This window comes from Meles meles, chromosome 15 (assembly GCF_922984935.1).
Source record: "Meles meles chromosome 15, mMelMel3.1 paternal haplotype, whole genome shotgun sequence".
NCBI classification, from domain to species: domain Eukaryota; kingdom Metazoa; phylum Chordata; class Mammalia; order Carnivora; family Mustelidae; genus Meles; species Meles meles.
This window is the reverse complement of record NC_060080.1, coordinates 69,679,757-69,751,845: the sequence shown is the minus strand read 5'-3', so window position 1 is coordinate 69,751,845 and position 72,089 is coordinate 69,679,757.

Genomic DNA, 72,089 nt, shown 5'->3' with positions numbered 1-72,089 from the left:
TTGCCACTGTCAGCACTATGTATTTCCAGAACTTTTTCATCATCCCAATCAAAAGCCCTATTGATATTCTGAGGAGAGTCTGGGCCAGAGGTAACATTTTTTGAAGAGCAACAACATGGATTGGTGTGTAATAGCTCTTCAAACAAAGTATTGAGGTAACAGGAGCAAGGAACAAGTGCATGTGGTTGACAGGTTTGAGAAATTACCAAAGATGTGAAATAAGTTTGTCCTTGAAACATGAGCCAATTAGCAACAGGTGAAGAAAGCAGTACCAAACATCATAGTCTGTAGAGAGATGAAAAACAAAGACCAAGAGGAACTGAAGCTCATACTGTGTTTATGAAACTGTAAGTAATTCAGTAAATAATGAGGGAGGGGAGTGGATGGAATTGCAAGAAACAAGATTTTAGAAGATTTTTAAAACCACATTAGAGTTGGACTTTATTCTGTCAGTCTCAGAAAATTGACTATTTTTCACCTGTTGCCTTATGTGAAAATGCCTGTGTTTTTGGATTGTTTTTATGGTGACACTGTGATGAGAAAGATGTCAAGTAGAGACAGATGGGAATGATGTTCCGGTTGTGAAGCACTGATACAGGACAGAGGGAAATGGAAAATGAAAGGGTGACGCAGCAGGTATTTTGTAATTAGGTTCAGTTGCCCCTGGCTTTGTCCATGGCGCCACACAGTCACTTAGTCACCTTTCTTCCTCATCTACTTCTTCCCTTTCAAACTGTTGCTCTCATTATTCCTCTCTAAGGCATATCTTGGATCATGCAGTCTCTTACTCAAAGCTGTGAATGTTCTGCCAACACAACCTGAAGAAAAATAACCCAAACTTCTTAACTTCACATTTGAGAATCATCCTGATCTAGTCTCGTTACCTTTCTGAACTTGTTAAATTTCTATGTTTACCTTGTGTTGCAATGAAAGCCTCTCTTTTACAGAATAATCACCACAATCAAGTTGTGTACCTTAAATATATACAATTTAAAGTCAAATTTACTTCAGTAAAACTGGGAGGGGGAATAATAGCTGTTGCATAAAAAAGTGGTCTCTCCCACTCTCTGAAACTGTTCTTCATTTTCTGCTTTGTCTTTGTTCAGCTAACAAAATCTTACAAATACTAAAAACTCAATGCAAATATCATGTCTTCAATAAAGTGCATCTCAATGCTCAATTCTATGTATCCTTTTCTGAATTCTCTGGGTGCTCTGCCCACATTTTTTAAAAAATGTGGGGAATTATTTTATTTATTGTCACACACTACATGCATCTCTACATGACATTGCCTGTGTCTTTATTTCATATCCACATCTCTTATAGCACCAATTATAATGTCTTTGAGATTAGATACTTTAAAATGTTTATTGAATTAATAAACTCATACACCTGTTTGTGTTCCATTACACTTAGTGTAAAATTAAATTTTTTTTAGAGTCCTAAAATGTTTTCCTGATCTGGGCTCTTTATCTCTACAACCTTATCAACCCACCAATTACCTTTTCATTGGCCATGCACAGCAATATTATGTCCCCCTTAGAAATATTATATTTACTGCTTCCTCTGTACAGATGTTCTACTACCAGGAAAATCCTCAGCTGTTCCTTCTTATTGTTCAGACCTCAACTTCCTCATTAAGGTATTCCCTGACTGTACCAATATAAATTATCATCATTCCCCCAATTACCCTCAATTATATCAAGTGTTCTCCTCTCCCCTCCCCCTCCTCCCTGTCCTCTCCGTCCTCCCCCTCCTCTCCCTCCCCCTTCCCCCCTCCTCCTTCTTCCTCCTTCCCGTCCTCCTTCCCTTCCTCCACCTTCTCCTCCTCCTCCAGTATTATTGCTAACCTACATTTTATTTTAGCGTTTTAAATTATTTACTTTCCTTCTATAGTCTCTAAAATATAAGCCCCTATAAAACAGAGTTCATGTCTGTCTTGGTCATTCATGTATTCCTCAGGCCTATAATAATTTTTATACTTGGCACTTATTCTATAAATGTCTGTTCAATGAGTTATCCATATCCATATTCAAATTCTTCCGACTAAATCTAAAATGCATAGCTGAAGATGGGTATACAAAATGTGACTTAATAACTTCCTCCTGCCAAAGTTAGTTTCTCCCAAACCTACATCAGGGGGTCAGCTGATCAAATTATTTTAGAGGGATAACCCATTTTTAAGGGTTCATGAAATATCCAATGGGCATAGTGATCAAATCAGATTTTCCCACTTATAGCCCACCTTTCGTCTGAAATTCCCAAATCAATTATCTTTCCATTTGAAAGGATATACTAACATGACTTAAAAAGCAGTCCCAAGAACTGGTTTTCTTGACAGGTTGAAATTATGTATATTAAGCATAATATATTTTTACAATTTTGCTATTTCTCTCCCATTTCTAAATGTTATATTATCCCTTTAAATATAAGTATTTCTAATGCTCTATAAATATTTTAGAATATTAAATCATGTAACCCCTTACCTTTTTCAAGAGTCTTAATCAGATTGTAGAATTACAAATCATGTGCAAAAATTTGGTCGGACTTAGGTGATAATATCTGTGATTAATGAATCTTAGAAGAGAAGGTAAAGAAAATCACACTTTTTAACCCCTCTGAAAATTCCTTCTGTGAGAGCAATAACAAATATATACTATATAACAAATATACTCGATATCCTTCTCTGTTTTAAACCAACAAAAATAAAATAAAGGGCATCCAAACATTACATTAACAACCCAAAGATTAATACTTAATAAATATAGGTGTTTTAATGGGCACAAACAATTTTAATGGGCACTAAGCATTATGTATATTTTCTCTTATTTAATTTTTATAATTTCCCAATTAATTTGTATTATTAATAAATATCTTTAAATTTTTCATTTTTTTAGTTGGAATATAGTTGACATAAAATGTTACATTAGTTGCAGGTGTACAACTTAGATTTGACAACTTTATGTATTATGGTGTGTTCATCACAAGTGTAGCTACCATCTGTCCTCTACCATTGCTATTACAGTATCAATGACTATATTCCTTATGCTATGTCTTTTATTCCCATGGCTTATTCATTCCATAACTGGAAACCTTTATCTTCCACTCCCTTTCATCCATTTTTCTCAAGCCCTTATCCCTCTTCCCCCTGGCAACCATCAGTCTATTCTCCGTATTCATGTCTGATTCTGCTTTTTGTTTACTCATTTGTTTGTTTTGGGTTTTTTTAGATTCTATATCTCAGTGGACTCATATGATATTTGTCTTTCTTTTTTTTGTTAAAGATTTATTTATTTATTTGACAGAGAGAGATCACAAGTAGGCAGAGAGGCAGGCAGAGGGGGAGAGGGAAACAGGCCCCTGCTGAGCAGGGAACCCGATGTGGGGCTCAATCCCAGGACCCCAAGATCATGACCTGAGCCAAAGGCAGAGGCTTGACCTACTGAGCCACCCAGGTGCCCCTATATTTGTCTTTTTCTAACTTACTTCACTTATCATAACACCCTCTAGATCCATCCATGTTGTCTCAAATGATACAATCTCATCTTTTTATGGATAATATTCCATTATATATATTCATATATATGTGTAGATATATATAGACATACATATAGACATAGATACACATACACCACATTTTCCTTATCCATTCATTTACTGATGGAGACAGGTTGCTTCCATACTTGGCTATTGTAAATAATGCTGCAGTAAGCATAGGGGTGCATGGATTAGTGTTTTTGTTTTCTCTGGGTAAGTATCCAATAGGGGAATTACTGGATCCTAGGATAGTTGTATTTTTAATTTTTGAGGAACTGCCATACTGTTTTCCACAGTGGTAGGACCAGTTTGTATTCCCATCAGTAGCACACCAAGAAGGTTCTTCTTTCTCCATATCTTCACCAACACTTGTTATTTCTTGTCATTTTTATTTTAGCCACTGTAACTGGTATAAGGTGATATCCCATTGTGGTTTTGATTTACATTTCCCTGATAAGAAATGATGTTGAGTGTCTTGACATGAAGAAAATAAGGCCTAGAGAGGTTTTTAAAAGTACCAAAATAACACAATAATATTTGATAATTTTGTGAGTGATAGGGAAGCCTTTCTTCTTTATGATCCATGCTCTTTTTTTCTTTTTTTTTTTTAAGATTTTATTTATTTATTTGACAGAGAGAGATCACAAGTAGACAGAGAGGCAGGCAGAGAGAGAGAGAGGGAAGCAAGCTCGCTGCTGAGCAGAGAGCTCGATGTGGGACTCGATCCCAGGACCCTGAGATCATGACCTGAGCCGAAGGCAGCAGCTTAACCCACTGAGCCACCGAGGCGCCCCACGATCCATGCTCTTAAACATCACACCATACTGCAATTTTACTACAACTGTGCCCGCTAAGAAGAAGAATGTTGTAAACTTCCAAAGGTCAAATGGTGCTTACACACAGTTCTGGTTATTATGGAACGGTCCAACAGCCTACAACCAGCCTATAAGACCAGGCCACATGATAGAACTCAGGGTCTTTCATTATTCTAATACATACTTCTGTGAACACATAGTATTTGCCTAGGCTATGTTTCATTTACAATCCTTTAAAACCTTTAGTATAAGTCTGTGAAATGTGCAGTGATTTTCAAATTTTACCTGGTCAACCTCAATGTTAAATAACTACTAAGAAGTTTGTGATTAGAGGAGGGAAATTAGCGTATGCTGATTGACACCACAGCAACATATATACTCGTGTGTGTGTGTGTGTGTGTGTGTGTGTGTACCTGCTTCTTAAAGTTGATGACAACAATAAAATTTGAGTATTACCATTTCAATTTTATGAAGGTAAATAACAAAGAATGAAATAGACCTTCAGTGAAGGGCCAAATTAAAGAGAAGCAGATAATAAATGATCCAGTGGGAGAGAGAGTTCACACTCCACTGGGCTGAACCGAGAAGTCTGTCTGTGCATGGAATTTTAGCTGGGTCTGAAAAGGCCATTTCAGAGGCAGGTGCAGTTTAAAAGGAGGTACAGAAATGGGAGAAGTCATATTATATCATACAGTTAGTTGCTTTAGAGAAGGAAATTCTACAAACATGGATGACAGAGAATCTACTTTGTTCTTTAATTTATTTAGGTTCTTTAATTTATTTAGGTCTTTTAAACTATTTTAAACAAAGAAATTCAGAATTTCCAGATTTGATATGCATAAACTGAAATATCAATCACTTTTAATATCTTCAATACCACCATTCCTCCAAAATGTATCTTCCTATAGATTTTTTTAAAGATTTTATTTATTTATCTGACACAGAGAGATCACAAGTAGGCAGAGAGGCAGGCAGAGAAAGGGAGAAGCAGGCTCCCTGCTGAGCAGAGAGCCCAATGCGGGGCTCAATCCCAGGACCCTGAGATCATGACCTGAGCCGAAGGCAGAGGCTTAACCCACTGAGCCACCAGGTGCCCTCTTCCTATAGATTTTTAGAAATGAAAATAAAATTGCTTATTATTATTGAATCATTAATCTCTCCTACCTTGACTCCTGGATTGATCAAGTAGTTTGAAAAATAGCATTATGGAGCAAGCAAAAATGATTATAAATTTTCTCCTATTTTTAGAATAATTGAGTTGATTTATGTTTTAATTATCTGTGTTATTTTGTAGAGTGGATTGGAAGAGCATTTTCCCTGAATTACTAATAAAACTATACTGTAGGCTTTGTGAGTCAAATAAATGGTTAATACAGAATAGTCTGGGATACACTTAATACTAAATTGGATAAAAGTACTAATTGACACATGAAAGATAAAAACAGTCAATTGACACGAAAAACACTGAGATTAACAAGAATTTTATAATAATCATTATGAAATGCTTTAAGAAGCAGTTACAAATCCTCTTGAAACAAATGAAAAAACAAAATCTTAGAAAAGAAATATAAATTATAAAGAAGAAACAAGGGGAAATTTTAGAACTGAAATATATAGTAAGCAAAGAAAAACCTCACTGGATTGTCTCAAAGTAGAGACTACATAGGATAAAATCAGTAAACTTGAGGAAAGGGCAATAATCTACTTAACTTGAATAGTGTTGTTATCATTAAACAAATTCAATATGTGTATTATTTGTATATAACAAATTTGTTACAAAGCTCCTTCCTCACCAAAACAAAAACAAAAAGCAATAACAACTGTAAAAACAAAAATCCTCTAGGCTTACATATTTTCACTGGAGAATTTAAAGAATTAACACAAATTTACACTATCTCAGTAAATAGAATAGGAGGGAATATTTTCTACTCACTTTGAGGCCAAACTCACTTTGAGGTAACTATTTGTTACCAAAACCACATAAATACAGTACCAAAAAAAAAAAAAAAGGGGGAAACTATAAACCAATAGCTGCCATAAATTTAAGTGTCAGAATTCTAAACAAAATATCAGTAAATTGAATCCATCATGGTATAAAGAGTTAAACACCATATCCAATGGGGGTTGATCTCAAGTATGCAAGGACAGTTCTTCTTCTTCTTCTTCTTTTTTTTTTTTGGAAATCAATCAATATGGTTCGCCATAACAGCAGACTAAAAAAGAAAACTTAAATGATCCTATCATATAATGCAGAAAAAGCATTTGACAAGGGTGCCCAATGGCTCAGTTGGTTGAATATCTGACTCTTCATTTTGGCTCGGGTGATGATCTCAGGGTGGTGAGATAGAGCCCCACTCTGGGCTTCACCCTCACTGGGGAGTTGGGTTCAGATTCTCCCTCTCCCTCTGCCCCCCCCACCCCTTGGGGCTTTTTCTCTCTTTCTCAAAAATAAAACAAAACAAAACAACCCCCCCCCAAAAAAAAAGAAAGAAAGAAAGAGAAAAAGCATTTGGCAGAATCCAGAATCCAATACCTATTCCTGATAAAAGTTTTCAGCAACCTATCAATAAAGGAGAACTTGCTCAACTGGTAAAGATTATTTACCAAAAACCTAGTGTTTGCTTTATCTTACCTAATGCTGACAGACTTCTTTACCTCTCAAGTTGAGGATAAAGCATGGACTTGCGCTATCATCATTCTTATTTATCATAGCACTGGAATCTCTAGACGGCATAGTAAGGCAAGAAAAGGAAAGAAAATGCATGTAATTGGAAAGGAACAAATAAAACTGTCTATTTGTGGATTACATAATTGTATATGTAGTGGTTGGTAGGGTTTAGACTAGGGAAGGAACATGTGATGGTAGTTATAGGAAGTTAGTCATGTAATAAAATTGCTTAAAAGTGTATATACCTACTCACATTACCGTATTTATAATTGGTAAAATCTGCATAAGCTCTGTGGATATTACTAATGCCAATTACCTGATTTTAGCATATTATGTTATGTTATATTATATTATATGTCAATATTGGGAGAGGCTTGGAAAACGTTGCAAATGACTAATTTCTTTGCAACTTCCTATGAATCTATAAGTATTTCAAAATAAAAACTTTTTTCTTAAAAGGCTGATTACATCATAAACAGCATAGAGTTAGCCTTTCTACAGTGAAGATTTAATCAGGTATAAATTAATTGCTTTGCTGTCTCTACTAAATCATAGTAGGATATCTTTAGTATACTCTTGTTATTTATCAGATACTTACAGTCTCTCAATCCTTCCAGCACGTATTGTCCCATGTTATGTGAGAAATTATTTAAAAATCAAAATATTTTGATATAATGGAATAATATTTTCTTCTCATTTTTAAACTCATGCTTTCAAAACTATAAACCTGGTTATCTCCATGGATTTTTTCACTTCAGAAAAATTCTCAATAAATGAAACAAGATGGGATTGGGAGGGTGACAAACCATAAATGACTCTTAATCTCACAAAACAAACTGGGGGTTGCTGGGGGGAGGTGGGGTTGGGAGAGGGGGAGGGGGTTATGGACATTGGGGAGGGTATGTGTTATCGTGAGTGCTGTGAAGTGTGTAAACCTGGCGATTCACAGACCTATACCCCTGGGGATAAAAATACATTATATGTTTATAAAAAAAACAAAATTTTGGAAGGGGAGGCAAACCATAAGAGACTATGGGCTCTGAAAAACAACCTGAGGGTTTTGAAGGGTCAGGGGTGGGAGGTTGGGGGAACAAGTGGTGGGTAATAGGGAGGGCACGTATTGCATGGAGTACTGGGTGTTGTGCAAAAACAATGAATACTGTTACACTGAAAAAATAAATAAATGTAAATACTGAAAAAAAATGAAGCTCTCTTTAAACCTTAAAAAAATATTATAAAAATCTTTAAAGGATTGCTGTCGTACCTTACAATCTATTGTGAAATGGTAGTAAATATGGTGGAACTGATGTTTGAATCAATGACTGATATCTACAAGAGTCAATGTACTTTTCTCAATTTATGGTAAATTGAAGTAAGATTTACAACAAATGATACTATATTCATATAAATATGGTCAGTAATATAAAAAATTCTCTCTGAGAAAATATATCATAAATATATTAATGTAAATGGACATGCAAATGTGATCATTTGAACCAAAGGATTTTTTAGAACAATAATTGAGTTTGAAACAGACATATGCACTGAGAAAGGAAATGTATGTTGAGTCCAGAGCCTGCATGGACCCCGTGAAGATGTGGGAGGTTGCAACTACATAAAGAATGCTTTAGTATGGAAAAAAAAAAAATTCTCAATTGGTGACCTCCATTTTCTTATCAGAAAAGGAAGGTAATTTTGAGGACCCATCTCAGTATGTTTGGACTGCTATAACAAAATATCTCAAACTGGGTGCTTATAATATAGTTCTGGAACCTGAAAGTCCAAGGTCAGGGTGCTGGCATACTTGGGTTCTAGTGAAGGCCCTCTTCTGGCTTACAAACTGCCTACTTCTTATTATGTCCTCAGATGAAGGAAAGGGTGATGATCTCTCCAGGATCTCCTTTATAAGGACACTAATTCCTATCATGAGGACTCTGCGCTCCTTGTCCTAATCACTTTACAAAAGCCCCGCCTCCTAATAACATCATGTTGGGCATTAGGTGTTCAGCATATGAATTTGGGTCCAACACCAACCTTCAAGCTATAGCAGGACTGTTCCAACCTTCACTGTCAGAAATAGCATAAGGACACACAGGTGGTGAGAACTGTAGAAAAAAAAAAAATTGAGGGAGAGAAAAAAGTGGTTTGTAATACTCGACTCCTGGGGAAGCAACCTTAATTATCTTAGGCAAAGTTTCCATACATCATCTTTTCAAATATGAAACTATATCTCTTTCCCTGAAATATTAGTAGCAGGTCAAACTGAAAACAAACAAGAAGTTGACTGCTGATCTGTCCCATTTTTCTTTGAGTCCAATTGAAGAACTGAGAGAGTGCTAGGGGCTTGGCAGCTGGGTTCTTGTCAGCAAACCATCTCTTGCTTGGTTGGCAAGATTAAAAATGGTTATTGCCTTAGGAAGTAAAGGGTAGCCTGGAGGAAATGGCCTGGAGGAAACTAAAATGCAGCACTGTAAAATCAATAACACTGCAGAAAGAAGGTTATTTAGTCAGCAGAGGAACTTTGGAAGATCTTTTTATTCAGGAGGTATAGTAGCTGCAGTGACAAGTTACAAAGTAAACAAGCTCGCTAAAATTTCAGAAAAAATATTTCGAATGTCAGCGCTTATTTTCTACAATGATACTACAGTATCCTAAGAGATAAAGAAACTGGCCTTTCTTGTCTTACTCTTGTTATTAATTCTTCAGATGTAATAATATATGCATCTAATACTACAATTGGTTTACTAAGTTACATTTGTGGGATTTCATTTTGCTAGAGGATGCATGTGTCTTCTTGGTTAGAATCTTATACCAATCTGTCTAATTTAAGCCTGAACTTCAGGTATAATTTTTAAGAAAAGCAAAACTGATAAACAAGGTTAAGGGTCAAAGATTTGTCACTGAAGAAAGGGCAAAAGTGAAGAAAATTGTTTCTGTAAGCATAGCCATCCATGAGTATAGATGGATGAAACTCTAAAGTTACCCCATAAAGTAAAGGGGGTAAAGTAGGGACCAGCAATTGAGAATCCCATGTGGACCCAAGAGAGTTATTTGCTGATTATTATGAGGCCTTGTTTGACCACAGCTAAAAGACATAACAAGCCATTTAAACATGTCTGTGAAAGTTTCATACAAGCTATGTAATGGTGGCAAAATAAAGGCTCATGAAGAATGCCCAAAATATACTGGAACCTTCTCAACTATAATGGTTGAGCAATGCCTTCAAAATAACCGTTAGCTAAATATCCATGATTAGGATGAATCAGATGACCAGTATGGAAACAGCAGACACGACATCTGTTAATACCAGAGAGGCAATGGGAGAAAAACCAGTGTCACGCAGTCTGTACTGATGTATCCTAGCGCCAAGGGCTCTATTTCTATCCACTAAGTCCTATAGAAAGATAGGGAACAAAATAAAGGTGTATGAATAGATTGATGTAAACTCATCATCCTGCCTCAGAAACTACCTCCAGATCCAACTGCTGAATGCTTTTTACTGAGAAGAGATTTTAAATAGAATATGTACTTGTGAATGAATATATAGAAGTAATATACATACATATAAATTCAGTTAAATGTGAGAAATAACTGTGAAGCCCATTTGATTGCTGTGAGATGTGGAATATCTCTTTTTCTTGCAATTTTTCAAGTCCCTGCTTTGACGATGAGCTTCAGCAATAGGTCTCTGAAGAAATAGGAAAGAAGAAAATCCATTTCAGGAGACTGTAATCCTCCAGCTATTCTAGTCTCTTCAGTGGATTTGTGATTATACGAAATGCCAGGAACTTAATATTAGAGTTAGGATCTTTTTAAGAGCCCATATTGATGTGTAATTATAAGGCTAAGAGGGACGAGCTGTTTACAATTTTATTCTAAAATTTTTTGCAGACACAAGAAATACATGCCAAGTGAAGACTGAATTCATCTAGTAACAGTGTTCAGAATATTTACTAAAGTGTCACTAGAAATTGTGACCATTAATCTAATCTTGGTACTATATGCTATTTGTTGATGAAGAAGAATCTACAGTCTTTCAGTTATTTGGAAATCATATATCTGATAAGGGACTTATATTTAAAATATATAAAATCCTACAATTAAGTTAATAAAAGATGAATAACCCAATTTAAAAATGGGCAAAGGATCTGAATAGACATTTTTATGAGGAAGGTATACAAGTGGCCAGTAAGCCCATAAAAATTACTCAACCCCAGTAGTCATCAAGGAAATGCAAATGAGAAACACAATGAAATGCCATTTCACACCCATTAAGATGATTCTAATCAACAAGGTATTTAATAACAAGTGTTGAATATGTGGCAAAATTAGAACCCTTATATCATGCTGATGGGGATGTCAAATGATGCCATCACTTTGGCTGTAAAATGATTGCATTTCCCCAAAATGTTAAAAATACACTTTCCATATGATCCAGCAATTATACTCCTATTCATATCTCCAGGAGAAATGAAATAAGAAGCTTGCATATAAATGTATATAAACAACATTATTCATAATAGTCAAAGGACAGAAACAAACCAAATGTCCATCAGCTAACAAATGGTTAAAGAAAATATGGTATATCCGGGGCGCCTGGGTGGCTCAGTGGTTTAAGCTGCTGCCTTCGGCTCGGGTCATGATCTCAGGGTCCTGGGATCGAGCCCCGCATCGGGCTCTCTGCTTGGCGGGGAGCCTGCTTCCCTCTCACTCTCTCTGCCTGCCTCTCTGCCTACTTGTGATCTCTCTCTGTCAAATAAATAAATAAAATCTTAAAAAAAAATATGGTATATCCATGTAATAGTAATGGTATAATATTTGGTCATAGAAAGTAATAACTAGTAATATATGTTACAATATGGATGAATCTTGAAAACATTAGGTTAAGTTAAAGAAGTCACTCATAAAATACCACATATGATATGATATTCTATTCATATAAAAGGTCCAGAATATAGAAATCCATAGACAGAAAGTAGATTAGTGGTTATAGGGCTGGGGGAGGGGGAGATAGGAAAAGTGATAAAAGTATGGGTTTCTTTTTTTTTTTTTTGAGGTGCTTAATATGGACTAAAGCTGACTGTGATGATGCTTGCGCATATCTGTGAGTATACTAGAAAATATTGAATTGTATACCTTAAATGGTTTAGGGAATTATAGGGCATGTGAATTATACTTCAATAAACCTGCCGAAGGAGCAGAAGAAGAAAGAGGAAGGCGTTGTTGGAGAAGATGAGGATGACAAAAGAAAAATCTGTAGCCACTCAGTTAATTCCTAGCTTTATCCACACTTTGGTTCTGATATTGTGGGGTGGAGGGAAAGAAAGACTTGCCCTTCCCAGCAAGCAAATGCATGAAAACATAGCAACATGAAATAAGGAAAAGATCTCATCCTTTAGAAACTGAAAATGACTCACTGACAAGAGCAAATGTGATAATGCCTTCATATCAGGTAACAAAAGACAGGAAAGAAATAGAATTACAGTATTTGATCAAGCACTGAACTCTAAAATATGTAGAGACATTTAGTATCAGAGACAGTCAATGCAGAAAAATGTTGGATGCTACACATCTATCATGATTCCATAAACAGTTGCAGTCAATTACAATTCACATGCAGTGCTAAACTACTTTTTTTTTTGTTTTGACTCATTAGAAGATATGTTTCTTGTACTCTCAATTAGGTTTTCAATGGATGTATAACAAAGTAAGAATTCTGAGACCGGAAATTGTTTTTTAAAAAATTAAATGAACTAATTCCTAGTTAATTACAATAGAGGTGTGACAATTTTTTGGCTGAGTAGATAATATAAATGTATTGAAACATAATGAATATTTCTCTGAACTTCATTAGGCTTTCATATACTCATTTCTATTTAATTATAACTAAATCACCATTTATTGCCGAGTTAGAAACACTTTCAAATAACAGCATGGTTAATACTGAATTAAAGCACGATCCAATGGAAGTCTCTACATAAAAACAAATGAATGAACTAGGAATAAATTTGTCACTGTAAGTACTAGAAGAGTTATTATAATTATGTAATTATTTCAATATGATATGCAGAAACATTTTAGAATTTGTAGGCTCAAAAAAGGGGGCATATTTAAAAAGTTAATTTTTGTTGTCCTATGTGGTTTCTCATGTCAGTAAAGTATTTCTCTTTGGGCCATTTGTCATTTGAGCCATTTTGTACTGAATTCTCCTGGTCCCTAACTGAATTGGCCCCAGGTTTCAAGAGTTACAGATGAAAATGAAGCATAAGGAATGAAAGTCCTTGGATTAAAAATGTTCATTATCATAATGAAAATCAAAACATGTCATACAAGGCTGAAGAAAGTTTGAATTTATTTTTTCCCATATAAAAATATTCCATTTATAAGAAATTTATTTCTTTACATACTAAGTTTATGAGAAATACATGAATAAGAGAGTGATTGTAAATTGATGTGTCCCATTCTGATTTTTTTTTCAAAATATGGTATATTTTGCAGCAAACTTACTGTAATGTGGCAAGCACACTACTGATTTCCAAGACTTACATTTTCTATGATAATTTTCCTTCATTAGTATTTTGAGAAGCATTTTGCTAAGTTGACCAAAATTTGAAGCTATTTCATTTATTTGAACTCAGAATTTAACATGAATCTTTGCTCTTTCTTTTTAATCCTTTCTAACATAGCACTGCTATATTGGGCACATTGCATGTCTTAAAAAAATATTGGTCACTTAATTGATTGTCTCAATTATTAATAGGTGGGATTTGGAAATACAATGGTGCAGCTTTAAACTCGGGGCTGCAATCTCTGCGAGGTGGCAAAGCCCCCATCAGTCGAAGACTACAGGGATCTGGGTGGCATATTTCGTATAAGGGGTTCTCTGTCCTCCTTGGTCTCTTGCATCTAGATGCTTCTACTTGGACATCTCTGTCATCTGGGGTGAATATTCTCTTTTGTCTTCCTTAATAATATGCAGCTTGCTGCCCTCGTCAACTGTCTGATTTGTGTCCAGATGTGACTATTGTTGAGACCCAGACCCCTTCACATCTCTTCTTGTATCTTTGACTTGGAATCTTAAAGATTAACTGCATCCCTTAGATTAGGAGTCCCTTCTCATGGCATTCTCTTTCTCCATCTGTCTCTTGAATGTCTACTCAACATTAAGCCCAGACTCAAATATGATAACCATGGGAAGTTTATTCCCTCTTCTCTACTACTCTACTTATCACTGCACTTCTAAACCAAAGCAAGCCCATTTAATACAATGGCATAATATATATTTAGGTATGAATATCACAACTAGATTGGGAGGTCTTCAGGATTTGTTCTTTGCCTTTGATCATGAAACCCTGTCAGGCAATGTCAAATGAATTTGAATTGCAAATAGAGGGAAAAAAATGAGGAAAAAGCATTTGTGAGGCTTAGAAAAATACAAAGTCCCAGATAGGGCAATTATGAAATTTCGCTTTTCCTATGTATGATAGAACAGAATAAAGTGAAACTCAAAGGAAGAAGAAGTTGTGGTAAGCACCCCAGACACAGTGAGGGAATGAGGTAATAATAAATGAATGGGGGGACTCTTAATGTCACTACAAGATAATCCCTTCAAATGTAATTCAAAAAAATCTAAAATAGAGTATGAAGCACAGGTAATTGTTACTAACGTATGTGGACATTTATCTTCCCCTCTAACCTCTCATCCTTGATTAAGTGGATCTTTCCACTAATATATATGGCTTTGTTTTCATATTGTAGTTATGTTTCTAGTTGTTAGAATACTTTTCTAGACTGAAATAATAATCCAGTGTGTAGGTATGGGATCACTTATCCTCTAGCTCTGTATAGATAATAGGAGATGTAGCAGGAAAGAGAGAAGAAACTAATTCTAATACATCTAAGTTGTAGCCTTTAAGGGTAGTTTTCTATGTATCTTGAGATATTGGTGGGTAAATTTGCATAGATACCTCCTTGAAACTTTGCTATTTGGATACCTCAGATATAAATAATCTGCCTTTCTTCTTTGACAGAAAATAAAAAGTAAGCATTCAGAACATAATCATTAGTCTGCTACCATGTAAATATTTCTAGATCCTTTGCCTTTCCAAATTTGCTCACCAGAATTCCAAGATAAACTACTAAAAAATATATTTCACCTAAACACACCCCTTTATCTGTTTGATCTATAAATTATTTTTGTTGTGTTCAAAAAAATATATTCTACCCTAGTGAGAAAAAGAAATCAATTCTAAAAAGAAGTAAAAGAAGAAGCATTATAATTATGAACTAAGCCTTGGACTTCAAATCTTCTTTCTGTCAATCTGGTTCAGTGACCCATAGAAAATTACTTAACCTCTTTTAAACCTCTTCTGCAAAATGAAGATACTACCTGTATCAAAACATTGTTGTGAGAATTACATAATGCAAATAAAGAGAGAATTATGACTACTCTGTGGTAAGTATTCAGTGAGTGTCCATTATATTTGAATGGCTCTCCGGCGTAGACAGCTGCCACAGTATCACCTCATTTTGTTGCTAAATGTGTGTGTGTGTCACACGCACATGCTAGAAATGTGTGTGTGTATATGTGTGTATATATATATATACACATATGCTAGAAAACACAGGCCTAGGAATATTAACCATATTCTATTTATGAAAATACAATTTCTATAACTTTTCATTTAATGTAATTTCAAATTTATAGTTATTTGACAAGAACAATACCGAGGACTGCCATATACACTGTATACAGATTCACCAGTTGTGTGCATTTTGCCCTGTTGGCCTTATGATTCTTTCTCTTTCTGTCTTTGCCTGTGTGATATATATGATTTTAGAAAATAATTATATATAATATATTGTTTATTTCTATATGTAATTATTTGTTATATATAATATTTTTGTAATAATAATTTAGAAAACACTTATGTAACATTTACATAAGTATTTCCTAAACCTTTTGAGAATACTTTGCGTACATTGTGATGCATTGCCCCAAAAGCTATAATGTGTATTTCCTAAGAAACTGAATATTCTCTTATAGAACCAAACTACACTTAAAATCAAGTGGTTTACCATTTATACAATTCTATTACCAAATCCATACTCAATGTTCAAATTGTATCTCTTGTCCCAGTAATATCCTTGTAGTTTTTATTTTAGTTCACCCCTCACACGACCCCCAACCCTAGTCTAAGAACTTCTATGGCCTCCATTAATCTAGCCCTATACTTTAGCTCTTCTTTGTTTGTTTGTTTGTTTGTTATGTTTTGTTTATAGACACGGACATTTTGAAGACTAAAGATGAGTTATTTTGTAGAACATCATTCAGTTTAGGTTCTGAAATTTCCTATGATTATATTATCACACATTTTTGCCAGGAATAATGCAGAATTGATGCTATTCTCTTCTTAGTGTATCATCGCACATTATTGATTATGTTAGTTTTGATCACTAGGGTAAGCTGGTGTCTGCCAGGTTTTTCCACTTTACAGCTACTGATTTTCTCTTGGATTTAATAAGGTACTTGTGAGAAAATAGTTTGAGAACTCTCCTGTTTCTCACGAACTTTCCCCTATTAGTTTCAGTTAGCATCCATTGATTATTCTTGCTGGGATAAAGAATTATTCTGATAACTGCCAAATTATGATTTTCTTAACTCAATCATATTTTCTACCTTTCCTGAAGAGATTTCTATTCTCTGTGTATTTATCTAATCTTTCATTTATATTTCTATCAATATGGACCCATCTATTATTATTTATTCTATGAGTTATAATCCATTTATACTCTGCAGTCAAATGCTCTACCACTGAGCTATACCCCCAATCCATTTATACTCTGTATTAATTTTGCTTCTCATGTTATTTAAAATTTATCCAGTTTGAATCTTTCCAAGCTGGCTGCTTGTTCTCACAGTCTTAGAGCATTTCCTTTCTTTCTGAGTCAAAACGATGTTTCTGCCTTATCCTGTACCTTTCCATTTCATCTCTTTAATCAGCAATTTTTCCAAGGAGATCAGACTACTTTTATGGCAAAATGATATTTTATAGTCAAGATCAATGCTACAGGTCATTATTACTGGAGCATTATTTCATCCAGACCCTCTCAATGGTAGAGCTAGGAAGAAGTATGTGTGTGAAGACAGATTTCTTCCTCTTTATCTACCTTTATATCCACGAGTTGATACAGAAACGTCCAGTTCCAGTCAAGCACCATAGGGTGCATTTTAGCTTTTTGCCTTTTCATATTTGTAATTTCCTTCCCAAATAGTGAGAAACTTGGTACCTATTATCCTTCATATATGTACTTGATCTCCCAGCAATAGAAAACACAGTAAATAGTTTCAGAATTGCTATTTCATACCACTGTGGAAAACAAACCTACTGACCATAGCTCAGTATTTGCTTACAGTTTTTTTTGTCTTTGTACTGATACTGTATAGTGTAAAGACAAATATTTAAAATAAAAGGCTTAATTCATCCTGATAAAAATAAGGACAGGCATGTCCCCTTCTCTCCCCTTTCTTAGGATGTTTTTTTGTTTTTTTGTGTGTGTGTGAATTAGTTTTAAGTGTATTTAAATCCTTTTTTAAAAAAATGTTCTGGCTAGTTTCATAATCTAAGAACATTTTTCTCAAGAAAATGGGACTATAAACAAATAATAATAGAAATAAGGCTCCTATCCCCCAGTTTCTACAGAAGAGTAGGATCCTAACTTCAGTTGGCACTTGGCTCTAAGTTGCAAATTTACCTACTTTCATTAAGATATGAGAAGTTTATTCTTCTTTTGTACAAGGCCAGTTAATTAACACTGAAGATTATCCCAATTACCAAGTAAATGTAGGATGGACTGTACATGATAAAATGTGCTGGGTGGGGACTAGTAAGGACTAGTTTTTGTTTATCTGGAAAACATGTATGGAACGGGTTGTGTCTTCCTGGTAATTTAAAAATGTAAAATTTCTTTCTGTCTTTGCAATGTCTTACGGAATTGCCTGTGTTGCATATCACATTCTGATTTAATGTTATTCAGTAATAAAGCTGTTCTTTTTTTCCCACTACCTTCACGGAGGGCTTGAGGGGTCAGAAAATTTTGTTTTCAATTGTATTTCCCCAACAATCATCAAAACTGTGTTCAAGTTAGTGGAGTTAATTCTGGCTTTCCCTTAGTGCGGTTGTATATTCATTAGAAATAGAATTAAATTGATTTATTTCTGTTTAGGTTCTATTTTGTTCCTTTTCATTGTTGTTGTTAAGTTTATTGTTGAATATGTAAAACATCAGTGGTTTCTAAACATATGTGAAAAGTTTTATTGAAACAAATGTAACCCTATGCCCCACCCCACTGCTGGAATCCTTAAACGGCATTCCTACTCACCGCTGTAGTTAACCAATTTCATAAATATCTGCTTCAACTTCTTTTGGTTCCTTTTACACATATGACCAAATATGTACATATTTTCTTATTTCCTTTCCTTTCCTACACAAAAAGTAGCATACTCTATATGCTCTTTTGTACCTTGCTTTTTATACTTAATATATATAAGAAATCATTCCATATTACTTCATTGAGATCTTCCCCATTTTTTCTTACGAATGCATTGAACTATGATATAGTTTGTTGTAGGTCATCTACAATATTTTGCAATGACAAACAATGTTAGGATAAAAACCTTTCTATATATGCATTTTTATATTGTTAGAGTTGTATCTTCATGGTAAATTCCTGGAAATAGAATTGCTGGATCAAAAAGTAAACACACGTGTAGATTTAATTAACTACTGCAAAATTCCTTTCCATAGTGCAAATCCATTGCACTGATTTGCATTCCCACTGATATATGAATCTGACTATTTTCCCACAGCCTCACCAATGTAATATGTCATCAAACTTTTTAATTGGTGTCAGTATTATAGCTTAGAGGGGCACCTAGGTGGCTCAGTCAGTTAAACATCTGCCTTCAGCTCAGGGTCCTCCATCGGACTCCCTGCTCATCAGGGAGCCTGCTTCTCCATCTCTCCTCTGCCACTTCCCCTGCTTGTGCTCGCTCTCTCTCTCTCTCTTTCCGTCAAATAGATAAATAAAATATTTTTTAAAAAGAGTCTGACAATCGACTGAGCCACCCAAGTGCCCCATCCCCAACATTTAAAAAGATCTCTTTTACATGATGTATTAGTCTTTTATCTGTGATAAATGTTATAAATATTATCTTCCAGATTGTTGTCTTTTAACATTGCTTAGGGTATTTTACAGATTGAGTTCCTCAGGAAGTGCATAAATATTGAGATAGATACCAGTATGTAGGTGGCTTGTTAGGTATTACTCTTGAGATCAGTACTGTGGAAGGGAAAAGAGAAGTTGAACTGGTGCATGTTCTACTTTCTTCTGTGCCGATATATCTTTTGCTGTGGATCATTCAAGTATTTCAGAAAGCAATAACAATAATAAGCAATTAAAAAGAAGCATAATATTTTCTTCCAACATGCCTCCTTTCTCTGTATCATGGCTCTACCTAAATAAGTATCAAAAATGGTGAAAGATCAAGGTAATCTTTCAGTTGTATTAGGTAAGTTAATAATTTAATCAGAATATTTAAGATGGTCTTGCATCACAGGCAAAAAAGGATCAAAGCATTTGGGAAATGTGAGAAAATACAAATAGAAAATTCTGAAAAATTTTTGATATGTTCTTACTTTCCATATTTTAATTTAAAATTTGTCCCATTTTAAAGAGCTAAACTGATGAGGTCAAGTCCCAAATTTCTACTCTCTCTCTCTCCTTTTAATCACTTTATGTTATTTTACTTCACAAAAGGTTTTAGAAGCAGTTAAAAGAACACCTCTGCAGGTAATAACTTGCTTAATAACAACCACAGCTGTTCCTGCCTTTTGACAATGTTGTAGTCATTTTATTAGAAGTCTTGACTATCACAGACATAGTAAGTTATATTTATAGAGGCAGGCTATTCAGTTTTGGAACAATAGGATTAACCAAAGAGAGGAGAAGAGGCCATCACAAAAACACTCAAAGATAATCAAACAGAGAATTAAATGGCCATAATCAATTGCCTTTATCAACACATTTGTCTAAACATCTGCAAGCAGGCATGAGTCATTGCTGAGACCTGGGATCTGGGGGAAAAAAAAATGATGAAGATGATCTCTTAACCACATCATTAGTATTTCCCATATGGACAACTCTGCAGAAGTGCATTTGGGATTATCTGCCCATAGTATGTGTACAAGCATGATAATCAGAGCAAGACTGCCTTGGAAATATCTTTCAAACTTAATACCCTTTATTTTATTATTTTTTTAAAGATTTTATTTATTTATTTGACAGAGATCACAAGTAGGCAGAGAGGCAGGCAAAGAGAGAGAAGGGGGAAACAGGCTCCCATTGAGAAGGGAGCCTGATGTGGGGCTCGATCCCAGCACCCTGGATCATGACCTTAGCAAAGGCAGAGGCTTTAACACACTGAGCCACCCAGGCACCCCTAAACTTAAAACCCTTTAATTCCCTTGCCCCAGTTTTGGTTCTCCTACTTCTACTCTATAAGGTTATCAAATTGGGTGTATCCTTCCAGATACTTTCTGTGCCCTAAACATACACACATATATATCCACTGTAATGTTCTTTCCGTTATCGAGGTCACCTAAAGAAAGATCAGCCTGGGGCAATTCAAATTGTGCACCCAACCACATTTCTTATTTTATCCAAGTTTATTTAAGTGAAACATAACACACAGTTCAGTGAAGAAGAAAATAAGCCACAGAAGAATGCTCTACAGTTTGCAGTGTGAGAATATGGAGTGTTGTGTTTTATTTTCCCAATGGTAAGAGTGGTTGAGGTAGAAAGGAGGAAGGTTGACATATGTAATTCTTTCTTCCTTCTCCTTTTCCTGTCTTTCTATTTTTACAAAATTCTGGTAGGGTAGGCTTCAGGAAATCAGGCTACTACCTCAGTTTGGAACATCCCGAGAATTTAAAAAGCTCCCCAAATAGATTGTATAATGCAGTGTTTGCTGTCTCTCAATATTTAGGATGATGATGATGATGATGATTACAGGAGTACTAGTCTCCAAGGAAGACAGCTCATAATCCTGTTACAGTTCCAAAGTCACTGTTTGAAGAACCCCTTTTAATAAAATGCTTAGATGTGAAGTTACATTATAAAACCACCAGTCCCTGCATATATATCTAGACACATAGAACATTACCTAGTGATTGAATTCCTGGGTATTTGGGTGCACTTACTTTAGATAATAATACCAGAGAATACTAGAAATGCCATAGGATTTGAGTTGGGATTATGAAACCTGACCCCATCTCAGGGACACAGAAGCCCCAGAGGGACTTCTCTCATGTTTGAGCTTCAATTAGGCCCCTCCACACTGGCTATCTGAAATGACAGTTGAGAGCCTGGTAAAATGGTTTCCTAGTCACTTTGGCTTCTTTTGTTCAGATCTTCAACACAATACAAAACTTTGTGTTTTATTCAGAAAAAAAAAAAGAAAAGAAAGAAAGAAAGGAAAGATAAATAAAGTCATTTCCAAAAGACCCAGGTGCTCAAGGGCAGAGGAAGGTGGCTGAGTCCACAGTGGGCTCAGGATGGCTCTCTTCCACTGCAGTTGGCCTGAAAGGTCACAGATGGGTTGTGTGCAAAGAGGTAAAATGTTTGGGAAGGTGAAATGACTCTCAAAGAGAGGAGACGGCAATGGCAAATAAGGCATCACATTGGCAAAGAAAGTGAAAATTAAAGTCTACAAACTAACTTGGAGCCCCTGAATATATACAACTCCCAAGCACCCAACGATCTTAAATGCCTCAAATGGTTTTAATGGTTTACAAAAAAAGGCAAATGTACTTACATGGGTTAGTGCTTAAAATATATAATTTTTACTTTACTCTTTTTAGTGCATTCTATTTAAAATAATTTTATGTTCAGCCCCTTAATTTATGTAAAACAAAAACAGGTTGCTGCCACAGCCAAAGAAAAGAAACAACAAATAACTGTAGTCAACTTGCAACATATTTTTAAATTTATTATATATTTTATTAATTTTTTATTTTAAAATAATTATTTTTATTTGGAAATAATTGTAGATTTAAACGGAGTTTAAAAAAATAGTCTAAGAGATTCTGCCTATCTTTTACAAGTTTCCCACAATGGTATTATTTTACAAAATTGTAGTATGGTATCATTACCAGGATATTGATATCAATATAGGCAAGATACAGAAAAATTCCATCACCACAAAGACCCATGGCCTTCAATGCTTTTAAAATCTTCAGATCAACAGGTCTTACAAATACTGGCTTAACATGTTAAATGAAAAGCATGGTACTGGGAACCAAAATGGGTACATATAAATCAAGAATATGTTGGGTGTTTTTAGAGGAACTGAAAATACAGTTAGGTACAAAGTACATACATCTGCAGAGTTAACATCTGGTACCAAGAGTTGTGATGGGAATTAACATTTAATAAGTAGCTTTATGCATCAAGCATATTTATATTATAATTTAATCTTTATAACTTCTTAAGATAGATGTAATTACTATCCCCATTTTATAGATGAGGAAAATGTACCTCTTATAGTTAGTAATACACGGAGTTCGAATTTAAACCTTTCTAGACAATATGTGTCAGTGAGATTGGGAAGACAGAGACCTTAAACCTTTCTAGACAATATGTGTCAAATGAGATTGGGAAGACAGAGATCTCATTGGGACTCTTAGGGTAGTGTTCAGAAATTGTGAAATTTAAATTCCACGCAGAGTGTAAATAAAACCTAGTTAGGTGAAAAGAATAGACAAGGGCTCAGTTACAGGAAAAAGAGGTAAAAATGCAAATGGAACCATTGGGTAATAATGACAAGAAGTTTGCCTAGAGAGGTTTGTGTAGATTGGTATGGGATGGAGGTAAAGAAAGAATTTGTATTGATTCTGTGATACTAGATTAGGAAAGCCATTATGTTAAAATGATAGTGATATATTAAATGAATGAAATGAATACAATAAAAGCAGCTACTCATGTTGTGGCAGACCATATTCTTGGTACTTTATAGGTATTACCTCAATTATATCGCACAATGACCCTTTCTAATAGTCCCCTCAAACTATGTTGACTATAAAAATGCTGTTACTACGGTTAGTAAACTCTGCATTTTGGTTTCATTGAAGTGAGTGGTAGTGACAAGGAAGAACAGTCCACTCTCAGTTATACAAGATGTCATTTTCCAGGTTCTTGGAATTCTTGACCCCAGACTTTGATTACCTGTCTCCTATCCACTTTACTGGTCCCGTGCACTTTCTTCCCCAAAGGCCTGGAAACTTTGAGAGAGGGACCAAAATTGAATATTTGTGTGAATATTGCTTGGATTAACATGTGGGCATTTTATTTAGTTAATTAGTTAGTTATAGTTCCCTCAGCACAATCATATTTCTTGCAAGTAATCTAGCACTTTTCCATTTAATAATGTCATATTTTTTATCTTACCAAAGTTGTCAAAGGAGGGTTGTTACACCTCTAAGTCACAACTACCACCTGGTAACAGAAAATTTTAAGACTTTATAAATTTAAGACTTTATAAATTTATAAATTATAAATTAAGATTTAATTAAATCCTGAATTTAATAAATGTTTAATTGTAGAAAAAATTTATCTAGAGATCTATGAAAGTAAATAATAATGGCTAATAATTACTAAGCCTTTATAAATCAGGAACTGGTCTAAGCAGGTTGTATACACACTATCTCAGTTAATGTTGTACACCTGGTCCTTTGTTCCATTCATCTTATTCATTTTGTTCCTTTTGTCTCTCACCCAACTATTGGAATTTAGGAATTAATCTTTCCCCAAACCGCAGAAATAGTTTTGGTATTCACTTTCCTGAATACATGACCTGTCCTTTCACCTCTTTCCCCCCAGACATTTCTTCCTCTGCATAAATTATTTCTCTTGAAATTCACATTCATGCACATCTCCTCAGACCAACTTTTAAAGCTAGTTTCTAAAAGTTTGATTCCCTGGACTATTGATTCTGTTCCAGTGTAACTTTAAAGCTGTTCATCCATTCTAAACTTTGCTCTCTTCATGGAATATAGCCTTAGGGGCAAGTTGTGCTATTTCCGTGAGTCAAAGTTTGCCCTTCAACAAAAGTCAATAGGTACTATCTGCAGACACCTCAGGACATACTTTCGCGAGCTAAATTTACTCTACTGCCATATAGGTAGCTCTAATGCTAGTTTGTAAACCATGTTTTTACAAAAAAACAAAAACCCTATTATTAGAAAAGAAGAGTAGAAGTTGAGGAATAAAAATACTAAACAGCTTTCTTCAATCACCCAAGACAGGACTAACATAGTGTGCTTTGAAGGGTGCCCACAGAATTCCCCAAAGGAAGGACTATGTTACTCCAGACAAAAGCAAATGCCCCAACCAGTGTCCCTTTACTTAGTGAGAGGCTTGCCAGATAACATACAAGATGCTCAGGTGAACTTGAATTTCAGATAAATGAGGACAATTTTTAGTATAAGTTAATCACTAGTCTTTATCTAAAATTCAAATTCAGCTGGAGGTCCTTGTGTGCTACCACTGACAGCCCTCCTTGGGGTGTAAGAGTAATACCACTCCCTGGCCCCAGAAATTAACAGGGCAGGTGACTGGTTCTGGCCAGTGAAATGTGAATACAGTGTGTCAACTCCAGGCTGAGGTTCTGAAAAGCCCTTCACAATCTCCCAGTCCGCTCTTCCTCCTCCATGACCAACACGGAGGTTTTATAACATGTTTTATTCTGGAAAATGCAATAAGTAAGTCATTTATTAACTGTTGCCACTCCCTTGCATGCCTTAAAATATTCACGGATTCTCAAAGGATTAATACAGCTCCAATTTATCTAAAGTTTACCTGGTGTTTTTCTGAATCATCTATAGTATCTTGAATTTTCTTCTCTGAATCTTCGCTTACGTCCCACAGGCCCATTGTTGATTCCCTGATATCACAGGTATTCTAGCACCATTCCAGAGAAATAGGAAAAAGTAACACATTCATATCAGTAGATTCTATTTATAACATCCATCAAGTCTGAGAAACCCCCTTCTCCAACTGACGTAAACTAAACTTCTTGATATCAGGCATGTTTAAAGTTATGTAAAATATCAGTCATCCAAAGGAAATGAGTATTTAGGTATAGAACCAAAATAGTGCAAAATAAATACAACATGGAATGTGAGCCATACTTAGAATATATCTTAAATATTTTTTGGTACTGAATACATCAATAAATTGAATTGAATGATTGAATTCAATGAATTCAAATGAATTGATTGATTGAATGAATGCATCAATAAATGAAATAATGACATAAAAAAAGCCCACCTCTAAGAATTAGCCTTTGCAGGCCTGATTTCTTATGTCCATTCTAAGAAAACATATTAAGCACATACTGTATGTCATTTTTTACTTGCCTGCTGAGGAGCAAGGACTAGGATTTTGAAATAATAGTAATTCAAACATTAACAATGAAAAATAACATCACATCCTTATCTCTCCCCTTCTGAGGGATGAATAGAAATTGTTTGAATTTTGGAGATCATAGCAGAGAATTAGCTCGTTTTATTGTTAGAGCTACCTCAGCTTAGGGGAGACTATGTTTTCTCTTACACGCAAGATTTGAAGCATGACCCACTCCTGCAAAACCACTATGGTTTTGCTTTCCAGCCTGAAGACCACATCTCTGAATTAAAAGTACAAATTTGGAATGAAGCAAAGCTAGTAAATTAAAGTGAGATTAAAACAAAACAAAATAACAACAACAAAAACAAACAAACAAACAACCCAAATAAAACCACTTCATCTTAGAAGAATGAAGAGTTAGACAACTAAACCCAGTTTAGGAACAGAAGGGAAGTGATAGACCCAGATGTCCAGACCAGAACAAGCTAGGATTAAGAAGTCAAGGCCTCAGGTGGGTTTTCTATGCTGGTGGCTTTTTGTCAATATGACTCTGCCTCCAAGTTGAATCCTTAGCCATGTCTTCTTAATAGAGAGGTACTTCAAAAAGATGACTCTTGGCTATGTTTATATTCCAAACATCAAACATATTTTGAGTTCATTATCACATTATGACTTACATGGGCCCTAGACACGTTTGCCTTCCCCATAAAAAATATAAAGATTATACTTTATAATCACATTGGTACAAAGGATATATTAATACTGTATATAAAAAAAAATTCCTTCATCCTAAATACCATTCTTCTGATTTTAAGGGAAATTAAAAGATTTTTCGTGAGCTCTTGAAAATACCTTGTGGGCTCTTGGTATAGCCTACCTTGCTTTGCCTAATGGATGTCAGTCCTGATTATTATTACCCAATTGCAATTCCTCTTCTGGATTTTTATCTAAAATAGTAGAGGTTTTCCTTCCAGAATCTATCAAATAGCACATTTTTTCAACCTATCTGGACTGTGATTGGTATGTCAAAGTTTTAAGTGCTGGTGGGGGGAGGGGAACAGCTTTGGCAGGAAAGTGACCGAACTTAATGAATTTTTTTTCTAGTTGGAGAGCAGGACTTAGGTAAAGAAACTGAATTAAGATAATTCTGAATCCCCTAACATTTTCAATAATATTTAAATGTGATCTCCACCCTAAATGTAAGACTTTAAATATTTACCACATTGACCACAAGTGTGGATTATTACTATACTACAGAAATATTCTAGAGTTACTGAAAGTCAAAATTCCTTGGAAAGTCCTGTAATCCTTTAAATCTTGAAGTTGGTGGGTTCATACTCCATGTAGTAAAGTTATCTCCAGTACAGTAAGCAAATGCTCACTAATTTCTTCCATGTGAGTTAAAAAGAGGCACAGGGAATACAACTGGCGTCAACCCCTTAGTGTAAAAGTAGAGGTCCCCTGCATGGGATTGTAATTAGGATTATGTTTGCCTTGGGTCCTTATCTCTCAAGACAGACACTTCTTAAATGGGAAACTCAGCTATCTGGAGGCTGACAGAAAGCTAAGTCATTACAAAATTCATTGTCCATCCCTGGGTAATTCCCTGATTAGACAATTGATCAAGTGCCAGTTCATTTTAATCTGCATTTCTTTAAGAATTTATTCCTGCCTCATATCCTTCAGAGTATTATTCGACATCAGCGTGGTGGGTTAGGTTTGCTAATGGTTCTCAGGTTTAGATTTGGGGACAGATGGGCTTTTTTTTTTTTTTTTCTTGAGTTCTTCTTTGACCCATACAAATTCAGTATTACCATTGAGTCAGGGAATAGACATGGAATGAAAGAAGGTCTAATATTTACTAATACATATATAAGGCATTTTATCATGCAGTATTTCCCCTAATTCCTATAATACTTCTAGGAGGTAGTTAGCCCTATATCAGTCATTGGGGGACTAAGACTGAGGGTATTCATGAATCTTTTTCCAAATCATATAGCTAGTAAGTGATAGAGTTGGATATTAATTTAAGTTGACTAGTTAAGAGCACAGACTCTGAGCCAGAGTATTTGGGTTTAAATTTAGGATCCATCACTTACTAGCTGTATGCCTTTATTTCCTGTACTTTCCCCATCACTCATTCGTCTAGCCACACTGGTGTCCTTGGTGCCTGCCACTTCTATCTTGACTCTTTGCACTTTCATTTCCCCGCTTCTGGAACAAAGTCTCTGCAGATAGCCACATGACTTACTCCCTTACCACATTTCTGTCCTTGCTCAGATGTCAGTTTCATGTAGTCAATCAATAAATATTTATAGGGGCGCCTGGGTGGCTCAGTGGTTTAAGCCGCTGCCTTCAGCTTGAGTCATGATCTCAGGGTCCTGGGATCGAGTCCCGCTTCGGGCTCTGCTCGGCAGGGAGCCTACTACCCCCTCACTCTCTCTGCCCGCCTCTCTGCCTCCTTGTGATCTCTCTCTGTCAAATAAATAAATAAAAATCTTTAAAAAAATAAATACTTATTAAACACTGCTACTGCAAATTTCAAATAAATCAGGGAATAAACAGACACATCTTCCTGGTCTGTAAAGCTTATTGGGGCACCTGGATGTCTCAGTCAGTTAAGCATCTATCTGCCTTTGGCTCAGATCAAGATCTATCCAGCCCCTCACTGGGCTCCCTGTTCAGTGGGAAGACTGCTTCTCCTTCTCCTCCTGCACCCCCACCTCTGCTTGTATGTGCTCTTTCTCTCTTAAATAAATGAATAAAACCGTAAAAAAAAAAAAAGCTTCCATTCTAGCAGTGAGGCAGAAATAGTGTTTGATTAAGAAGCAAGTTAATTATAGTGTGTTAGAAGGTGATACATACTATGAAAAAGCGAGACTAAGGTAGATTCAGTATTAAGTCATGCATTAATAGGAGGATAGTAGAAAATATCAACATAGATTGGATATGAGATGTGAGAGAAAACATACCAAGCATAAAAGACTCCAAGCTCTGGGACCAAACTAATAACAGAATGACCAGTAATTTGTCTTGATTCCTATAGTCTTTCAGGTCCCTGAAACCTCCTCATCTAGGCCACCTAGCCTCTAGGTTTTTCTGAAGAGGGAGTTCTGATATTGTTTGATGAAAGTTCATAGTCTTACACCATGAGGGATAGAAATTAACTCATGTGTGGTTGATGTCCTCCCTCTCAGAAAAATTAAGGAAGCAATGAAAAAGATCTCTTTTAAGAATTTGCATATGCTCAAAAACTACCCATAATTCAGCAGTTAAGATATCGTTGCCTGTAACAGGCCAAGTAATAAGTACCTTTCTATGTGATGATATGTCCATTTAATGTGAGCTGCCTAATGCCTCTATGAGGGTCTCATTTCATACGTAGGTACATTTGTGTATAAAGAAAGAGCAGACAAACAAAAATTAAGCATGCTGTGAGTCTAGTTATTTCTGGAGCCATATATTGGGAAGAATTAAACTACAATTATCCTTGCAAAAATGAGTTAATGCCTTTGTAGTAATTTGTCCCCAAATGAATGTGAAGACCTAACATCTGGTATCTGCAAATAATTTGGCCTAAAAATAAATTTTTGAATGTTCAATCCAGTATAGTTACGTTAAATTCTGCTTGAAGAGTTTCATTCCTATGTGATACAGCCAGGGATACCATGAAAAGAATTATAAAGCAGGGGGAAAGTGTGAAAATTACTCAGTGTAATTAGTTTATCTTCCATGTTGGTTTCCTGGAAACCAGTTTCTGGTGAGAGTTACTCTTTAGCAGATAGATTGTTAACAAAAGCCAAGTTTGACTGCCCTTCACTGGAATTGTCAATAATTGACAGAAGAATTTTGATTGGAAAGGAACATGAGCTTTATTCAGGAGGACAGCAACCTGGGGAGAAGCTGGATTCTTGTCCATAGGCCAACTCCAAGGTTTCTGCCTGGCCCAGAGATTCTTAAAGTGGTTTAATCAGTTAAGAGAATAAAGTGATCTGTGACATTCCTTGATTACGTGCAGACTCAAGGATGCCAGCCACAGAGTTATCTTGGGGCCTGGAAGTTGTACAGGGAGTTCTAGCTCTTTGGTGTCTGAAGGGGTTGTGCTAGCAGGTCTGGTTCCTTGGTATGCAGGGGTGCTTTTGCAAGAAGGTCTGATACCCTGGGGTTGTGTAAGAGTACTATGTTCTTTCTGCACAGGAGGGCAAGGTGTACAGATGCACAAAGGGAGGTCAGTAAAGTCATTTGTGTTACCTTAAATTTTTTTTTTCCTAGAAGTTTGCTGGCCCAATGGAAAGCTGAGGCATCTTCAAACAGACTGGCTTGACTTCGTGGCCTGGGAAAATTCTGGTTCTTTATTTCCCAAGGTCAGTGGTCTGCAAATCTCAAAGAAAGTAAATTAGTTCTGTTACAGATCAAGGGCCTTAGATCAGCAAGCAAAGAGTATGTTAACCTAAAGCAAGTTAACCCTTAAGACTTGCTGGAGTTCTATTACAATACCACAATAGAAATAGCAAAAGACTCTCTACTTCCCCACTAAAACACTAACATCTGAACCACTCTTCTCGACTAGTGTAATGCAAATGTCATTTTATAATGTTTTTCTTTCTTACCATACTGCCCTCCTCAACTCCCCACGCCTGTCCCTAATAACTTCTCCACTGGACCACTCAAAAAATCTGTCCCGAGACATGCACACATGATTTAAATATTGGAATATATTTTTATTGATTTGTTAAGCATCAGATAATTTGTAGACACTGAGTTTATCAGATATTTAAGTTTTGTCTCTATCAAGGAAAGAACAGATGGGAAAGATTTTTTTTTCATTAAATTAATCAGATATTTATACAGGTTGTATAAGGAATTACCTGAAATTGCCTATTGGTCTCTTGTTTCCAGAGATTTACTTTGGACTTAATTTCAGTTCTTCTTTCTGTGCCACACTGAAAGTAGTAAAATTTTCTTATTGCTCCAAATTTCCAAAGGAAGTTTCTGAATATATTTTGTGAGAAGAATGCCCTCCTCATTTGTGCTAACAGAACATTGTGTCCACATATCTATTATAGTCTCCCCGATACAATTCAAGATCCTTGAAGGTAAGACTGATTATTTTATATTAATATCACCTCTAGCAGTGTATCTCACGCAGTAGGAATGCAAAAATGGCTGTTAAAATAATTCAGCATCCTTAAAAATTATGTCTAAATATTTCACGAGTTTCATGTTGATCTCCATCTCTGGTGTATATGTAGGAAAGAAAAAAAACAGTGCAGTGTTTACTTATGAAATCGAGATTAAATGGTGATTGAAGACTGACCTCCTCTTAGCATTTGGTACCCTCATCCTCTCTCTTTGAAGATCGCTATATTTTCTCAGCTTTGGGAACAGTACCATTTATATCAGATAGTCATCTATATCAGCTGGCATTTTTATTCCCATTTCAGGGACAATGATAACAAATTATTTTGAATAAATGTATAGTATTTAGTAGAGATGGAAGAAAGACATAAAGGAAGGATGTTATATAATGTTATAAAGTAATGGAAGAAGCAATATGTGATCTTGACAAGGTTACTCCCTATAAAAATTGTGCCGTCACAAAGATTATTTCCAGTGGCCCTCCATGGCCTCTCAGGCCACCTTCCCCTGTCAGAGCTCAGTGCTTCAGGTACACAGAGCCCTAATAATTTATCATCTAGATTCTTGGAAGCTACTGTTTTTCAATCCCTAATTGCTCAGATCTTTCAAAGCAGACAGCCTCAGATTTCATTGAATATCAGGTCCTATGTCATCCTGAAAATAAAATACTGTTCTTAAAAATTTTTTTTTAAAAATGAGTGAAGCTTAGAAACCAAAGAGAAATAGTAAAGAGTAAACAGATGCGTCTGTTTTCTTCCTACTTCAGGTTTTTTTAGTGACTGTATCTGAAAATTATTTATTATGATTTGGAGGGAATATGAGGCAAAGCCAAACTTAGATTTAAAAAGCTCTTTCGGGCGCCTGGGTGGCTCAGTGGTTTAAGCCGCTGCCTTCGGTTCAGGTCATGATCTCAGGGTCCTGGGATCGAGTCCCGCGTCAGGCTCTCTGCTCTGAAGGGAGCCTGCTTCCCTCTCTCTCTCTCTGCCTGCCTCTCTATTTGTGATCTCTCTCTCTGTCAAATAAATAAATAAATAAAATCTTTAAAAAGCTCTTTCAATTATATATATATATGTGTATATATATATATATATACATATATAATATATATATGAGAAAGAAATTTTTGTGAATTTGTCCCAATTTTTCAATGATTGTTCAGTATTATAAATAAATAAATACATAAATAAATAAGCTTAAATAAGGCCACCTCCATGCTTTGGGGCATGAAATGTCAGCCATTTTTCACTGAGCTGTAATCAACAATAGATAAGTCACACCAACAACATACATCTGGCCCGGGGCATTTGTTTTCAGAGTCTAATCAATCAAATTCTGACAAACTCCTAAAGGCTCTGGGTAAAAGAGACCTAGAAAGTTGGGTAAGAAGGATAGACTGTTTGCATGTCCTTGTTGTTTTTTAATTAGCATAGTATGGTAAATCTTCAAATAAACTCACCCATAATTTCAGTTAAAAGCTTTCTAGCGTATCTCTTCCTAACATAGATCTGTAGGTTTTTCTTACTTCTGCAAGTAAAATCACCCATAATTCTAGTTAAAAGCTCTTTAGTCTACCTCCTTCTAATATACTGCTACATAGTTCTCTTTAGTGTAATTAAAATCTTATTCTTCTTGGGAATTTAGGAGTAGCTGTACAGACTTACCATTCCCTTGCCCATTCTATTCCCCAAGGTGAAATAATATTGAAAAGAATTTTCCCAAATTCCCTCTTTTCCTCCAAAAAAATGGGGGGGAAAGTTGTTTATGAGATTGTTGAAAATAAAAAAAAAAAAAAAATTCTTCCTGAGTTCTTACAGAATAGTAGAATCCTGTTCACTCAGCTCCTTCTCTAAGGGAAGCAAACATGGGTAAGCGTTCAGTCTATTCTATACACCCCCCATATAGACAGGCAGCCCAAAGGAGACCTAGAGAACAGGATCAGGAAGTATAGTGTAGAACAGATCTAAGCCATGTTTCACAATACATCTTTTTATTTTCTTTTCCCTGAAGCTGATATTTTGATCCATAGCTGCAGGAAACATCTGCCTGGTTGTCAATTATTTTGGAACTCAGAGGGCTAGAAAGGGATGTTTGTAATTATTACCCACAATCCACAACAGTAGAAATTGAAAACAGTAATCCTGCTGCCTATAACTTAAAATGTCAGAATAAAATTATATGTGTACCATCATCACAGAGAGCACATTCCTTATGAATTTGGGTAGAACTATGTTGTCCACTATGGCAGCCACTAGCCACATATGGCCACTGAGATTTGAGATATGAGTGGCCTGAATTGAGAAATATTGTAAATGCAACATACACATCAGATTATGAAGACTTGGCTAAAAAATAAAGTATTTTAATAATTTTTATATTGATTATAGGTTAACATAGTAGTATTTAGATATATTGAATTAAATAAAATGTATTAAATTAATTTTAGAGACACCTGGGTTGCTCAGCTGGGTAAGTGCCTGCCTTCAGTTCAGGTTTTGATCCCATGGTCCTGGGATCGAGCGCTACATCAGGCTCCCTGCTCAGTGGAGAGTCTGTTTCTCCCTCTGCTCCTCACCCCACTCATGCTTGCTTTCTCTCTCTCTCAAATAAAATAAAGTCTGTAAAAAAATTAAAATAAAAATAACATTAAATTAATTTTACATGCTTCTTTTTACTTTTTAAATGTAGCTACTAGAAAAGTCAAAATTCCACATGAAGCGTTTATTTTTTTTTTTTAATTTTTTTTTTTTTTATTTATTTGTCAGAGAGAAGGAGAGAGAGAGAGAGCACACAGGCAGGCAGAGGTGGAGAGAGAAGCAGGCTCCCTGCCGAGCAAGGAGACCATGCAGGACTCGATCCCAGGATCCTGGGATCATGACCCGAGCCGAAGGCAGCGGCTTAACCCACTGAGCCACCCAGGCGTCCCAACATGAAGCGTTTATTTTATTTTAATTGGATAGCACTAAGTTAGAATACTGGAAGAAAGACTTCTTTTCCAACCTGTGGATAATGAGAGGACCTGGAAGATCTTGGGCAAATGTAATTTAAAAAAAATAAGAGTATGAAATATAAACAGTGTTAATCACAGGCGCTGTTATATAATGACTACAACCGATTCCTACATGGAAGTTTCTTTTGGGGTTGAGTTATTTTTCTCTTCGTACTTTACTCTTTGAAATTATACATTCCACTAAAATTCCAGCTTCAGAACAGAAATCTATGTTGTCCGTTTTGTTGTTGTTGTTGTTGTTGTTGTTGTTGTTGTTGTGAGGTTATTTATACTTTAAGGGTAATTAAAATAATTTTATTATAAAGGGCAAATAGTTCAATTTTCCCATTCCCCTTTTTTAGTGTTTCCTTAGAAACAGTATATTTGAGATATCATGATAATCTTTGAAATAGAGATAAATCCTGATGGGGATTAAGTTTACAGTCCTGTTTTTCCAGTATAGAGATCTCTCTAAGGTTCTATGCCAGAACCTCCAGATATGTTAAAATGTAATCCAGAACTAGCTCAGGAGTTTATCATGAGGTATGTAGGAGAGGGTCTGGGATGGCCAGGAGATGCAGCCCCTAGTCTCTCAAAGAGATAGTGAATTCTTTTTTCTTTCTTCTTCTTTCCTGTATAAAATGTGTGACATTTTGTCTGAACTCCATCGTGACTGCTGTTTCCTTACATGTACATAAGCCAGTGAACACTTGGTAATAATATATTGTGTTCTTGCTTCTATATTTGTATGGAGGAATATTTTTGTTATTTCTCTAACATCGTTCAACCTGTTGTGTGAGTCTGAATAGGTACAGATCCCTACTGAACATAAGTGTGAATCAGGCATTAAGAAATTATGGTGTAATGAGACAAAGCTGAAATAGTGAAAGAGTTCCAGAAGCTGCATCGATCACCGTGGTTGCTGGGGAGCTGCTGGGACCCGGCCCATTCAGTGCTAAATTGAAGGTGGAAAGTATTCTAGATTTCATAGAAATAATTCACTTTCTTTATAGATAAGAGGATTAGTAGAGAGAGAGCTCAGGTGACTTACTTGAGGACATATCCCCTGTAAAGTAGAATAACTAGAATTGGAATCCAGGGTCAAAGTCTGTGCTGAATGCTGGAGATGTTTTTTACTTTGATCCAGTCCTATTTTGCTATAGCTTTTCTCATATCCTTGACGATCATCAGTTAAAACTTGGGCTCTTCCCAGCATGGTGCTCAATAAAGATGAAGCATAAGGTGAAAATAAGTGTGGCTCATGAGGTACAGTGAGCAATTACCAACAGATATCTAAAGAACATTTTCATCTGCCAGTTCATATTGCACTAACACTCGTTCAAAAATAACATTCTCATGTTCTTTCTGTGCTTTTTCTCAATGGGTAAATTATTCTTTTTAATTAGCTTCCTTCATGACTGCTTTTAAAGACACTGTCACTGGATGAATACAAATTCATAGTTGTTTGGTTTTCTTCTGGGATTTCTGTCTTAGGATTCCAATGTCTCTAGCTTGACCCTTTCTCTGTTGCTTCTAACTATCTGATCTCAACAACAGGATTGGTGAAAGTCAAGGAAAAAAAAATTCTTCATTAAAATTTCTTGGAAGGCTGAGACATAGAGTTGACCACCCTCATATTCCAATCTTCTGGGACTCTAATCTATTTCCAGGGAATATTCAAAGCATTATTACCAAGTGGTTTAAATGGAAAATCCCACTATACTTTAACACAAAGGAAATTATTTATAGATATAGTTTTATAAATATTTTCAAGTAGGTCCTTTAGGAAAAGATACAAAGTAGGATATGCTGTATTTATTTTAAAATATGGGTATGAGATGCCTTAGCTCAAAGAAACTGTCTGACATTCTTTGATTGTTGATATATATCCTTCACAGGACAATAACATTTTTGGGATTCACCAGAAAAATGTTTTTATACATGGATTTTTTTACATTTTTTTTAATTATTTCTATTAACATACAATGTATTACTTGCCCCAGGAATACAGGTCTGTGGGTAGTCAGGCTTGCACACTTCATAGCACTCACCATATCACATATCTTCCCCAATGTCCATAATCCATCCACCCTCTCCATATCCCCCTGCCCTCAGCAACCCTCAGTTTGTTTTGTGAGATTAAGAGTCTCTTATGGTTTGTCTCCATCCTGATCCCATCTTGTTTCATTTTTTCCTTCCCTATCCCCCAAACTTCCTACTCGGCCTCTCAAATTCCTCATATCAGAGAGGTCATGTGATAATTGTTTTTCTCTGATTGACTTATTATGCTCAGCATAATACTCTCTAGTTCCATCCACATCATTGCAAATGGCAAGATTTCATTTCTTTTGATGGCTGCATATTTTCGATTGTGTATATATACACCACATCTTCTTAATCTATTCATCTGTTCATGGGCATCTGGGTTCTTTCCATAGTTTGGCTCTTGTGGACATTGCTTCTATAAACATTTGGGTGCATGTGCCCCTTTGGATCACTACATTTGTATCTTTAGGGTAAATATCCAGTAGTGCAATTGCTAGGTTGTAGGGTAGCTCTATTTTCATGTTTTTGAGGAACCTCAAGGCTGTTTTCCAGAGTGGCTGCCCAGCTTGCATTCCCACCAACAGTGTAGGAGGGTTCCCCTTTCTTCACATCCTCTCCAACATCTGTCATTTCCTGACTTGTTAATTTTAGCCATTCTGACTGGTGTGAGGTGTTATATCATTGTGGTTTTGATTTGTATTTCCATAATGCCAAGTGATGTGGAGCATTTTCTCATGTGTCTGTTGGCCATCTGGATGTCTTCTTTGTAGAAATATGTATTCATGTCCTCTGCACATTTATTGAGTGGATTCTTTGTTTCTTGGGTGTTGAGTTTGATAAGCTCTTTGTAGATTTTGGATACTAGTCCTTTAGCTGATACATCGTTTCTGAATATCTTCTCCCATTCTGTCAGTTGTCTTTGGTTTTGTTGACTGTTTCCTTTGCTCTGCCAAACTTTTGATCTTGATGAAGTCCCAGTAGTTCATTTTTGCCCTTGCTTCCCTTGCCTTTGGTGATGTTTCTAGGAAGAAGTTGCTGCGGCGGAGGTCAAAGAGGTTGCTGCCTGTGTTCTTCTCAAGGATTTTTTTTTTAAAGATTTTATTTATTTATTTGACAGACAGAGATCACAAGTAGGCAGAGAGGCAGGCAGAGAGGCAGGCAGAGAGGCAGGCAGAGAGGCAGGCAGAGAGGCAGGAGGAAGCAGGCTCCCTGCTGAGCAGAGAGCCCAATGCGGAGCTCGATCCCAGGACCCTGGGATCATGACCTGAGCCAAAGGCAGAGGCTTTAACCCACTGAGCCACCCAGGTGCCCCTCTTCTCAAAGATTTTGATGGATTCTTATCTTACTTTGAGGTCTTTCATCCATTTTGAGTTTATTTTTGTGTGTGGTGTAAGGAAATGATCCAGTTTCATTCTTCTGCATGTGGCTATCCAATTATCCAATTATCCAACAGTTTCCTAACACTGTTTGTTGAAGAGACTGTCTTGTTTGCATTGGACATTCTTTCCTGCTTTGTCAAAGATTAGTTGACTATAGAGTTGAGGGTCCATTTCTGGGCTCTCTATTCTGTTCCATTGATATGTTTGTCTGTTTTTGTGCAAGTATCACACCTTCCTGATGATATAGCTTTGTACTAGAGCTTGAAGTCCGGAATTGTGTTGCCACCAACTTTGGTTTTCTTTTTCAACATTCCTCTGGCTATTCAGGGTCTTTTCTGGTTTCATATAAATTTTAGGATTATTTGTTCCATTTCTTAGAAAAAAATTGATGGCATTTTGATAGGGATTGCATTAAATGTGTAGATTGCTTTAGGTAGCACGGACATTTTCACAATATTTGTTCTTCCAATCCATGGACATGGAACATTTTTCCATTTCTTTGTGTCTTCCTCAATTTCTTTCATGAGTACTTTATAGTTTTCTGAGTACAGATTCTTTGCCTCTTTGGTTAGATTTATTCCTAGTTGCTTATGATTTTGGATGCAATTGTTAATGGATAGACTCCTTAATTTCTCTTTCTTCTGTCTTGTTGGTGTATAGAAATGCAACTGGTTTCAGTGCATTGATTTTATGTCCTGACACTTTACTGAATTCCTGCATAAGTTCTAACAGTTTTGGAGTGGAGTCTTTAGGTTTTCCACATAAAGTGTCATATCATCTGCAAAGAGTGAGAGTTTGACTTCTTCTTTGCCAACTCAGATGCCTTTAATTTCTTTTTGTTGTGCGATTGCTGAGGCTAGGACTTCCAGTACTATGTTGAATAGCAGTGGTGATAATGGACATTCTTGCCGTGTTCCTGACCTTAGCAGAAAAGCTCTCAATTTTTCTCCATTAAGAATGATATTTGCAGTGGGTTTTTCATAGATGGCTTTAATGATATTGAGGTATGTACCCTCTATCCATACACTTTGAAGAGTTTTGATCAAGAAAGGATGTTGTACTTTGTCAAATGTGTTTTCAGCATCTATTGAGAGTATCATATGGTTCTTGTTTTTTTTTAATTAATATATTGTATCATGGTGATGGATTTGCAGATGCTGAACCAACCTTGCAACCCAGGAATAAATCCCACTTGCTTATGGTAAATAATCATTTTAATGTACTGTTGGATCCTATTGGCTAGTATTTTGGTGAGAAGTTTTTCATCTGTGTTCATCAAGAATATTGGTTTGTAATACTCTTTTTTGATGGGGTCTTTGTCTGGTTTTGGGATCAAGGTGATGCTGGTCTCATAAAATGAGTTTGGAAGTTTTCCACCCATTTCTATTTTTTGGAACAATTTCAGGAGAATGGGTATTAATTCTTTTTTAAATGTTTGGTAGAATTCCCCTAAGAAGCTATCTGGCCCTGGGTTCTTGTTTGTTGGGATATTTTTGATGACTGCTTAATCTCCTTACTGGTTATGGGTCTGTTCAGGTTTTCTATTTCTTCCTGGTTCAGTTTTGGTCATTTATATGTCTCTGGGAATGCATTCATTTCTTCCAGATTGTCAAATTTGCTGGCGTATAGTTGCTCATAATATGTTCTTATAATTGTTTGTATTTCTTTGGTGTTGGTTGTGATTTCTCCTCTTTTATTCATGATTTTATTTATTTGCGTCCTTTCTCTTTTCTTTTTGATAAGTCTGGTCAGTGGTTTATCAATCTTATTAGTTCTTTCAAAGAATCACCTCCTAGTTTCGTTGATTTGTTCTACTGTTCTTTTGGTTTCTAGTGATTCATTGATTTCTGTTCTGATCTTTATGATTTCTTTTCTCCTGCTAAGTTTAGGCTTTCTTGCTGTTCTTTCTCCAGCTCTTTTTGCTGTAGGGTTAGGTTGTGTACTTGAGACCTCTCTTGTTTCTTGACCAAGGCTTATATGGCTATATACTTTCCTCTCAGGACTGCCTTTGCTGTGTCCTAGTTTCTGAACCATTGTGTTTTCATTATCATTTGTTTCCATGAATTTATTCAATTCCTCTTTAATTTCCTGGTTGACCCATTCATTCTTTAGAAGGATGCTGTTTAGTCTCCATGTATTTGGGTTCTTTCCAACTTTCCTCTTGTGATTGAGTTCTAGCTTCAGAGCATTGTGGTCTGAAAATATGCGGAGAATGATCCCAATCTTTTGATACCAGTTGAGACCTGAATTATGACCCAGGATGTGTCTATTCTGGAGAATGTTCCATGTGCACTAGAGAAGAATGTGTATTTTGTTGCTTTGGGATGGAATGTTCTGAATATATCTGTGATGTCCATCTGGTCCAGTGTGTCATTTAAGGCCTTTATTTCCTTGTTGATCTTTTGCTTGGATGATCTGTCCCTTTCAGTGAGGGGAGTGTTAAAGTCCCCTACTATTATTGTATTATTGTTGATGTGTCTTTGATTTTGTTATTAATTGGTTAATATAGTTGGCTGATCCCATGTTAGGGGCATAGATATTTAAAATTGTTAGATCTTCTTGTTGGGCAGACCCTTTGAGTATGATATAGTGTCCTTCCTCATCTCTTATTATAGTCTTTGGCTTAAAATCTAATTGATCTGCTATAAGGATTGCCACCCCAGCTTTCTTTTGATGTCCATTAGCATGGTAAATTGTTTTCCACCCCCTCACTTTAAATTTGGAGTGGTCTTCAGGTCTAAAATGAGTTTCTTGTAGACAGCATATCGATGGGTTTTGGTTTTTTATCCATTCTGATATCCTGTTTTTATCCATTCTGATATCCTGTGTCTTTTGATTGGGGCATTTAACCAGGGTAACTATTGAGAGAGATGAATTTAGTGCCATTGTATGCCTGTAAGGTGACTGTTACCGTATATTGTCTGTTACATTCTGATCTACTACTTTTAGGCTCTCTCTTTGCTTAGAGCACCTCTTTCAATATTTTCTGTAGAGCTGGTTTGGTGTTTGCAAGTTCTTTCAGTTTTTGTTTGTCCTGGAAGTTTTTTTATCTATTTTCAATGATAGCCTAGCTGGATATAGTATTCTTGGCTGCATGTTTTTCTCTTTTAGTGCTCTGAATATATCATGCCAGTCCTTTCTGGTCTGCCAGGTCTCTGTGGATAAATCTGCTGCCAATCTAATATTTTTACCATTGTATGTTACAGACTTCTTGTCCTGGGCTGCTTTCAGGATTTTCTCTTTGTCACTAAGACTTGTAAATTTTACTATTAGATAACAGGGTGTGGACCTATTCTTATTGATTTTGAGGGGGGTTCTCTGTGCCTCCTGGATGTTGATGCTTGTTCCCTTTACCATATTAGGGAAATTCTCTGCAGTATTTTGCTCCAATATACCTTCTGATCTCCTCTCTCTTTCTTCTTCTTCTGGAATCCCAGTTATTCTAATGTTCTAATTCTATTCTATTCTATTCTATTCTATTCTATTCTATTCTAATTCTTATGGTATCACTTATTTCTCAAATTCTCCCCTCCTGGTCCAGTAGTTGTTTGTTTCTCTTTTGCTCAGCTTCTTTATTCTCTGTCATTTGGTCTTCTCTACCAGTAATTCTCTCTTGTGCCTCATTTATCCTAGCAGTTAGAGTCTCCATTTTTTATTACACCTCATTAATACCTTTTTTGGTTTCAGCTTTCTTAGATTTTAGTTCTCATATTTCTCCAGAAAGGGATTTTATTTCTCCAGACAGTATTTGTTTAATACCCTCCATGCTTTTTTCGAGGCCAGCTAGTCCAACTTGAGAATCAAGATTCTGAACTCTAGATCTGACATATTATGTCTGTATTGATTATATACAGACATATATGCCTGTATTGATTAGGTCTCTAGCTGTCAGTACTGCCTGTTGTGCTTTATTTTCTGGTGACTTTTTCTACCTTGTCATTTTATCCAGATAAGAATATATGAATGAGAGAATAAAATACTAAAAGAATGGCAAAGACCCCAGAAAAACATACACTAGCCAAATCAGAAGAGATTTGGAGAGAATCTGGAGATCTGGAGAGAAGAAAAAAAAGGGGTAAAAAGAAATTTTTAAAAAATGGCTGGTGAATAGAACAGAGCCACCCACTTAATTTTGGGTGTATTTTGGTCTCTTGGAAGAAACTACCTCCCAAAATTTTAAAGAAAGAAAAACTTATATATACAAAAATAAGGGTAAACAAGATGAAGGGATGGAATATGACTCTAAAGCTAAAGGTGAAAATTTTTAAAAAATCTAAGAAAGGAATTTATAAGATAAGTTGGTTGGAAAAAGAAAGAAAGAAAGAAAAGAGGGGAGGAGATAAAGTGCTCAGGGTGGAGACTAGAAACAGTCCTGTGCTGGATTTGGGGTATATTTTGATCTATTAGAAGAAATTGTATCCCAAAATTTTTTAGGAAAAAAAAAACCCTATGTGTATATAAAAAAATAAGGTTAAATATAATGAAAGATAAAATATGGCTATAGTAATGAAGGTTTAAAAAGATGTTTTTTAAAAAGGTATTAAGATAAACTAGTTAAAAAACGTTAAAAGAGGAAGGAGGAAAAGTTAACAAAAATTAGAATAAGAAAAAAATAAAATTAAAAAATTTAATTAAACTTTGCAAGACTAAAGAATCATGGAGAGAAAGCCATGATTTCCATGCATTGCTTTCCCCTCTCTCTGGAATTCTGCTGTTCTCCTTAATCAGGTGAGCTGGTCTTGACTGGATGTTCTTGCTGATCTTCTGAGGAAGAGGCCTGTTGCAGTGATTCTCAAATGTCTTTGCCTGAGGCAGAATTGCGCTGCTCTTGCCAGGGGCCAGGCTAAGAAATCTGCTCAAGTCTCAGGGATTTTTTGTTCCCTGAACACTTTCCATAGAGCTCTGGAGGACGGGAATGAAAATAGCAGCCTTCCAATCTCCAACCCAGAGAAGCCAAGAGCTTGGGGCCTCACTCCTTAGTGTGCCCTCAGGGAAAAGGTGTCAATCAGGCTCCCATCTTCCTGGTCTCAGGCTGCTCTCCGAGCTCACCCAGCCTGTGACTGGGCATTTATGTCTCTATTTGGAGTCCTATTTGGAGTCTCCAAACCCAGCAGTCTCCTGCCTCCAGAGGAGGAAGTTAAGTCTCCCTGGATCTGCCACTTTTGGGGTCCCTGCTCAAAGAGCAGTGGTCTGACTGTGCTGCAAGATAAGGTAACCCTGATCTGGGAGCTTACTCCCGGCTCTCTCTTTAGTTGGCTTCCCCGCTCTGATACTTGGCAGCTTTGCCGCATTCAGACACCCCCGAACTTTCTGTGACCCCGCGGGACCTGAGACCACACTGTCCCTGCGAGGGCTCCACCCCTGCTTAGCCTCTGGAGCGATGTCCCTCAGTGGAACAGACTTTTAAAAGTCCTGATTTTGTGCTCCACTGCTCTGCCACTTGCCAGGAGCCAGGCCTTCCCCCACGGTCTATCCTCCCGTTGCTTTGGATTCACTTCTCCACACGTCCTACCTTTTAGAAAGTTGTCGATTTTCTGTTTTTAGGATTTCTGCTCTTCTTCCCTTAGATCTCCTGTTGGGTCTGTAGGTGTTCAGAATGGTTTGATAACTATCTAGCTGAACTTCTGCAACCTGATGTCATTTCAGTCTGCTACTCCGCCATCTTGCCTCTCCCTATCTGGAATTTATTTTTTAAAGGAAAAGAAATATATTTTCAGTGTATCTGGAAACTTAAAAAAAAAAAATTGAACAGTTATGTAAATATATTTCTCCCAGGACACAGGGTTCATTTCTTTGAAAGTATTGAAAGAAGATGAGCGCTCTGCAAACTAAAATTTCTTTACTGCATAATAAACCAGCTGGCCCTACATTAGAACCGTTTTAAGTATATCTATTTACACTGGTGTAAGCCTCTCTCTTCATGGGGTAAAGAATGACCTAAAGGGATTGGTGTCCATATGCAAATGTTACTGACTTCTTAACTGACTTTTGTAATAAGAATTCATTTCATATAACTTTGATCTTCATGGCTCATTCAGAAAAGTAGGCAAACATCTGTTCAATGAAATCATTAAGAAATGGTATTCTCTTGTTATTTACATATCTAGAATTTAGTACCAGGCACTGATTTAGAAATACTCTTTTACTTGTCCCATAGTATTAGATTACTTTAGGACTGGGCCATATTTCTACCATGACTTCATACAAACAAGAACTCATGAGCATTTTTAAACCAATGCAACATCAAAAAATTCCCTAACTTATAAATGAATTTAATAAAGTCCTAGAATGTCTCTGAAATCATGCTTGACTTTTCCTACCTCCATAACCTCAGGCTACATGTTTTTATTCATCTATTTATCGCCTCTGCCAAGAGAACATTGTCATTACCTTATTGCTGAAAGCTGGATTTCAGAGCAGGAGTGAGCATTTTTATTATTATTTTAATGATTTTTTAAAAGCTTCAGATTTTATTTGTATTTTTTGTGTACTAAACAAATGTTCATATTTTAAACAACCACTTTTTTCAAAGCAGGATTTCAACTCTTCTTCATTTTTTTGTGGGTTTTTTTTGTTTGTTTGTTTTGTTTAATTTTTTTTGTTGTTGTTGTAAGAAGAATTCACTGTCCTAAATAGTTATTCACAAGCTTTTGGAAACCATAAAAACAATTTACCATGCTGTACGTTTAGATTATTTTTTAATATATTGGGGATTAAATTGGTGTCAGTTCTGTATACATGGGCAGACTGGATAAGAGAGAAATGCTTTGAATACCCAGGTAATTGATCCATATGAAAAAGGATTACATTCAACTTTTCCCTTCTGTAGCAGACTCTCCTCCAACATGCACATTGTGCTGATATAATAACTCCCTTCATTTTCATTCAAGACACAGAACGTGGGTTTGTAAGAATGAAACTGCTTATGACAGGGTTGGTCTGAATTATTCACTTTTTAATGTTTGATCATGCCATTTAAAAATTTTTAAAAAATTACCTTTGATGATGGATCATCATTTTTCCAAGAATATCAGAAGATCTATGTATCTAATATTTCACTAGATAGCTTATTTTCTATTTAGAAAATAAGTTGTATATTGTTTTTAAATATTTTTCTTTCATTTATTTAATAAATACTTATTGCATACCTTGTGTGAGTCAAGCACTATGCTAGAGCACTAGACAGAAAATATTGAGTAGAATAAATACAGCCTCTAATGTCTAGAAACTTATCCACTGGAGGGGGCAGACATTAATCATATGATGATACAAAATAACATATTTTAAAAACAGTGATTAATTGTGCTAAATAAATTTACTGGGGTATTGAGAATAAATACTAGGAAAACCTAAATTTATTTATCAAATCAAGGAAAACTTTCCTGAGAATGCAATATTTGAGCTGGAATTTAAAAGGTAGTAGCATTTAATTAGTAGAATGGAAAACCTTTCCAGAAGAAAATGACAAATGTGAAGGTATCTAGGTAAGAAAAACTCAAGAAAAGTCAACTTGATTAAGGCACTTAGAGTAAGGAGAAGAATGGAATATTTTATGGCTGGGAGGTATAAGGTGGCTGATCAGAAGAGCTTTGCAAGCATAAATAATAGATTTTGGTCTGTAACCTAAAAGTAAAAATTATTGAAACCATTTGTGCAAGTGAAGAACAGAACCCTGTTTGCATCTTAGATCACTCTGTTTGTATAAGTTGGGGTTTGGAGGTGTCTATCATTAATGTAGGTAAGTCACTTAGGAGAAAGAGATGGTGGTAGCTTAGACTACGTTGGAGGTAGCCGAAAGAAAAAGAAACACACATATTTGAGAGACATTTCTGAGGTCATCCACTGGACATGTGGTAGATATTGGTAACAAATTTCAAAGACAATTTAGCATCTTGATTTATACAGTGGGAGAATTTGAGTGTCTCAGACTGAGATAGAAAATACAAGAAGCAGAACCCATTTGAAGTAGAGAATACACTGTGTTCTCGACATATTAACTTTACATGTATTTAAAGCATCCCAGTAAAGATACTGCTCAGACAGTTAGATGTTGGCTTAGAGAAAAGATCTTGGCTAAAAGTTAATTTGAGACTGGTTGTTATATAGATTGTCATATACTCTGTAACTATGATTTTTATTAAGAAGAGAGAAAATAACAAGAAGTAGAGAGAACTTATAATGAAACTTTGAGAAACTTAATAAAGGAGAACAGAAGAGACAGAGTAGGAAAAGAGGAGACAGTGCATCAGAAGAGGTGAGGTAGAGAGTGTATCAAGGACAAAATTGCCAAAAGTGTTAAGGACTCCTGAGAATCAGCTGAAATAAACATTGAAAAATATTGCCTGTACTGAGTAAAGTGGTAGTCATTGGTCTACTTACCAGGAGTCACTTTGGTGATATAGCAGAGACAGAAGCCAGGCTATTTGGAGAAGGATTAAGTGGAAAGTAAGAAAATTGACACCCTGGATTAAGGCACACATTTAAAGAATTGACCTTGCAAATAATAAGAAAGTTAAGTGGTGGAAAAAATGGGATCCTGGATCAAGAGGAGATATTGTTGTTGCCATTGGAGTTATTGCTATTCTGGGGAAGGATTTTGTTTTTAAGAGAGCAGAGATTTTTATCATACTTAAATGCTGATTAAAAAGACATGTTTCAAAAGGGAGCTGTGGATTCTGGAAAGATAAACTTCATAGAATTGAACCTCAACCCTGGCTGCCTGAAATCACTAAACGTGGGGCACTTTTAAAAAAATCCCAGTACCTTGGCTCCACCCTGAGACATTCTGATTAAAACTGTCAGAGCTGGTAATAGAACCTCTGCATTTTTAAAAGCTCCCAGCCAGTTTAATTGTAGCTATGATAAAACAAACCAACCAACCAACCAACGAATGAAACCACAATAGAGCTCTGAGTAGCAAGGTCAAAAATTTTTTCCATGACACATAATGATGGAAATGTTCTCTGTTTGTGCTGTCTAGTACAATGGCTGCTAACTTCTATGACTGTTGAGCACCTGCTTCTGTGGCTTGTGCAAATGAGGAGCTGAATTTTAAATTTAATTTAAACTATTTAAATAAAATATCCATTTATGTGATCCAGTTCTGTAGTGCAGTTTCCTATAGCAGAGAGTGGTCAATTGTCCATAGCAAATGGAGTAATTGATCTCAGGTAGAGAAGATGATTGTAGGACCAGAATGTTGATTGTGTATAACAGTTGGTTGCATCTTGATATTCATCCTTTAGAAAAAAAGAAGAAAAAACAAAGGGGGCTGATGTTTTCCCCTAGTCAGGAAGCACACACACACACAGTTTGCTTAAAAAGCAAACAATGAGAATCGAAGGAATGAGAACCTTGTCAGGAGATGCCTACATTCTAGATGTAGTGCCCCCATGAATGTATCAGTTCTTAACAGAGATTTGTTATTTGGAAGAACAGAAGATGGTTGAATATCTAAGGGCCCACAGAATGGCACTCTAGGGGAGGAAAGATTTTCTCTCTATCCTCCTAAGTTCAATTGCTGGGCTTATCAAAAAAAGTATTCACATACATTAACAGAAGACAAGACATACACATTTATTAATTTTTGATATTACATGCATGAAAGCTTGCTGGGGAAAAAGATGAATATCCAAAAACACAGTGAGATTTAAGAGCTTATGTACTATGTGAATAGGGGAACGCGTTGGAGACGTAGGCAACTTAGGGTAGAGTAAATTTTTTTTTTGAAAGATAAATTGTTCCTTAATAAAATAGATGGGAGATATGATATAGCTCATGACAATGTTCGTCTGGGTGTGGTATTGACTTCCATTCTCCTGTTCTGTGATGTGAATCAGTTTTCCTTGCTTAATGAAACTCCTAGGGAGGGATTTATGACAACTGAGTTTCCTTTGAAGGATCTGTCTTTAGGCAAATAAGGGGAGTTCAGAGAAAGCTTCTCTCTGCATGTGCTGTCTTTCAAGTGCCTTCAGCTCAAAATAACCAACATACAAAGCAGCATGTTTTTGGGTAATGTGTTCTGAACTCCTTCAATCCCCAAACCAACTAAATTTCCATCCAAGGTGTAATGTTGATGAAGCAAAAATGGAAACCTAAAAACCGTCTCCATAAAAATTCTCTAATATTTTTTTTTTGTCCCTCAAATAAACGTGAAATCCCATCTTACTTTCTCATCGTTTATCTTTCTATATCCTAGGGTGATTCTGTAAAATTTCTTTTCCTTCAGTGTTTTTACTTACAGATCTATTTCCTGACCTGAAGTTATAGACGGAGTAGTTAATTGCCTGTGTGGTTTGATTCCATTGGTCTAGGAAAGGACATAATGTATTTACTGAATAGTACAGCACAGTAGTTAAGGGTTTGGGAATCTAAATTTGGTGTTAACAACTTCAAATCCTATCTCTTCCTCTTACCAACTATATGAGCATGGCAAAATTATCTAGAATTTCTTGCCACCATCCTTTTATATAAAGCTGGAAAAAATAGTAACAATTTCACAGATTGTTTTGAGAAATACTTTTAACATGTAACTTGGTATATATTAAATACTTTTAACTACAGCTAGTGTGTAGCTATACACACATACACACCCAGAAAGAGACAGAATAGTGAGATAGAGAGAAAGGTAGAAATTGGTCTGGATTTGACACAGATAAGACTTGAAAAATTCAAGGGAAGTGGAAAGTGTTTTCTAAAGGAAAGTAAACAGTGAAAAAACAAATAGCAAAGAAATAGGTATAATGTTTGAATGGTGGGGATATCGGTGTAGCTTTAATGGAAAGGAATATTTAAAGTAACAGAGAGAAACTTAGACTTAACATGCGATGAATAAGTAACTTATATTTTTGAGAAAGAATGTTTTAATAGAAGCATTCTTTAGGAAGGTCCTAAGGCAAACAAATGCAAAATTGATTTGGAGAGGAAGGGGATAGAATTAGAAAGTAGGATGAGAAGATTTATAATGGACACCTAAGATAAGGCAGGGCCAGAGGTATGGGGAATTAGGGACAATAAAAAGGATGATATTAAGGGGAAATTGGCAACCTCTGACAGCACAACGTAGGTACCAGATACTCATTCTGAAGTCATAGACCTGTTGGGCACTTGAAGGAATGGGGTCTAAGGAGAAGTAGGCAGAGGCGCACAAACCCCAGAACCTGTGAGTGCCACAAAAAGGTTTGATTCTAGAAATTTGGCAAGGGACATTACACTCAATATGTACTTCTTCAGTGGTACTTCCTCCTGGTTTAGGAATATTATCTTGGTTTCTAAGGACAAGACAAGTCTGAGAATCAACAAAGATGTATTAAAGAAGCGGCTCAAGCTAAAAAAGAGCTTCTTCATTAATTTTCAGGATTTAATCAGTCACAGAACAGTGAGAACAGAACGTAAGTTTTCTACTTTAAAAGAAGCAATCAAATATTTCAAATTCTATGGGAATTGAAATATAAATTTAACTTATTAAATCACCCAGTGATAATGTTACTATAATATCATGAAATAGATTATAACAACTAAAATTTAAAATAAAACATATAGCATTGATTTATTTGCAGCAAAATATTATTTCTTTTGTTTGAGAAGAAAAGATTCTAAGAATATTCTGAATACCAAGTAGAGTAGTTCTGCTACAGAAATGCATTAATGAATTAAAAGTTAATTATTGTATTAAAAATAGTTACAGCATCTTTACTCTTTGAAGCTTTAGGCACTTTACCACCTTTAGAATTAAGAGTTAATTAGAAATCTAAAATTAAAATTGCTGCGTTTGTGGAGGTTTCATTATTTTTCAAAGGAGAATTCTTAGATCTTGTATCAATACTATTGCTTTTGAGTAGCATGATCAGCATAAATTACTTTTACTCTAAGATATTTCCAAACTGACTAGTGGCCATAATTTGTCTTAAAGGTCTTTCGTGTGTGTGTGTCTGTCTGTCTGTCTGTCTATCTTAGAGTTTTAACCATCTGATGACAAAGTATGAAGAAAAATTAAATTTAGAAATAAATATAAGGAAAGAAAGGGAAGGACGAGAGGGAGGCAAGAAGAAAGAATAAAAAATAATGAAGATATTTGGATAATCTTAAATCACTGAAAGGAGGGAAAAAGTCAGACAAACAACTCACCAGAGAAGAAATCTCCAAGATGTGAGACACAGTGAAAAGCAGGGTGAAAAAGGCAAGGCATTTTACTGGAAACAGGGTTGTGAAAGTACAAATGTTAAACAGTAAGCTTCTCAAGCATGTTCTACCACTTGTCTCTTAAAATACTCACTGCTAAAATTTTCTCAGAAGAAACTGGGCCAAGAGAAAAAAAAATCCATAGAGATTAAAACTTGGGGGTGAGCCAAAAAAGATCTGAGTCCTGTCGAATCTCTCTATAATAAAGTCTGAAATCCAAAAGCCAAACCCTTCATATAGAACTCCTTCTCAGCTCCTCATGCTTCACTCTGACATGGGAGTTGACTTCCCAAGATCACCGTGGTTCAAAGGAACAAACACTAGCAACAATAGCATGCAAAGACCCAAGAACACAATTAAGTCAAGAAGGAGGATGGTGTAAAAAAGAAATACCCAAGATACTAGGTTGGCAGGTAGGGCAAATCAGTGTGCCTTGCACCAGTGGAAAGGTAGGGCCCACACATGTTAGTTCACAAAATAATAAAATTGATGTTTGTCCATGTTGAGAGTACATGCACAATTCCGTCACAAGAGTTTAGAGAAGAACTTGGATAGAAACTACATAAGCAAATAACTAATTAAGGAAGAATGACTTAACTTTCTACCTCTAGAAAAAGAAACAGTTTGCCCAAAAAAAGGAAAAGAAAAGGAAATGCAGTCATAGTTTATTTCACTATATGGCCCTGCTCTGAACCACATCTACAAAATTAAAATACACTAAAGATAAATAATTCAACCACATTAGATTATGGAACTATATATTAGCTCCTAAGGGCTGAGGGGAGGGTTGGAAAATGTGGCAATATCGGGGTAGTGAGAGATAAATCTGTTTTTTTTCCCCCACACCAATAAATACTATCTTAATCTTCCTAATTAATTGAGATAATCTAAATTTAAAAAACAAAAAGATAAGGGTGCCTGGCTGGCCCAGTTAGCGACTTTTGATCTCAGGGTTGTGAGTTCAAACCCATATTAGGTGTAGAAATTACTTTAAAAATAAGATATGCCTGAGCAAATAACTTGGAAGAATGGAGGTAAATTCAAGAAGAAATACCTCGAAGAGTGGGAAGTTGTCTTCTTAGGAAATTGAGAATCTGGTGGGTTCAAAGGCAGATGGAAGAGAGGGGGCTGCTAGTTTGCATTACAAGCCTTACAGTTTCATTAGACTCTCTAAACATGTATATATTTCTTTGATTTTTAAAAACATATGATTATGGACTTCATTTTCTGGTTTAGCATGTAAGGAACTTAAAAGTCATCATTCTGTCCCAACAAGAAATAAAAATCCTAACAATCTAAAAAATCAAAAAGTCTTTTTAGATCTGTCAGAGAAGTGAGGTCACAAGGCAAAACACTGTCCCCAGGCTGGGGAGACAGACAGGCAATGACTATACAGAACCACAACTAACTGGAACAGAAACTCATGCACTGAAACCTGTGCAGGAATGAGTATGAGTATGGGAAAACCTAAACAGTGACTGAAAAATTGCTGGAGGCTCAATGTGGACAAGTCAGAAAGTGAAAAGCTCCAGAGTAGGAACCAGCCTTAAGGAAGGGGAAGCCCACTTTTTTTAATTGTTTTGTTTTTTTTTTTAAAGATTTTATTTATTTATTTGACAGAGCAAGATCACAAATAGACAGAGAGGCAGGCAGAGAGAGAGAGAAGGAAGCAGGCTCCCGCTGAGCAAAGAGCCCGACGTGGGACTCGATCTCAGGTCCCTGAGATCATGACCTGAGCCGAAGGCCGCGGCTTAACCCACTGAGCCACCCAGGCGCCCTCACTTTTTTTTAATTGTTACCTCCAGGAGCTCTACCAGTTTCTTACTGTAAAGATCAAAGAAAATTCCGCTTGTGCTTTCAGCAGGGGGAAGGGAAAAGTAACCATTTTGAAACATGCCAGGACATTCTGTTCTCAACATGCCTACCTACCCATAGGAGGATCTAGTTAACCAGAGTCTGACCCATTGGAGTTTTATCAAAGCCTGACCAACGTGCAGGAAGGGACATACCTGACTCCAGCCCACTTTAGTCATCTTGTCCCACCTAAGGATGAGGGGAACAGCGGGAAGCCTGAGAAGCATGTGTCGAGTTCATAGTCCAGAGAAGACTCCCTAAAAGACTGAGACCTAGTTATAGGACAATAGAACACTTCACTTCCCTGCACCCCTTAGCACCACACCATTAAAAGTCTATTGACAAAAGGAGTTCCTCCCACTCCCCCAACTTGTGTTCCATCTCTCTCTGTCAAATAAATAAATAAGATCTTAAAAATAAATAAATAAATAAAATCTAAGTATCCAGCTACACTTTATACAGGAATGGAATGTCTGCATTCATCTGAGCCCCTAGCAGATTTCTTGAATCTCAGTCAATATTGAATGGTCTCATTTCCCATAAATTTAAGACAGAGTGATTTGTTTTAGATTGAGTAATGTACGTATATGTACTTATTCATAGGTAGAAAATATCACTTGAAAAGTAGGTTTCTTATCAAAACTTACAACAGAAATAGCTAACGTTTATTAAGCTTACTATGGGCTAGGCATTGTAAGTGCCTTATATACATTATTTCAATTTGTCACAGGTATGCTGTTACAATGTTACCGGTATCATTGCCATTCTATAAATGAGAAAAATGTAACTTGCTTAGTATTAACCACCTAGTAAGAGTTTGAATCAGAATTCAAAAAATAGTCACCTTCACTCCAGAACCCAAGCTTTTAATCATTTTACTGAAAGACCAGTTTGATGCAGGATATTTGTAATTAGGAAGGGTAAAATTAAAATCAGCCTTAAATCTGACACCTAAATATTACAATTATAACATACCTGTGGGTTTTTCTTGCTTTTATTTATACTCATATATATTTCTCAAAATTAAACCTCACTAATAGAGCTTTAACATAGCTTCTCTCCATTTCAAAATATATAGTGAATTTTTCCTATGTCATCAAATAGCCTTTGAAAACATATTTTAATGGCTACAAGGGAAAAACATGTTTTGTTTAAATGATCCAAAGAATTGTCAAATTCTTTACGTCACTCAGCATGTGTAGATTTGGCCAAAAGGACCACACTTTCTTTTTCTTTCTTCTTCTTCTTTTTTTTTTTTTTTTGTCATTTTAGGCACTTTTGATTTCCTCATTAGTAATCAAAATGTAACAGTGGAGCTACACATTCTATTTGAATTCCATATTAAGCAGGTCTGAAACAGGCTGAAAATGTTTAGCTTTGTTCTCTGACAGGCAGATGAAATCCACAAGGTCTTAGCCCAAAGGCATGACCCTTGCTCTTTCAAAACAAGCAGCCAAAGACTGGCTAAAGAACTTCACTAGGCAAAGTGGACAGTGGGATTTTCTTTAAAATATAGTTAGATATTCAAAATTCTTCTAGCTTTAAAAGTGTAAAGGAATCCATTTGATGAACTTTGTCCATATATCCACTGGGAAAGGTACAACACCAGAGACTACTGTGGTTATAGGACCAGAGAAAAGAGCGCTTGTTTCACTTAACACCAAGGAGTCTTGGCTGGCCAGCTTCTATCCAGAGGAATAGAGGACAGAGTCTTGCTCCAAATCTAACAGCTCTTTTTGCTGCAATTTCATTTCCTTGCTCAGTATTTCCTCCCTGGGGCTATATAGATCTCTGTGGGAATGGTGCAAAGGATACAATCAAAATGAAGCATTTATTTTGCTTTTCTGTTGTTCTTCCACTGTGCAGAAAAGACTGTGCCTTATATGGAGTTAAATAAAAATAATCCATTAACAGAGTACTGGAGGAAAGAAAGCTAAATTACACTCTCTGTATGTAGAATATTACGGCAGTTGGTTAGGAATATCCATAGGGCTTTCTGAAAATGCACATGATACACGCTGGAGGTGGGAAGCTTTAAGAACCAAACTGCAAGATAGGGAAAAGGCAATCAGCTGGATGTTCAAAGGTACACAACTGGGCAGCCTAATTTAATATATAGATTTAGTCAAAATCCACATCAGATTTTTGTGTACTGAGAAGTATAAGTAAACTTAAGTAAAAACAATACATCCCCTCCATATGTGGCGTATTTTTAGATATAATAAGATAATTTTGTAGGAATGGAAAGACGCTTGCTTTATGTTCTTAGAAAGTATGATGGACTTAAGTGGATTGGTGTTCTGTTCCTCTGATCCCTCTAAAGTGGCTGTGTCTGTGTGTGTGTCTGACTATACTGTTTTTTGAGACAACAATTCACTTTCTTTTCCCTCACCAAATATATGTTCTAAATGGAAATGGTCTCTTAAAGGAACCTACCTCCCTGCTGTCACCATTGGACTGAATGGAGAATAGAGACATGACTACAACTGGTGGGCACCTAAAACAGTATTAACAAGTTGGTGTTCTTCCTCAGAATTTTCTAATTTCATCTGGAAGTGAAATTTTTTACTCTCTGATGATAAAACTTTAAGAATTGAGATGTATTTGTAGCTCTACTTCCAGGTACTGAGATGCCAATAGAAAATACTGAAGTTAACCTGTAGAAAAAGTAGAGAAATGGATAGGATGAGAATTTTTAAAAATCTAATTAGTGTATCATACTATATACAATGTGTACTCTCTCTCTATGTGTGTATATATATATTAGGATTTTTATTTATTAATTTCACAGACAAAGATCACAAGTAGGCAGAGAGGTGGGGGGCGGGTGAGGCTCTCTGGATCCCAGGAAGCTGGGATCATGAAGGGAGCAGAAGGCAGAGGCTTTAACTCACTGAGCCACCCAGGAACCCCCAATGTGTACTATATTGTCCACAAATTTTGTAATGAAATAAAACCCTGTCATCTAATAAACACAAATATAAGAGGTACCAAGCCTAGTTGTGTCTGACAATATGGTATTGTCTTTTTTTGGTTGGGAGGAATTAAAGAGAACAGTGAAATCCTATTTTTCCAATTTTGCTTTCTTTCCATTTAGCTACTTGTTTCAAAATTTACACTAGAGAATTACATTTTTTGTCCTACATTTTTGCCCTACATTTTTTGCTCATGAACTTGGGTTTTTATGTTTCTGCCTGGTAAAATTCTGAAAAACACATATTTTATAGTAGAGTATATATACCGTAAAATCCCTTAGTTGTCTTTTCTTTCTTTTCTTTCTTTCTTTCTTTTTTTTTTTTTTTTTTTTTTTTTTTGGATATTTGGAAGTCTGAGAACAATAATTATTTAAAAGAAAGTTGTTGAAAGAAAAAAACTCACAAACTCACAAAGGATTTAAAGCTAAGGTGATTCAAAATTATCTAATTCTCATCTATGAAAGAAGGTGGTGTTATTGATTTGTAGACAGTTTGGATTCCTGTAATTTAAATTGCAACTGACATTTGTTTAGCAACGATTTATTTAAACATTTGCTTAGCAAGTTTTAGATACTGTGCTAGGTGTTTAAAGTATTACATTTAATAAAGAGAGGCCATTTTAGTAATAAGCTATTGACACATGATAAAGTATATACTTTTAATAATTTCTGATTTGGTATTTTGATTAGTAAACAGCTAAACAATTTTCTGTGAACTAAAACTGCTCTAAAAAACAATCTATTTAAAAGTTTTTGTTAAGAATTGACTAAATAGTCAAATAGTGATGCAAATATCCAATCTTGTCTACCAGTTGCACATGAGGAAATTATTCTACCCACTTAACAATCTTGATTCCAGCTTAAGCTCTTTCTCTCTGCCTTTCTTGCTTTGTCTAACAAAATTCTTCTGTAGTAGACCAGAGGAGATGGATCTCTTCTATTTTGTAACCATTTAGTTATATGTTACTTTCTCTTGGCAAGAGTCAGTTTAGTTTGCCTGTTATTCTATGCTATATTTTGTTCCCTAATGTATTTCTTCTCTTGTGCTGATTTGGAATAAGACTTTTCTATTTAACTCCTGTCTTTAAGGATTGGATTTAGGCAATCTTCCCAAACTTCCACTGAATCTCAACCTGATTACAAAGACCACAGAGCAAACCACTCTTCAGTGATCTTTTGTTTTGTTTTGTTTTCTGGCTTTCTTCAGTGATCTTTTGTTTTGTTTTGTTTTTCTGGCTTTCCTAAATACGGATGCTTACAAACTGCCAAATTACCAGACACTGGTCAAACCAGCCTTGTAGATAATGTCAGTAATTCCAAAAAAAACTCGGTTTTTGTTGTGCATCATTAGAGACTAGTTGTACTATGGATATTACAAGTGGGTATTTAAATTATTAATTTCATTTTAAGCAACATTTTAAAATGCAGTTCCCCAGTCATTCTAGCCACATTCCAATTGTTCGGTATTTACATATGACTAGTGGCTGTTTTGTGTTAGCAAAGACTAGGCTTTCTCTATCATCACAGAGAGTTTTATTGAACAGTTCTAAATCACAGCATAGTAAATGTAGTATAGTCAACATGCACGGACTTCCTTTTTACACAATTAGCCATTCTCTAATAACATATCACTCTCTAGCTCAATATGGCATTCCATTTAATGACCTCCTATAAGTAAATATTAAATTGTGTGACAGTATTTTCACGTATAGCCCTTAAGAATTGTAAGCAAGCACATGGGCCATAAAATATTGCAAAGAGGTCAAGAAGCATGATTTCCCAAAAGGCATTTTGGGAAACAAAAAGCTTTATTAATCTATTCTTGGTAAAAATAACTAAGCCATCAGGAATTTCCACATTATTAAAGAATCTAAAACTCATACTGGAGACAAAAATACAAAGATATTAGAGCTATATTTTGGATAGCCTGATTAAAGGGGAGAAATACCAACCAAGCAAATGAAAAAGAGAAAACACTAAAGATTGGTATGTTGATTAAAAACAGAAAAACCTTTTCCCAATTATTTATAGAGTTTATTAAACAACAACAACAACAAACAAAAAAATTTCTTTAAAATGCTGAGCAGAGAGAGACTAAAAATTTTCTAGTAAAAAAATATGGCAAATTAAAAATAGTATTTAGCCCTAATATCATTTGAAATTTATAAAATGGCATTGATATTCTCTTTATCTAATTAGCTGTATATTTTAACTTAGTGAGCTTAAAAAGTTCAACAGATAAAAAAACCAAATATTTAGCATTCTTCATTATCATTTTAGTGTTTGTAAATGGTACTGTTTTCTTAATCTAATGTGCTATTATAGAATCTTAGCATAATATATCCCAAATCTTATTTAAATATTGTTTTTCTGAACATTGAATTATCCTCCAGATGTCATTTATTCATTTATACATTTATTTGATCAACCAGTACTTCTGTTCCCCTTATATGGGTCAGATTGCACTAGATCCTGGAAGATAACAGTGAACAAGAGAAATCTGGACTCTCCTTAGGAAATTTAGTCCACTGTGGACACCAACATTAAGCAAATAACCACTAATAAATTTATAATTACCAATGTAAAAAAATGAGTTTTTGAGAATTTTTTTTAATTAAAAATTTTTTTTATAAACATATATTATTAGCCCCAGGGGTACAGTTCTGTGAATCGCCGGATTTACACACTTCACAGCACTCACCATATTACATACCTTCCCCAATGTCCATAACCCCACCACCCTCTCCTTAACCCCCTTCCCGGTCACCCTCAGTTTGTTTTGTGACATTAAGAGTCTCTTATGGTTTGTCTCCGTTCTGATCCCATCTTGTTTTATTTATTCTTTTCCTACCCCTCAAACCCCCCACATTGCCTCTCCACTTTCGTTTTTGAGAATATTTTTAAAGAAAACTGAGAATGAAGGGAAAGTTTTTCTGAGGAAAGAATTCTTTTTTTTTTTTTTTTAAGATTTTATTTATTTATGTGACAGAGAGAGAGCGATCACAAGTAGACAGAGAGGCAGGCAGAAAGACAGGGGGAAGCAGGTTCCCTGCCGAGCAGAGGGCCTGATGTGGGACTCCATGCAGAGCTCGATCCCAGGACCCTGAGATCATGACCCAAGCCAAAGGCAGAGACTTAACCCACTGAGCCACCCAGGTGCCCCTGAGGAAAGAATTCATGAAATCTGTTCTAAAGTTTGTGCAAAAAATGTTCTTGTAAAAGAAAGCTTATTTCAGACAAGGGAATAAAGTGAATGAGGTTATCAAACCATGAAAAGACATGGAAGAAACTTAAGTGCCTAATACTAAGTGGAGGAAACCAGTCTGATAAAGCCACACACTGTATGATTCCAACTATATGACATTCTGGAAAAGGGAAAACTAAACTGTGGACTAGGGAATTGCAAATTAAAGGAACAATCACTACACAATTATTTGAATGGCTGAAATCCTGTATACTGACATCACCTAATGCTGGCAAGGATGTGGAATAGGAGTTCTCATTCATTACTGGTGGGAATGCAAAGAGCGAAATACAAACTATTTGGAAGATATTATGGCTATTTTTATATAAAAATAATATATTCTTTTTTTAAATAAATTTATTTTTTTTTCAGTGTAACACTATTCATTGTTTTTGCACAACACCCAGTGCTCCATGCAATACGTGCCCTCCCTATTACCCACCACCTGTTCCCCCAACCTCCCACCCCCACCCCTTCAAAACCCTCAGGTTGTTTTTCAGAGTCCATAGTCTCTTATGGTTCGCCTCCCCTTCCATTTTTTTTTTTTTTAATAAACATATAATGTATTTTTATCCCCAGGGGTACAGGTCTGTGAATCGCCAGGTTTACATACTTCACAGCACTCACGATAGCACATACCCTCCCCAATGTCCATAACCCCCTCCCCCTCTCCCAACCCCACCTCCCCCCCAGCAACCCCCAGTTTGTTTTGTGAGATTAAGAGTCATTTATGGTTTGTCTCCCTCCCAATCCCATCTTGTTTCATTTATTCTTCTCCTATCCCCCTAACCTCCCATGTTGCATCTCCATGTCCTCATATCAGGGAGATCATATGATTGTTGTCTTTCTCCGATTGACTTATTTCACTAAGCATGATACCCTCTAGTTCCATCCACGTCGTCGCAAATGGCAAGATTTCATTTCTTTTGATGGCTGCATAGTATTCCATTGTGTATATATACCACATCTTCTTTATCCATTCATCTATTGATGGACATCTAGGTTCTTTCCATAGTTTGGCTATTGTAGACATTGCTGCTATAAACATTCGGGTACACGTGCCCCTTCGGATCACTGCGTTTGTATCTTTAGGGAATCAATAAGATTGATTAAACCCCTGGCCAGACTCATCAAAAAGAAAAGAGAAAGGACCCAAATGAATAAAATCATGAATGAAAGAGGAGAGATCACAACTAACACCAAAGAAATACAGACAATTATAAGAACATACTATGAGCAACTCTACGCCAACAAATTGGACAATCTGGAAGAAATGGATGCATTCCTAGAGACATATAAACTACCACAACTGAACCAGGAAGAAATAGAAAACCTGAACAGGCCCATAACCAGTAAGGAGATTGAAACAGTCATCAAAAATCTCCAAACAAACAAAAGCCCAGGGCCAGACGGCTTCCCAGGGGAATTCTACCAAACATTTAAAGAAGAACTAATTCCTATTCTCCAGAAACTGTTCCAAAAAATAGAAACGGAAGGAAAACTTCCAAACTCATTTTATGAGGCCAGCATCACCTTGATCCCAAAACCAGACAAGGATCCCACCAAAAAAGAGAACTACAGACCAATATCCTTGATGAACACAGATGCAAAAATTCTCACCAAAATACTAGCCAATAGGATCCAACAGTACATTAAAAGGATTATTCACCACGATCAAGTGGGATTTATTCCAGGGCTGCAGGGTTGGTTCAACATTCGCAAATTAATCAATGTGATACAACACATTAATAAAAGAAAGAACAAGAACCATATGATACTCTCAATAGATGCTGAAAAAGCATTTGACAAAGTACAGCATCCCTTCCTGATCAAAACTCTTCACAGTGTAGGGATAGAGGGCACATACCTCAATATCATCAAAGCCATCTATGAAAAACCCACCGCAAATATCATTCTCAATGGAGAAAAACTGAAAGCTTTTCCACTAAGGTCAGGAACACGGCAGGGATGTCCATTATCACCACTGCTATTCAACATAGTACTAGAAGTCCTAGCCTAAAACTAAATATACTCTTACCATTTGCTATAGCAAATTACAGACCTCAGTATTTATCCAAGTGAGTTGAAAATTTAGGTCTATAAAAAAACTTGCAAATAGATATTTATACCAGCTTTATTTGTAATTGCCAAAACTTGGAAGCTACCAAGATGTCCTTCAGTAGGTGGATAGACAGATAAATTATGCTATATTCAGACAATGGAATATTATTCAATACTAAAAAGAAATGAGTTGTCAAAGCATGAAAAAAGACGGAGAAACTTTAAACGGATATTACTGAATGAAATAAGCCAAGCAGAAGAGGCTACTATTATATGTTTTCAACAATATGATATTCTGGAAAAGGAAAACTATGAAGACAATGCAAAGATCAGTGGTTGCCAGGGATTAGGAGAAGGTAAGGGTAAATAGGCTGAGCATGGAAGATTTTTTCAGCAGTGAAACTATTCTATATGATTGTGGATACATATATATAATTGTGGAGACATATCATTATACATTTGCCCAAACCCATAAAATGTACAACAAGAGTCATCCCCAATATAAACTATTGACTTTGGGTGATTTTGATAGGTCGATGTAGGTTTATCAGTTGGAACAAATGAATCACTCTGTTGGGGAATGTTGACAAGGGGGGCAGGCTATGCATGTGTGGCAGCAAATAATATATGGACAATCTCCCTTCTGCTTAATTTTGCTGTGAACCCAAAACTTCTCTAAAAAATAAAGTCTTTAAAAAATTGAATGGAAGCTGGTGTGTCATGGGCAGGAAATGAAGGTGAGGGTGGTGTCAGACGACACTGGAAAGACAGTAGTTGATCAGATTAAATAGGCCTCTTCTCCCATTTTGAGAATTTTCATCTTTTCCTTTAGCATAATGTGAAAACATTAAGATATTTTAAACAAAGAGGAATATAAAATCAACAGTATAACCTCCTGATAAAATAAGTCTTACTGAAATATGGACAGTCAGTAACAGGATAGCAGAGTGGATGTGGGAGAATATTTTGGAAACTGTTGTAATAGTCCAGGTTTGAAAGGATAATATCTTGGACTAGGGTATAGGCACTGAAAATACAGAGAAGTGGATGAAATCCAGAGATTTAGGAAGGGGTAGCAGAGGTGACTATAATTTCTGATCCACAGAATTGGATGGAGAGAGTCCCATTTATTGAGATAGAAAACTATGCAAGGATTTTAGGGAGAGTAATGTGTGTTTAAATTAGACATTGAAGATTTTGAGGATCATTTTGGTTAATTATGTGGATGTGAACCAGAGAAGGTACATCTCTGCTGGGGATATGCATCTGAAAACCATAGCATATAATGAATTAATTTCATGCCTAGAGATTAGCATGGGAAGATTAGCAATATATATGTATGATATAGGCCACATGATAATATGGTACAGTAAAGAAAATACAAGTGTTCCAAATTTGTCACTTTGTCAACAGCTCATAGCTGGGTAAAAGTGGATGAACATCTAAATTAGAATGAAAACGATCTTTCAGACAGGTAAGAGGAAATCCAAAAGTGAATCCAAAGAAAGAGTATCAAGAAGAAATATGTGACCAATAGCATTAAAGTCTCCTAAGAATTGAGACAAGAACCTCTCCCCCCCGCCCCCGCAAATTGCTTAGATTTGATGACATAAACATCTTTAGTGACTCAGGTGTCAACAAAGTTATAGAAGCAGAAGCCAGACTCGAGTATGAGGTGCAGATTCAATACATAAGACCAACTTCTAAGACATTTGACAATAAATGGGAATGAGAATTAAGGTAATGGATACAGGAGGCTATAGCTTCTGAAGAAGTATTCTTGCATGTAAAAGTGTGGGTGTTGAGGTCAGGGAGATTGAGTATATTCAAATATGAATGAGGGAACTCTGGTGAGTATAGAGGAGAGCAGTAGTCTGGAAGTGGCAGTAGGGAACATAACTGAAATAAGTCCATACATACTCTACGAGTAGCATGTTTGACTTCTTTTATACTTACACCTATATTGTATAATAGGCGGTGGGAAAAAGATATCTGTTTATTCCCATAAAATGGAGACTCAAGATGTTAGACAGTTTATCAGTGGCAAAACCCTAGGTCGTTAGACTTTGGTTCTTTGCTTCGTAGTGGTCTGAGGTGAGGCTGGAACAGAGGACTGGATGAAAATATTACTGTAGAAGGAAAGAAAACCTTCAGTTGGGACATGTTTTGTTCCTCTGCTTTAAAAAGCAGAAATGAGGAAAATCAGAAAATACAAATAGTAAATTAAAAGTCCATATTGGCATATCAGCATGCTATGACGTCTTTTAAGAAGCATTCCCTACAAAGTCATTCTGAAGCTCTAGGAATAGTACCTGTTGTCTTAGGGTTTGTGATCCTGATACCTTCTCTCATGTAGCAAGGCCAACCAATCCTGATCTATTACTTCCTATACCTGGTGTATGACATGCAAATTATCAAGTAAAGTTTGCCACGGTTGGCTTTGGTTGACTAGCTCCAATACAAGTTTTGCATATTAGATTCTTTAATGATCTAATTAATAATATATTGAACCTAATCATTTGTAAGACTCACGCTACCATTTTCACTTTTCTAGGTCCTCACAATACAATTTTATTAATAATTCACAAGAGTGTGCTGAATAATGAAAGGTTCTGCCAAAGTGTCTGTCATGTTATCCAGCCCAAACCTTTCTCGAGACTTGGCCTTGTTTGTTGCACACAAATGCTATTGGCAGAACTCCACAGGAGAACATGTTCCTGCCAATCAAACCCCAGGAGGTGAGGACAGCCTGCTGATGGATCCACACTGTAGATTCAATTCTGCAAAACATAAAACTCCATGTTAAGTGTTTCTAAAACAAAACATGGTGGCCCAATTGAAATGTAAATGAAAATGCATTAACTCGCGGAGTCTTGAGTGTTAAAAAAGAGAGGTTGAAAAATATGAGGACTATTTTTCCAGAATGGTAGTTCCTTAAGCATTGGTCTTTAACTCTGGGTGTAGATCATTATCACCTGGGTAGCATTTTTAAAATTTCATGTCCTGATGTCATCAGCAGAGATTCTGATATATCTGAGGGGTGGCCTGACTGAGCATTGGGATTTTTTTCCCTTTCTTTTCATTTCATCTTATGTAATTCAAATGTGATGGAAATCACTACTTTAGAGTCAACTTGCCAACAATATGGATTAAAAAGGCATAAACAAAGATGGGTGGGTTTGTCATTTCCTGAACCTAACCTAAGTCAAGTAGTTGACCTGAATATTTATCTAGATAAATGAAGGCAAGCTGAAATTGCTAATTAAGAAGAAAGCGGGGGCGCCTGGGTGGCTCAGCGGGTTAAAGCCTCTGCCTTCGGCTCAGGTCATGATCCCAGGGTCCTGGGATCGAGCCCGGCATCGGGCTCTCTGCTTGGCTGGGAGCCTGCTTCCTCCTCTCTCTCTCTCTGCCTGCCTCTCTGCCTACTTATAATCTCTATCTGTCAAATAAATAAATCTTAAAAAAAAAAAAAAAGAAGAAGAAGAAGAAGAAAGGGTTAGGACCCTGACTGGTTCAGATTGGTTTCTTTTACTGATTGAATTAAAAGTCCTCATCTTATGAAATTATAACAAAGTATGTACAGCAGAGTGTTGGACTTCTGATGAAAAAGTGGTTGTGTTTCTTCTAGAAAAACTTCACTCTCACACATTTCCAGGACTTACAGATGAGATCCTCACAGACAGAGTTTGTATGAATAAGAACACTATAATTTGTACTTTCCATTCTAGAATGGATAAACTTCAGATCCTTGACAATCATCTGACAACCTCTCTCCAAATTTCAAGTACTAATAACTAAAAATTATCTTCCCTACTACCTTGAACTATCAAGCACTGAGGTTTTCCCTGCTGTGGACTGCTGTGGACTGCTGTGGATAGAGATGTGCTTTCTCTGGTCTATCATCTCCTGATTTCTTTTTTTTTTTTTTATTTTTAATATTTAATTTTTTTTTCAGCGTAACAGTATTCATTGTTTTTGCACAACACCCAGTGCTCCATGCAATACGTGCCCCCCCTATTACCCATAACCTGGTTTCCCCCAACCTCCCACCCCTGCCCCTTCAAAACCCTCAGGTTGTTTTTCAGAGTCCATAGTCTCTTATGGTTCGCCTCCCCTTCCAATTTCCCTCAACTTCCTTCTCCTCTCCATCTCCCAATGTCCTCCATGTCATTTGTTATGCTCCACAAATAAGTGAAACCATATGACACTTGACTCTCTGCTTGACTTATTTCACTCAGCATAATCACTTCCAGTTCTGTCCATGTTGCTACAAAAGTTGAGTATTCATCCTTTTTTTTTTTTTTTTTATAAACATATAATGTATTTTTATCCCCAGGGGTACAGGTCTGTGAATCGCCAGGTTTACACACTTCACAGTACTCACAATAGCACATACCCTCCCCAATGTCCATAACCCCCCTCCCCCAACCCCACCACCCCCCAGCAACCCCCAGTTTGTTTTGTGTCATCTCCTGATTTCTAATAGTGACAGGCACATTCTTTAGATTTTTCAAGTTAGAAAATGCATATTTAAGTATAGCATCTTCTTTTACTTCCCCAGTTAATCTACCATCAAATTCCATTGTATTTTCCTGAGATACATCTCTTGGATTCGCAACTGCTTCCCATTACCAAGACTATATCCAGAACCTTCTTACTTTGTTGACATACTACATTCATCCTGCATAAAATAAGAATCATTTTAAAATGCAACTTTCACCGTGCTCTCTTGTTCAAGATTATATCATTGTTCTATATCATTGATAAAACATTCCCCAGTAAACTCTAGTGAGCTCTTTTTTTTTTACCAAGTAGGGAAAGTTCAAGTGCCTCAACTTCTTCCATTCACATTTACTCTCTTTTCTTAAAAAGTGCCCAGAGGAAATGAATTCATTTAGTCATTTGAAGCCTCCAGTCAATGTGTTATACCCAACTCTATAACATCACAATGTGCATAGTAGGAAGGACATGGATGTTGGGGTGAAATAAATCTCAATTCAGATATTGGCTTCATCACTTACGTTGTGGCCATGAGCAAATTTCTAAGTCTCTTCAATGTTCAGGTTGTTATTTTTAAAATGAGGCCTAACAAAAGTCAAGCTGTTGAATTGTGCTAAGGGTTCTGTGAGAAACTTTTCTCTTTAATGCTATGCCTTAAACATAGTAGGTCCTCTTTCAAGGAACCTCTTGTTTTTGTTTTGTTTTGTTTTTGCTTGTTGTTGTTTTTTAACATGTTTTTAATAAAACATTCCCTTGGAAGAAGATGACAGTCCTTCTTCAGAGGGGTTAATTTCTTTCTGAAAGCTTCAGGAGCTGAAGGCTGAGGTATAATTTCTTCTTGTTTGCAGCATAAGTTTAGACCAAAGAAAACATCAAAGCGCAGCCTGTCTTTGTTTAGTATGTGTCATAACTTAGAGATTCAAAGGATCTTTGCCTTTTAGCTTCGAAGTGAAAGGGGTTGATTTATGGTGTCTACAAAGGTAAGAACAAAATTTGCTAATTAGAAATTGAAAAACTTAGTCAATCAACAGTCCTTTGTTTTTAGGTTTTGATCACTGCAAAAGGAGGAGTTTTGCATTTGCCTAGACACATACAAAAGACAATTTGTTAAAATTGCAAAAGAGCAGCAAAGGCTGTCTGCTGTTCTACTTTCTCTGAAAATACTGCCAGCAGAGAGAGGAGACTGACTTTTAGAAGCTCATCAGTAACAGCATTTTTGGTAAAAAGGGAAACCAGAAAAGGCAAACTTATTTAGGTTTAAAAATCATTCTTCCATCCTCCAAATCATCCTTTTCATCCTCCAAATCAAATACCGCTTGAGACACATTGTTTGGTTCTCAATAGGAGAAAATATGTACGGGGGACAGGACCTTTCCGTAATTGGCAGGGAACTATTATTACCACAGGGACCCTTCTCATTTTCTATAGGTACATTTTCTCCATGCAAGAAATTGGGGAAGTCTGTACTGCTGATAGGCAAGGAAAGGAGAAAATATAAGCGCAAGGAAAAGAATGTGGACCTAAAATCCTACTGTGAATAGGTGTCCAGGAAAATCCCATTTCAGCTGATCATTTTATTTCATTTGCCTGACTATGGGAAAGTACTTGTTTTTCTCATTTAAAATGATTTAGTTAGTAAATGACTTAGAATTATAAAAATGGACATGTGTGTAGAAAGAAGTACATTCCTTTTTTTTTTTAATTTATTTTTTCAGCGTAACAGTATTCATTGTTCACAACACCCAGTGCTCCATGCAATACGTGCCCTCCCTATTACCCACCACCTGCTTCCCCCAAACTCCCACCCCTGACCCTTCAAAACCCTCAGGTTGTTTTTCAGAGTCCATAGTCTCTTATGGTTCGCCTCCCCTTCCAATTTTTTTTTTTATAAACATATAATGTATTTTTATCCCCAGGGGTACAGATCTGTGAATCGCCAGGTTTACACACTTCACAGCACTCACGATAGCACATACCCTCCCCAATGTCCATAACCCCCTCCCCCTCTCCCAACCCCACCTCCCCCCAGCAACCCCCAGTTTGTTTTGTGAGATTAAGAGTCATTTATGGTTTGTCTCCCTCCTAATCCCATCTTGTTTCATTTATTCTTCTCCTATCCCCCTAACCCCCCATGTTGCTTCTCCATGTCCTCATATCAGGGAGATCATATGATAGTTGTCTTTCTCCGATTGACTTATTTCACTAAGCATGATACCCTCTAGTTCCATCCACGTCGTCGCAAATGGCAAGATTTCATTTCTTTTGATGGCTGCATAGTATTCCATTGTGTATATATACCACCTCTTCTTTATCCATTCATCTGTTGATGGACATCTAGGTTCTTTCCATAGTTTGGCTATTGTAGACATTGCTGCTATAAACATTCGGGTACATGTGCCCCTTCGGATCACTATGTTTGTATCTTTAGGGTAAATACCCGGTAGTGAAATTGCTGGGTCATAGGGTAGTTCTATTTTCAACATTTTGAGGAACCTCCATGCTGTTTTCCAGAGTGGTTGCACCAGCTTGCATTCCCACCAGCAGTGTAGGAGAGTTCCCCTTTCTCCACATCCTCGCCAGCATCTGTCATTTCCTGACTTGTTAATTTTAGCCATTCTGACTGGTGTGAGGTGATATCTCATTGTGGTTTTGATTTGTATTTCCCTGACGCTGACGTGGAGCACTTTTTCATGTGTCTGTTGGCCATCTGGATGTCTTCTTTGCAGAAGTGTCTGTTCATGTCCTCTGCCCATTTCTTGATTGGATTGTTTGTTCTTTGGGTGTTGAGTTTGCTAAGTTCCTTATAGATTTTGGATACTAGCCCTTTATCTGATATGTCGTTTGCAAATATCTTCTCCCATTCTGTCAGTTGTCTTTTGGTTTTGTTAACTGTTTCCTTTGCTGTGCAGAAGCTTTTGATCTTGATGAAATCCCAATAGTTCATTTTTAGAAAGAAGTACATTCTACCCCTAGGGACTGTGTTCAGAGAGTTTGAAACTGCAGGAGAAATGGATGTCGATCCCATGATGTCCCAGGAGAAGTGAAGGAGTGATTTTTTTTAAAGACTATTTATTTATTTATTTATTTAGAGACTAGGGGAGGGGCAGAGGCAGAGAGAGAGAACCTCAAGCAGACCCCAAACTGAGCCCAGAGCCTGATGCATTGCTCAGTCTCAGGACCCAGAGATCATGACCTGAGCTGAAATCAAGAGTTTGACGCTTAACTGACTGAGCCCCCCAGGTGATCCTGAAGGAATGATTTTTGCAGTGAGAACAATGAGGCTTCTTTCTAGTTTGCACGTTGAAATTCTTTCAGCTCAGATGTGATTTCAAAGAGGAACAACAACAATATCAAAACATTACCTACAGTTCATCTCCTCTTTTCTTATGAAATGCTTATTCTTTAATCCTGGATTAACTTCCATATTCTTCACAAACCTTTCCATTCCCATTTGCAGACACAGGATTCCTTCTCTTCTTACCATATAATCTTCCTTTGTGGAGAGAGGCTTTTTCACACTCCGATGTCAGCATTACCCAGGACAGACTTTCAGCAAGGCAATTTTGAAATATGTATGAAAAAACTTAAGGGCAAGTACCAGGAATTTTTCTTAAGAAAATGAAATGTTTTTGAAGATACAAGCACAAGGATATTATTTGAAATGTTAATTATACATTAAGAAAAAAAGAAAAAAATACCTAATGTTCCACTACATTGGATTGGTTAAAAAAGTTTTGGAAAATCCAAAAATGGATACTATACAGTGCTTCATGTGATAATACCTATTTAATGAATTTTTAGTATAGATGTTAATGACATTTATAAAACAGTATATTAATTGTATAATAAAACAGTGTATGTTAGATCCCATTTTGTGTGTGTGTGTGTGTGTATGTATATATTTTGATAGATACATATCTGTGTGTATAAATTACAAAGATAAAGGAACCAAATGTGTTAGCATTGCCTATATCTTCATACCTGGAGTTTAAGTTCAGTTATTTTTCCCTAAAATTTACATTACTCCACACATAATATATTCTACTCAGACAGTGAGAAAAAAAATTTACTTCCTTATATTGGTGATTCTAACTATAAATTCCATAGTGGTGAGGATTTTATATCTTCATAAAAGTCCCTCTATCCCCACAATTGTTGTTGATAGTGTCAAATTGACCCACACAATCATTTGAAGGTGATTTGGGGTTGTTTCTAGAAAGAAAGAATATTGATTCCCAGGTCATCTCTCCAACTCTTATCTGAAATCCCAAGGGAAGTAACTCTGGGATCACTGGAGAGTTTCAAACTAAACTGCACAGAGGCGAAGTTTGTAAGTTCCTCAATTCCGAGATTCTCATTCGGCATTGAGCGTTCTGGGGGCTGTCTCCTCAACTGTCCGCATTTTATCTGTAATATATTCTAAAGATCACTCTCCTTGTCATTAGTCTCTTAAATCAAGCATATAAATGCCACTTAGGAATCAGAGCCCCTGGATAGCCTGCATGCATTTTACAATGGGGAGAGCAGAGGTGAGCCCCAGCAGGACTGGCCAGCTAATAAAGCCTGGCTTTTAACCCCTGATGTGAGTCCCTGCAAACCACATCCAGCAGAGCATGACCTGCCTGGAGAGGAGAATGAACAGCTTCCTGGACATCTTAACAGCAAGCTTGCTCAAAACAGGTGTTAAATGGGCCTTCAGCAGCAATATTGCATAAACCGAATGTAACACAAAAATAGGAACATGTCATCTTGTGAAAGAAAAAAAAAAAATGACTCCTCCCTAGTTACTTTTGTAATTGTAATTTGTAATTTGTAATTTTGTACTACTCCAAAATTACTCTAATTACGGTTACTTTTGTTGAGTAAAGGGCGGCATCTATCCTCCCTGTCCCATTGAGCTACTGCGTGGGAAGATTGGAAGGTACATCATGCCTTCCAGTGAATTCATGTCCTAAATGTATGATTGTTTGTTTGTTTCTAGAGGCTCATATCAGCCAGCACAACAGCTGTACACTTCCCAAACTGATTTGGAGACTGACATCATTTAGATTCTGAGAAGAAGGCCTCATAAAACAAATATTCACTGAACATCTACTTGAAGCAATGTGCTCTGCCAGAGGGAGAAGGGAAAGAATGACAGGATTTTAACCTCACTGTGTCTACAAAAAAGGTAAGGGACTCACTTATTATTAATAGAAGCAAAGTTTACACAGTAGCTTCTGGAAATCTATGCCAAGCACAAGGATTACCGTATTTAGCAGATAAAAATATAGGATATCCAGTTAAATTTTAATTCCAGATAGACAGTGAATCTTTTCTTTAGTGTAAGTATGTTCCAAATATTGCATGGAATATACCTTTACTAAAAACTATTGTTATTCCTCTGGAATATAAATTTAACTGGCTATTCATTGTTTCATCTGGCCACCATATCAAGGTACAATTTTCAAGCCATTGCTGAGTATGTATTAGAAGTAAAGGGAGTCTAGAATAGTGATTGGTAAGATAGAGAAAAAAATGGAAGATCTCTTCAGGTAATAAAGAAATTAATTTAACCAAAATGATGCTTAAGAAAACTGGCATCTGGGTGAATGTGAAACGAATAACATATTGAATTCTTGACTTGGAATCTCTACATGATACGGCAATCAAAATTTTTACCGTGAAAGGTAGTGAGCATGTTCATGTGTGCTGGGGAACAATCCAGTATGTATTGCCCAGACCCAGGTTCTGAATGGGAGTCTTTGACATATAGGTAACTTTGTACCTGGCCCAGTTTGTCACCCTGTAACTTTAGCTAGCCAAAGTTAGTAAAATTAATCCTGTTTAAGTGAATGCATGATTTTACAAATCCAAAAAAACGATGGAAATAGTAGAGATGATGAAGTAATCAAAACTCATTAACATTTTCATATAAAATCTATTGGTATTGATATTATTTGATATTATGTATTTGATATATGATATTATTGATACCGACATTATTTATTTGATATATTGCTATATTGGTATTGATTTATTGTTTTAAGTATTATTATTCTTAAAATTGGCTTCAGGCTTTTGATATTAATTTGGAAGGTACAGGAGAACTTGAGCATTTTGGTTAACTGTGTTTAACCATGTGTGAGCAGCTGTTGCATTACCTTGTTCGGTTTTAATTATTAGATTTGCTCTAGTTGCTTAAAACCTAGGGTGAGCTTGATTGCTAGTTTATTATGGCTACCCTGTCACTTGTTAGAAGTGCTTTTTAAAAATCTATCTATTATTAAACCTAGAATGTTGTTCTGGTGTGTTCACAAGAGTAAAAAAAAAAACAACTACATTTGTAAGTGAGACTAGTTTTCAAGGAATTCTAATCTGTTAAAATTGAAAAATCAAGCATTTATCAGAGAAAAAGTGAAAAGTATGTCTTTTTTTTAATATTTTATTTATTTGACAGAGAGAAATCACAACTAGGCAGAGAGGCAGGCAGAGAGAGAGGGGGAAGCAGGCTCCCTGCTGAGCAGAGAGCCCGATGTGGGGCTCGATCCCAGGGCCCTGGGATCATGACCTGAGCTGAAGGCAGAGGCTCTAACCCACTGAGCCACCCAGGCGCCCCAAAAAGTATGTCTTTTAATACAAAATTGACTACATTTGTGAATGGAACAAAAATATTAATAAGTTAAACTTACACCTTAAAAATTTAGATCCCTTAAAAAATTTAGATCACTTAGGGTATAACTAGAAATATTGAATGTAATTTAAACTTAAGCAATTTTAATTGTCCTTTATGTGTACATACCATGGACATTAGAGATGCGAATGACAATAAGCAGATGTCTAAGGAATTGAATACATTCCCAAGAGTGTTAACACTCAAAGCAGTTCTACAATATTTTGAAAATGAATCTGCCCCGTAATAAAGGGTAACTCTCAACCATGTTATTAATATCTTTTGCTTTTTGATGTTAAGAAGAAGTAAGATGGGAGAAATAAGATGTAACAGTAATACAAACTTTTAAATACAACTACTACCAATGGACTGTAACTTCATTTCTCCCAAATCATCTTTTGGATGTGCCTGTTTTAGTGATATGCCAGGAACAATATTATAAGTTATATAAGCACTTAAAAAGCATCAGTTTAGCACAAAGAAAGAAAAATATGTGGCTTCTGCAAATATTCAACCAAGGCCTCAGTTTCTTCATTAATATAGTTAAATGACTAGATATGATCATTTCTTCACCCAGATTTACTGAGAAGTATTTAAAGCTACATATGCCAATGTCTAGTCCCCACTATTTCAATAATATTCAGAGGGGAGGACAGGAATCTGAATCCTTGAATTCCCAGAAGACTTGCCAGTTAATTCTAACTATTATTCAGACAGGTATGGAGAAAATTGGCCTCCAAAGTCCCTTGCTGCTCTAAAATTCCAAAATGACTATTGTAACATAGTCCTTTAGGACTATGGACTAAAGGACTATCTAACATAGTCCTTTAAGAAAAAAAAAATCATAACTACCAATGAAGGAAGCTGGAGAGACAGTTTCGGTGTCTTTCATAATGTCTTTTTTAAAGATAATGTCTATTAAAGGGCATATTTTATTAACAGACAGATATTTTTGCCCTAACACTGCATAGGGAATCCTCTGGTTTCTTGCTGGGGTTAAATCATTATAGATATTTATCTTGTGACTATGAAGTATTTAAGAGAAAAAACTTGGGGTCTTCAATAAATTATGTTCAACTCTTTTGACCCTTTCTTCTTTACTATTTCCAGATAATTTGGAAAGCATTTGGAAATTTAATATTCATTGCATGGTCTAATTTCAGCAGGGTTCCCTCTATTTAGGTAAAGGTAAAAGATGCAGCCACATAAACTACGTCTCTAATCATTTTTTTATGAAAACATGCAGAGGAATGAAGTGGAATAAAAGCTACTCCCGTATGAAGGGATCCAGAGCAAAGAAAAAAAAAAAGATTTCATAATAGGACAGATTCCCACAATAAACATCACACACTGTTTCTTAAGACTCTAAGTGAACATTGTATGGGAGCAGGTAGCCGCAGGAGAGCCTGGCTACTTTGGAATCCAATATCTTCATCCTACTATTTTAGAAACATGCTTTTTTCTTAGTGTTAAATTGGCAGCAACAGTCTCATTTCAGTTCTTTTCACTGGAACATGGATCTGTGTTTTGGGGCAGCAGAGCTAATTTCTCTTTGAATTAAATACAAGTCCACCCACACTAGAAAATAA